Source organism: Bidens hawaiensis, unplaced genomic scaffold (assembly GCF_021521415.1).
Source record: "Bidens hawaiensis isolate Kalapana, Puna unplaced genomic scaffold, B.hawaiensis_p1.1 tig00022545_1, whole genome shotgun sequence".
In the NCBI taxonomy this organism is placed as follows: domain Eukaryota; kingdom Viridiplantae; phylum Streptophyta; class Magnoliopsida; order Asterales; family Asteraceae; genus Bidens; species Bidens hawaiensis.
In genome coordinates this window covers 287,911-359,999 of record NW_027493516.1, presented here as the reverse complement: position 1 = coordinate 359,999, position 72,089 = coordinate 287,911, and the positions used below count along the sequence as shown (strand labels likewise).

The 72,089-nt window shown below is 36.1% G+C and overlaps 2 protein-coding genes, 1 long non-coding RNA gene and 1 pseudogene across 5 annotated transcripts; 1 reads left to right on the top strand and 3 right to left on the bottom strand.

Moving 5' to 3' along the window:
- Positions 1-7,459: 7,459 nt before the first annotated feature.
- Positions 7,460-13,205, bottom strand: LOC143565823 (2-oxoglutarate and iron-dependent oxygenase domain-containing protein CP2-like). 2 transcript variants are annotated; one of them, XM_077052682.1, is made up of 9 exons: positions 12,845-13,205; positions 11,462-11,509; positions 11,209-11,394; positions 10,988-11,138; positions 10,820-10,906; positions 9,959-10,083; positions 7,801-7,919; positions 7,605-7,730; positions 7,460-7,536 (listed from the first exon to the last, which is right to left on the bottom strand). In XM_077052682.1, exons 1-9 carry the CDS (start codon positions 13,154-13,156, stop codon positions 7,506-7,508), a joined length of 1,185 nt encoding a protein of 394 aa, XP_076908797.1. In that variant the 5' UTR covers positions 13,157-13,205; the 3' UTR covers positions 7,460-7,505. The 2 variants fall into 2 exon arrangements, with proteins under 2 accessions (XP_076908797.1, XP_076908798.1); XM_077052683.1 differs by having other exon boundaries at positions 7,460-7,549; positions 7,619-7,730.
- A 6,139-nt stretch (positions 13,206-19,344) lies between these two features.
- Positions 19,345-20,283, top strand: LOC143565832 (uncharacterized). The gene has a single exon (XM_077052690.1). The coding sequence runs from the start codon at positions 19,345-19,347 to the stop codon at positions 20,281-20,283; it is 939 nt and encodes a 312-aa protein (XP_076908805.1).
- Positions 20,284-26,892: 6,609 nt separating this feature from the next.
- LOC143565831 (palmitoyl-acyl carrier protein thioesterase, chloroplastic-like) lies at positions 26,893-51,221 on the bottom strand (annotated as a pseudogene). Its single transcript, XR_013141136.1, has 6 exons — positions 50,913-51,221; positions 49,352-49,482; positions 48,140-48,253; positions 27,536-27,704; positions 27,372-27,443; positions 26,893-27,297 (listed from the first exon to the last, which is right to left on the bottom strand). The product of XR_013141136.1 is annotated as a palmitoyl-acyl carrier protein thioesterase, chloroplastic-like (transcript).
- LOC143565822 (uncharacterized) lies at positions 29,867-33,178 on the bottom strand. Its single transcript, XR_013141135.1, has 2 exons — positions 33,091-33,178; positions 29,867-30,066 (listed from the first exon to the last, which is right to left on the bottom strand). It is a non-coding gene; the product is annotated as an uncharacterized LOC143565822 (long non-coding RNA).
- Positions 51,222-72,089: the final 20,868 nt, after the last annotated feature.

Below are 72,089 nucleotides of genomic sequence, written 5' to 3'. Positions count from 1 at the left end.
CCCTATAAACCTGATTTTTTGAACGATTTAGTGGTTAGGGTTTGTAGGCGCTGCTTAGACGATTCCAATGATACCTAAATCATGATTTTTCGTTAAGAAATGAAGGTTTAATCGCATATCTAATATAGTTTGACTGTTGGGTGTTCTTGACGATTTTGACTTTGACCCTAAGTCAAAGTATGGATAAGAACAGGGATGATTCGTTATGATTGACCGATTCGTTACGCGTCCATAACGAATGGGACTCAATTCGTGAGACTTGATAACGAATGAGCTCTTAGTTCGTTATCTATCCATTCGTTAGATAGGATAACGAATCTGGTAATTCGTTATATGCTCATTCGCTATGCTAAGGTAACGAATCAGATGATGATCAGACAACGAATTAGCATAACGAATCGAGTAACGAATCAGGTGATTCGTTACTTGCCAATTCGGTATGTGAGGATAACGAACCAGACGGCGAATCAAGTTATGATGAGATAACGAACCAGAATAGTGAATTAGACCACGAATCAGGCTTAATTCGTTATAAAGGTTTAGTTAGCGAATAATAATAATATTAAAATCCTAATGGAAAATGTGTTAAGACAGTTAATAGAAATAAAAATTTTCCAAGCTGACCTGGCAGCTTAACCCCAGCCAGGGGCTCTGCCCCTTGGACCCCACTGGGGGCTGCCGCCCCTAAAACCCCGCTACCAGGGGCGCTGCCCCCGGACCCCGTTCGTTGTGGGATATTGTTATACTAGAAACGTGATATGGGTAGTGATAGTTAATTGTTACGTGTAATTGTTATACAGTTAGCCGTACACACCTCTCGGAAGGAGTAACCATCAACAGTGAACGTAACCGAGTTCAGGTGAGTTTCTAGCCCCATTCCTTGTTATGTTTTCGGGGCTTGTGTACATACTCGATGTGATAGTTAATACACTTACCCTAAATTGGTAAGTGTATGCCATGTATGATTTATATGTTATCTATATATGTCTTGAATGAGAATGAAAGCTTGTCAGTACGTGAACGATATTCGGATATTGCACGTACTGTCAGGTTAATAAAATAGATATGAATATTGTGTGTAATGTAAAGATGAGGGCTTGTCGGTACGTGAACAATCTTCAGATATTGCACGTACTGTCACGTTATAAATATAGATTTGAATATTGTATGTAATGTAAAGGTGATTGCTTGTCGGTACGTGAACGATCTTCGGATATTGCATGTATCGTCAAGTATAGTGATTGTCTCCTTATATGGATATTAAATAATAAATTATGTACATAGTTCCTTCTACGGATAATATGTATTGAGTGTTCCTTCTATGGAAAGCACAATGTTCCTTTAATGGAAAGCACGGTGTTCCTTTAATGGAAAGTACGGTGTTCCTTTAATGGAAGGCATCGTGTTCCTTTAATGGAAAGCATAATGTTCCTTTAATGAAAGCCATAGTGTTCCTTTAATGAAAAGCATAGTGTTCTTTCTATGGAAATATATAGGATGTTCCTTCTATGGAAGTATATAGAGCGTCCTTCTATGGAGAATTTATACAGAGCATCCTTCTATGGAATATATATATAGCATGGGCAATAGCCATGGTTCTTTTAATAGATATTATGTGACGTTCCTCTTATGGATATTTATACAAGGTTAAGATATGTATGTATGTAAGATATGTGTATGTATTGTATGTCGCCTGATTAACTAGAACTCACTCAGCGTAGCTGAATTTTAGTATGCACGCAGGTGAATATGATTACAGAGCTAGTATGAGGTTGGCACATGGCACAGATTGAGCGGCTGGCATCTGAAGATGAAAGAAATGGTGTTTTAAATATGATGTTTATTATCATGGTTTTAAAGAAAAGATTAAATGTTTTGTAATGAATTATTTAAGTTAACGTTTCCGGGAAAGTTTTAATAAACTCTGATTTGTAGAACTGTGTTTATGAGTAAATCCAACGCTAAAGTAGGGCTACCGGGTTCGGGGCCTTACACGCGGTGTGTCTAGGGAGAAGCCGCGAATTTTTTCTTTTTTTATTGCTTAATCATATCAAATCTCTTCATTGAACTCCAAGTAACGATTAGGAACCTTCTAGGCCTTCTTTTCCGTGACTCACATGCCACCATCTATATGAAAACAATTCCAAACACTAAGTGAAGTAATCATGTAACCATTGACGAGCAAAACGAACTTAAACTTTACATGAAATGATAGAAAGAATTAAAGCTTAACCAGTGACGGAACCAGAAACTTTTAGTCGGGGGGTCGTAATAGTATTGTTTTGGATTCGTAATCCATGAGTGTACATCAGTTACGCTTTTGTTACCAGAATTTGGTATATAACCTTCAAGGTCTCGTATCTTGAGACCATTGTATAAATGTCTTTATCTCAACAATTGCAAAAACATTAACATATGTATGCTTTAGGAAAGCATTGACAATTCGATTGACAAGGGTCTTTCGTATCATATCCTTACCTTCCTCTTGAATATTAAATGAATAATTAATAACTTGTTTACGTAAGTTCGGATCATCAACAATCTATTATTTCTTTAGCATTTAATGGATTTGATGAAGTTTACATGTTTGGTTCATTATAGTAAATTTATTTTGAAAACATGTTTATACATATCACAACAACATTAAAAATAAAATGTTTATGACACCAAATAATAAAATCTAAACTAAAAAATATATATTAAATAACAAATAATTCAGTGATGTATATTTAGAAGAGAAAGAACTTCGAAGATTATTAATTTTTTAAATTAATGACAATGACTATTATAAAAAAAAATAAAAATTAAACTAATACTTTTGAGTACCAATGTAGCATTGATAGTATACTTAGCCTTGATTAAAAGGAAATACAAAAAACAAAGCAACAATAAAGTAACAAGTTGTACGGTGGAGATTGAAACCATTTAATGACTTAAAAAATGCCATACAGTGTCTCGCTCAAAACACCTTTCTTCTCCGATGTACCGGACTGTTAAACCACCACCACTGGCATAAAAACTTTCACATATAGTAACTTTAACTTTAATGCTCTCCTAAACTGCATAATCGGAGAGTGTCAGGTTATAACTTTGCTTTTCCGGTTCAATATATGATAGTCCGGTATATGAATAAGTTAGCCGGCCGGAGGGTCAACGGACCCTCCTCACCCCCTTAAATCCGTCCCTGAGGTTAACATGCAAGACACCAAAATATTTAAAACACGATAAACATAGAATAAACTTGACTCAAAACCCAAATTAATAAAAGATAAACGAAACACGAACTAAACCGAACTCAAAATATTAAATAAACATAACTTTACAATGGATTTAAGATGTATAAATAGATGTATATCAATTACACATTTAAATGACAAAATAAAATTAGAATGACGTATTTCACATAGGAATTTAGTATTAGTGACTAAAAATTAACTAATATATGATACGTTTGGCATATAAAAATACTAATAAATTGATGAACAAATGTGCATGTATCATTCATTCCATTTGATCATTCAACTAACGAATCAAACACTTGAATTTCACAAATGTTACAATAAGCATGTAAAATGTGTTGTTTTATAGAATAGTTTATATTTCATATTCGTTAAACATGTCATATTGTTGTCATTCATGTTATCGAACTGCTTACTTTTGATGGTTCGTACTCTCTAAGCATGTCACGTAGAACACAACAACCAGCTCATGTTTGTAATTGAGTTTGAAAATAACTTATTGACTTAATGGATTTTCTTTTTAATTAGAAAAACCAACGAATTTTTTATCATTTAACTAACGAATCAAACACTTGAATTTCACAAATGTTACAATAAGCATGTAAAATGTGTTGTTTTATAGAATAGTTTATATTTTACGTTGTTAAACATGTCATATATGTATTACAAGCACTAAGGGTTGTAGCTCAGTTGGTAGAACACCTCGTTTACACGTACGCCGATGTTTTTCAGGGGAGTGCATCATGCAATAAAAAATAATAAACTTTATTGAGATAGGTGCGATCTCTCCTCCGAGAACTGTATATGAGACTTTCATCTCGTACAGCTCAAGCAAACCCAAATACTGGTTGGAACGGGATATTTAATAAAAAGTTTGAAACTTCTTACTTTCCGATTCAATCTGCTATTAAGTTAAGAATAAAAAAATCCGAAAGTTCTTCTTCTTTGTGGCGATAATACCAAAATATCAAGTTGGCTCAGTTGTCTTTATCTTGATCCTTACGGGCCTCTTGAATTATCTTGTTTTCACTCATGTTATCAAACTGCTTACTTTTGATGGTTCCTAACTTGTCGCGTCACGTTACTCTCTAAGCATGTCAAGTAGAACACAACATGTTTGACAACACAAACATGTTTAACCAGCTCATGTTTGTGATTGAGTTTGAAAACAACTTATTGACTTAATGAAATTTCTTTTTAATTAAAAAAACCAATGAATTGAAAAGGTGTTTGGCAAACACAAAAGCCCTTATTTTAGCTTTTTGAAATGGTTAAAAAGTTGTTTAAAAAAGCCGCAAATCCTAGCATTTTAAAAGGGTTTTTGAATAAGCCAATAAATCAATAAGTAATTTTCAAACTCAATCACAAACATGTTTTCTTATCAATCTATACTTAATAGAAATTGTCAGATTACAAAGCTTTCCTTATCAGTTACAAAACAGTTATCCTTTCTACTAAAAACAACACATTTACCTCACTACATGTAAAAACTAAACCGACCAAAATTCATTAGTAAAGGATTTCAAAATTTCTTTCAATATAAATAAAAAATCCCACATTTTATATACAACCTCTCATCAACAGAGTTGATGGTTTATTGACAAAGACAAAGCTTTTAAAATGCTAAAGGGTGGTGAGATCTTGAATTCAAGTCTCCTATAAATTTGTGGTTCGAAAAAATATACATATGTCGTTCAATATATATATATATATATAGCCCCTCATTTCATTCACTAACGCCAAACTCTTCATTTATCACTGCGGCAGAATACTCCAACAAAAAACCAACATGGACCGAAACACTTTCGGGAATCATATTGGCCTCGCGTACATCAACAAGATTGTTATGAAAATATTGTAGAGTTTGGCGTTGGGCAAAAGTACATTTGAGCATATGACAAGTTGAGTTCCAACGGGTTGGAACGTCCCAATTCGGCTCCAAATACTTTCTTTCAACCGATTTGCAATAGTTCTTATATTCAAGATGTCTTCTTTTACCACTTTTGAAAACATCTTGTAACATAAGTCTAAAGAAACTTAAATCTTGACAAATGTTTTCATTGCCGAGACCTTGTTGAATAACCAAGTTGATGATATGTGCAACACATCGAACATGAAAAAAATCTACGTAACAAGGTGGTGAATATTTAATGATAAATTTTTCGGCCGCCTTTGTATTATTTGATGCGTTGTCAAACGAAATCGAAAATATGTTTTTTTCAAGTTGTAAGTCGTTATAACTTTATCAACTAATTCAAACAATTTTTCGGCGATATGTGGGAACGGGAAGTTTTCAAAAGCGATGGTGCGTTTCATCAATTGCCATGTCACCGGATCAACCCAATGAGCGGTGACACATATGTATGATTCGGGTAACCCGTGTGGTGCCGACCAAACATCGGTAGTTAAACTACCATCGATTCTAAAGAATGAAAAAAATCGATTAACTCTTTTTTTGCACACTCCCACAACTTGATACAATGACGTCTTAAGGTAGTACGACTTATATGTGTGTATCGCGGTTGTAGAGTTTCTCGAATCAACGAATCCGGGTCATCAAAGTGGTTAAACGGCAAACCTCGTTGAATAACGAACTTTGCCATTCTATCTTAAACTTAGTTGGTGTTGTAACGAAATAGTGTACCATCTTTACCCAAGTCCACTTGGTCGGTTGCACGAACGCCTTTCAAGGCTTTGCAAAATGGCTTCTCGATATGCTTTATCAAAGTCAAGTTTGAATAGTGCTTTAAGAAAGTTCCACAAAGTTTGCATCGACCCTTCTGAGCACCTTCGATAGTGACAGCCAAATCCCAATTCATCCATACTTCTTTTTTGCGGGTATGGTCGACAACCGCAAGAACTCGTTGGTCATCTTGAGCATGAACCGGGTCAATAAAAACGTTCTTGTTATCCTTGTTGTTAGTATCTTTGGTGGGTGCCATAATATTATTGAGTCGGATGGTCGGGTTTGTAAAACGAGAAGTATTTTAGATTGTTTTTGAGTTTGGTGGTGAAACAAGGGGTGAAAAACAATTTATATAAAAGTTTTGGGCAAGAAAAACCGGTTCCAACGGATATATTTCTCTCAAAAACCGGTTCCAACATCTATATTACCGTTGGGACCGGTTCCAACGGATAGTTTTTGACCTGCAGCTAAATACCCGGCGGAACCGGTTATTCCGGGTAGGAACCGGAACCGGTTCCAACATGGAACCAAGTACGAACCGATTGGGGAAATAATATGTGGAACCGGATACGGATTTTGGGTATATAAATACCGAAACCGGGTATTAGAACCACTGGGTACGAACCGGAGCCGGTTCCGGGTCGGGTACACCGGTTCGGGTTCCGAAACCGGTTTTTTTTTTCACCTCTATCACTGTCATTGTTTCTAACAAACAATAAGATATGAGCTGTGGTGGTAGTTGTGGCGACGACAAAGCTGTAACCAAACAATGTCCGGTGGTGGAGGCGAGTGGTACTTCACTACTTGTCCTTGGTTGACAAAAAAACACATGACACAAACAAATTTCTTTATTCTCTTTTATTTTTTCATTTGCTTAAATAGGAAACAAAGGAAGACAAAATTGAAAAAGACAATATTTATTGCATATGCTTCGACGGAATGAGGCCATCGGTCCTTTGTTACTTGGCGGTCATATTCAAGTACAACGAACAATTTCCCCTTTTGGTAAATTGAGTTACTTGGAGAGACAATCATTTTGTTTCCTTGTACAATAAGTTATGGATATGTGAGGGGGCTTGGTTGAGCCCCAAGTGATCCAATCAAAACCCGACACGTAGGCGATGACATGGACCTGAATCAAGCTCCTGGATCAAGCCCCATAGGGTGTAGTTGGGCTTGATTGATCACGCTTGATTGATCACCCCCAAGCTTTTAATCAACCCCATGCTCATTTGCTTGTTCAAGCCCCGTGGTCCGGACCACGGGGGCCGTCCGCGCCCCTGATCACTTGTGTGGTGTAATGGCGTTCGCGAGCCACCTAGGCTGCCACCTGGACCACGCCCCTTCCTTCACCCCCCATTACCCTCAGCCTAAGCATGCACCACTTACAACTATCATGTAGTTGCTTAATAATATATCAAAATTCAAACATATCTATTGGTGTTTAAAAGCATAACTGAAAATAATTTAACTTCAAGCTGACACCAAGTTCACGTAGCGGGCCCCACTAATACAATTCGGGTTTAAAAAGTGTCAAATATACACTAACCTAGAAACACAACAATAGCAAACCACTTCCACTATCTAATCAAGAAGCTCCTTCTCCTTGACCTCTAAACAACTCCTGCAAAATGATGTAAACAGTTTGAACCAAACCTTTTGAAAAATATAAAAATAACTTAAAAATTGGTACCACTTTTTTTGCATTGACGGCCTGATAAAGGCGCTCTCGCCTCTCCCTTTGACACTCTCCACACCAACTTACAAAACCCTTTTGGTGTTTCCTCAACTCTCTAAATACAGAACTGCAAACAAAGAAATTATAAATACATATATAAATAAAACAAATAATAACGTTACATATTATAAATATACCTTCTGCACCAGAGCAGTAAGTTGATCCTCTGGCCAGCTGTAGTAGCTCGGGCACCATGTCGGTGGCGACCCCTATGGATAACAGCATGCCCCGGGAAATGAGAGTAATCAAATATCTCCTATCAATATTTCAGATTAAAATAACTGTCTGGTTTAAGCCAAGCTTTATTAACATTAAAAACAACATAATAAAAGGACCAAAAATAAAGAGAAAATTTCACTTATACCCTTACAAACTTATAAAATATAAGATATGACCAACCCAAACTTAAAATACCATATATACCCTTAAAAGCTAGTTAAACTATCAGGGTGCATTTGGTTCGCATGATTTCAATGGAATTGGAATCTGAATTCCAACACTCAAATTGTTTGTTTAGCAGAATTTGTTGGAATTGAAAACTTAATTCCATTTTGGTGTGCTCGGTTCAAATAATTGGAGTTGAAATTCAATTCCTTCAAATTTCTTTAAATAAAGAAATTCCAAATCCTTCCAAAATGTGGAGGAATTCAAGGAAAAATCATTGGAATCTTTTCTCGAGGTTTTTTTTACGAGGACAACGAATAAAACATTTTAACTTTTTTACTTTTTTTGTATTTAATTTATAGTTTGAGTTATGAATTTTTTATTATTATTTTTGAATATTTTTTTTGAGGGTTTTTTGATCTTAAATAGAAAACCAATAAAAAAATTCAAAAAAAATAATAATAATATAAAAATCATAACGCAAAATATAAATAAAAAACAAAAAATCTAAAAATACTAAAATGTTTTCGCCGTTATCCTCGTTAAAAAAACGATTTCTACTTATTTGTGGTGATAGATTACAATTCTTTTGTCAAACGAACACATTAAGAATGTAATCGGATTTCAATTCCCTCCAATTCCAATTCATAATGGAATCTTTTAGATTCCAAATCCTATGCAAATTCCAATTCCATTACATTCTATGAAACGAACGCGCCCTAAAGGAATTCAAAATCATTCCAACATGTGAAGGAATTCAAGTAAAATCATTGGTGATGTTGTAACCGACCCGCAACTTCTTGTCCCGACCTGTCGTCGACCCGTAACATCTTGACCCAGTCCGTTAACCCAAACCGGCTCGCACTGGACCCACAGCGTTTCGACCCGACCAATGATGACCCGCAACGTTTAGACCTGAACCAACCCGCCAACGACCCATAATGTTTCAACCTGAATGAACCCGCCTACGACACGCAATGTTTCGAAACAGTCCGGGTCGTCAGAGGGCCGAGTCGGGTAGAAACAGTGCGGGTCATCCCCCGGGTCGAGCCGGCGGTAGAGCGGAGAGGGATGGTGGGGTCGGGGTGATTGTTTCCAATTTATTGGCCAACCAAACACATCAAGAATGGAATTAAGATTCCAATTCCAACAAATTCTCATTCCTATTGTAATGTCTAAATTCCAAATCCGATTCCTACATATTCCAATTCCAAAACATTCCGCGAACCAAACGCACCTTCAGATTTACCCAATTCATTAAAATAATTTTGAAGAATGACCATTCTGACATTACTTTTCTTAAACCTTGAAAATTTAATAATTACCATTTTTAACCATATGATTTCATGTTTACTATCAACAATATTTCTCTCAAAATATAATATTTATCATTTTTAACCTTCTCAGTTGTTTTTTCTTTATATATCTTTTATAAATTGGGAGATTTTATATTAAACAAAAGGATAACTTAGTATACCTGCTTATTGTTTTCCAGGGTTAACTGCCACCAAAAAAGATAATTTTACTATAATTGTGGCCTAATTGATAAATTATTCATCTTATGTTTTTTTACTATTTAATCCCAGTAAAGTTTCTTATTACAAATCTGCAATACACGTAGATAGGAAAACAAGCAAGAATATGGGAAAAGATAATACTGTGTATGAATTAAAAAATATGTAAGCATCTTACAAGAATACTTCGCTGCTATTGCTTGAGCAAAAATCAACATATATCATTTAATATTAAAAAAAGGTTAAAGAAGGATATACGGAAAATGGGGGAAAATTGTCACGAAAAACAAAAATTAACAAAGGGTAAATATGATATTTAAGAAGTTTGTAAGAATATATACGAAATTCTCCAAAAATTTTTACAACAAAAAAAAATTCATACAAAGATAATATGTACCTCGGGTAGTGCTTCTGTATTCATGTGTTTATCACATCGAACGCCTCTAAAATATAACTCTCCACCCGAAAATTGCTTACCCAAGCAAACATTCAAGGTCACCTCAGAGTCATCTACATGGAACCCTAAATGGATGAAAAGGAAATTACACAAAATTCAGGTATCAATGTTGGAAATATCTTAAATGGACTTTGTACATTTGACAATTATAGTCCCTGTACTTAAGATATCTAATTTGATGGAAGTTGATAAACTCCAAAGGGCTAACATGTATATTGGTGGTTAAATGTAGAAACAAAAATGTCACAGAATAGACTTGTAAAAGAATAATGCATTCAATGAACCGTTCGTGAACAGCTCGGCAGGAAGTTTGTTATTGTTCATTTATCTAAATAAACAAATGAACATGAACAATTATTTGATTTCATTTAGTTAAGCAAAGAAACATTAACACATGCCTCGTTCGTTCATATATGTGTGAACGTCCGTTTATGTTTGTTAGTTTACATATGTTTAAGTTCATTCATTTATGTACGTTTATATATTCATTTAAACTTTTTACACCCGCTACAATTTAGCTTGGTTATTTATTTTTTAGGCTCAACAAATTGATGTTCACCATTACTTTTAACTGACGTTCACTCGGTTATGTCCGTTTACGTCTGTGAACCGTTTGTTTATACTCTTCAGCAAACGAATATAAACAAACATAGGCGAACAAGAACACGCTTATTTTCTCAACAAACAAACGCATACAAGAAAAACCTGTTCATTTAATTATTCATGCTCGATCGTTTTTAAAGTTAAGATTAAACGAACACAAACATGTCCCGTTCGTGAATCGATGAAGATATGACATACCCAATTCAATATCTCTATTAAAACCATACTCGACCACAAATCCATGATGTGAATCGAGTGCAAATCCTCCAACGTCAGCAAAAAAAACTGCACAAATTTTTAGAATGGCAAATATGATGACATGATTGGTCTGCGTTTACTTAAATAATATGACTTCGTATTACTTACTTTTTGAGATATGTCTTATGAAATTTTCCATTAAGCTTTCAAGCATACCGTCCATTCCAAAATCATCGAGAACAGCCCCAAATTTATTCATCGTATTTGGGCGCATAACTCTGAATTTGGTTTCAAGAATCCATTTCTCAAAGTTTTCTACCTAAACTACAAAAAATATTTAAAATTAGCATGCTTGTGCCAGGTAGCATGAACAGAGTAGATGATAATACCTCAGCTGTCAACATTTCACAGAAACGAGGTTGCAGCATATTGAACGTAAAAATTCCTGGAGCGGGTTCAGACATTATACTTCTAATACTTCCTTCTCGGAGGTGATCATCGACCCTGAATGCTCTCATGAATGACGGCGTAAAGAAGTTTAGGGCGTCCAATTTATATAAATCTCTATATAAAGGCTGTAAGAAAAGAAGTGTATGATACATTACACCTAAAGAATATAATTGAGGAAGACAAAAAGTTTACCTGATAGCTTGATGTAATTTTCAGCCTGTATTCTCGGTGCTTATGGACCTGTTGAAACAAAGTGATAAAAAATGATTAGCTGTTATAATATGTTTATCATTTAAGTCTTGAAAACAATACTCATACAAAAGAGAAAGCACTATATGAGCATATTGTAGGTTTGAGAACTGAGACCAGATTTACTATGATAAGGAACCAAGATCATAAAATTTTTGTAAAGAATAACTGGTATATCATGACTGTATACTGAAATCTGATAGTGCTCACTTGAACTACCAATTATATTCAATATGACTAGATAGCATGCATCAAAATATAGTTCAATGTTTGGATATTGAATGTTTTATCTCACCTTCTTTGGAAGGTCCTCTAAACATGAAGAAACACAAGAAACATATGAAGCCCAGATAGCACAAGTTTCCATTAATTCAGTTTATTCTTTTATTTGGTTTCCTAATTTAAAGCTATTCACTAAGTCTCTTAGCCATAGTTATCAAAGGCGCTAGGTGCATAAGCCTCTCCTAGGGCCTAGGCGCAAAAAAAGTGAGGGCCTAAGAAAACAAAAAGTGCAATTAAATAAAAAATAAAAAAAAGGAAATTATATTATGCATTAGAACAATAATACTATTTTTCATATAAAATAAACAAAATCTATTATATAAAATCTAAGAGCATTCACATCCTATCCACCAAAAATTGTGAGCGGGGTTTTTATAATGTAAGGAGTGGTTTGGGGTGTTGTAAGAATAAAGAGAAAATTCAGTGATTTTTCTGGATATTTGAAAAGTTCATGTTCACACCCTATAAATATAATTAATAAATACTTTTCAAAAGTGTTTGTGTGTAAAGAAGAGAGGAAAGGTAATGGTAAAGGTATTAAAAAGTATAATTTAATTGAAAATAAGAGAGAAAATGTAGTGATTTTTAGTGTAATATTGGATTTGAAGATAGGGGAAGGGATATGAATGCTCTAATAAGTACCAAAAGTTCTAACAGAGTCAAGATTCAAATGTAATTCCAAAACTTGAATAACAAAATGTTCAAAGTAAAGTACCAAAAGTTCAAATACAAAAATGTTCAAAAAGAAACAAATAGTAAAAGTTCAAATAGTCATTGTTTACATATAAATTCCAATCCTAATTCATCGCTGGTCGTTACCCCCACCGGCCAGTCTTGGATTAATCGCTATTTGGTCAAAATCGGTCAAAATGATAATTTGGTATATTTGAACATTTCCATACAAATTCCAATCCGATTAATCCCAATTAATAGCTAGTCCATACTCCACTGCTAACACTACCTAACTTCAAAACCTAGGGCACACAATGCTATCATTTCACCCCTCCAAACAAGAAAATCCGTTAAATTCATCGAAACACTCACCCGGTTACGGTCGCCATCCGTGGAGTACCGACACAGCACCTCCCTCATGTACCTATACTTGGTCTCCCGATTAACACTCAAGAGGTTCGGCGGAAGGTACCGCTCTAGGGAGCTGAAGAGCAGCGGACTGAACTCCGATTGGACATCGTCGTAGGTGTCCGGCTGGTGGTCCGGACGAGGGTTCAATCGGAGCCTGAAACTGGAGTTCATTGGCAGTGAGCCGATGCCGATGCCGATGCCGTTGCCATTGGGGATTGGAACAGAAGACGATGGTGAATCGGTGCGTCGATCGGCCGTGCCGTCAGCAGGCATCGTGGATTTGATGAATTTGTTTGGTTTGGTGAGATGAGATTAGTGCATGTTTTAGGGGGTGTTTGTTTTTTCTTCAAACATCTTCAAGGGAGCTAATGTCTGCAGGCGCGCAGACATTACCCTTGAAGACTGTTTGTTTTTTTTCTTAAAACAGATCTGAAGTTATCTTCTTTCATCTTAAAAGAAAAGCAAGGAAATCTTGCTTAAAACATCTTCACAAAAAAACATTACCCTTCTCCCTTTGCAGCCACCCTCTCATCCACTGCTCCCACCAACGTCTTCACACCACCACCCACCGTACGCCGCCACCACCACCCCTGCCGCCACCGTCCACCACCATCCACCGCCACTACCCACCGTCCGCCGCCACTACCAGCATCCACCACCACTACTCATCGTCCGCCACCACCACCACCATCCATCACCGCCACCACCACCGTCCACCACCCACCACAACCGTTCATCACCACCACCACCCACTGTCGGACGCCATCACCGTCAACTGCCACCGTCCACCACCAACCAAAACCAATTTCATGGAGTTTATTTCACTATTTGTGTTTTTAAACTTGGTTTTATTATTATATTTTCTATGTAACTTGAATAAATGACTTCTATCTTGTGAGATAAGTTTGACAGTTACATATTTTCAGTTTATGCAGACAGTATCAGCTTATAAAAACAAACAGTCTTATATTTTCAGCTTGCAGATCTTCAGACCACATCTTCAGTTGCAGACATGAAAACAGATGAAATCAGCTTGCAGACAGTTTATGTCTGCAAAAACAAACACCACCTTAGGGTTCAGTGGTGTAGTGTTGTGTCTGTAGCTGCTGAGGTTTGATTAGATATTTTGTGTTACACCTTCTTGTTTACTGTTTTTTTGAACTTTGGTTCTTTTACTTTATGCTTACTTTTACCCGACCAAAATGATATTGTATTGTATGGATATAACAAGTTTAGGATCTAACGATTTCGAGTAACCAAAAACCACTCGAACTGATGAGTATGAATCAAAACCATGTAGCTTTTAGAACGGTGTAAGAAAGATTGTTTGAGCACGAGCGATTATCAAAACACTTCTTGGATTTCACAAGGTTGTAGTTCGGTTTCTTGAGATGGGAGAGCGCGACACCCAAAATAGAATGAGTAAATGTTATGGAATTCCCTTTTATAGTGGGGAATGAATGTGAGTTTGGTGGGCTTTATGTTCACCGCATCAAGCCCATTACATTAAAATGGACCATTCCACCACTCTAACTAACTAACTAACAAATTGAACTACAAACCAACTAATAACTACAAGAATGACCAGACCATAATGATGAGCATCATCGTCGTCAACAAAATCGAAGACGACAAATATAGAAGCCGACATCAAAAATGATATCAACGTAAGCTTCTTTCGTTTTTTGTCTAGTTTATATTTCTTTTCCACCAAATGCTTAATTACTCTGGAAATTCACAAACAACAAACAATATATAGGTCTAATCATATAAACAAAGCAATAGAAATAGTGAAATATGAGGGTGTTGTACTACAGTAAAAATATGTATTATTCACGTGTGAAATGCACACATCTAACATATTTTATATACAAGTTTTAACATATCATTCCATATCATATAAATTCAGATTGAAATCTTACCCAGCAAAAAATGTTGCATTTCTTATTTATTTACTTTACTATTAACACGGGAAAATACATATTATGTTTATCAGGTTTATCTACTCCAGTAAAGATGAATGGCTTCCTACTTACATGACGGGTTCGTTCAAGTTACTTTTTTTCAAAAGAAAGATTCACTTTGCCGTTATCCTTTGATGCTGGCCTTTTCTCGTTCTCGATCTTGTGGACAACGCGAATTTAGAATATTTTATTTCTTGATCAACGACTCAAGGATTTAGAATTTCTTCGTTCTCGAACGCCTAGCTTTTGTGGTGGTGTGAGCTACAAACAAGTTTTTAATGATAAAAGAGTATTAGAGCCGTTTCTAGTAATTGTTAGCTAATATATATATGCATTTCTAAGTATATGCAGACATGCAGTTACTATATATGAACGCCATGTGTATTTTGTTATTTGTTACTTTTCATATAAACTATGTAAGCAGGCTTCAAGTAAGTTAAAAATCTCTATAGCCTTTAGATAAAAAAAAAAAACACATGAGATTTTTTTCGATAATTATGATTACTCGATCATATTTGTTTGTAAAGGAATCATCCCTATTTTCAAATCTTATTAAAATGATGCAATAAATAACATGAAAATGTACAAACGCAAAGTTAGTATCTATATTTATGTAGTGGTAGGGTATTGAACCCACCATTTAACAAGGATAATACCCAAACCAAAGCGCTGGGTGGAACAAAAGGCGAGAGTAATCGCCATCCGCCGGGTGGTTCATTAAAATAATACGTATCCCTTAACGCCTAGGGAATAGTACCGCAAAGGTCCCACAAACATGGGACAAAAAGGTACAATCCACATGGGAATAAACACCCAACCAATAAAGATGGAACAACACACGAAGGATAGTACAAACGGTACGAAATGTCCTTGTCAAAAGGCCATGATGCCCACCAACTTCCACCAACCTCCACAATCACACGAATGGAGAATATTATTGGTGAAAAAAAATGACAACGTGGTTGGCCACCTTTTCTCTCTCTCCTCAGGCTATAAATACCAATGGATCTCCAAATGGTAAAACATACTCTCTCATACTCATCAAATATATATTCCATATTACCAAATACTGATTCTCACACCGGAGGGTGGTTACGAGAGAATCCCCCCCCCCCATTCCTCGTAACGAGCTCACGGTGTTCTGTTTTGCAGGATATACTCATCTGCCCCAAGGAAGGTTTTATAACCCATCGTGGGAAATACTTATCCTAATCCCTCGGACTAACGTGTTAGACCTTGAGGGGTGGATTGATGTTTCTTCATTGGCGCCATCCGTGCATATAGCCAGAACAGTTAACAATCACTCCGTTCTTGACTCAGATGAGTGGCAAGACGACACCGAAAGAAGTTGGTCAAAACCCAAAGACCAACCTAGAAGGAAATGTCGAAACCGTGAATGTTATTGGTACTGGTGAAGGTGTCGTCAACACGTCCACCATTCACCCAACCATCACAAACAAGGAAAAACCCAAGGCACGTCCCAAAGCGACCATGCCACCAGACATAATGGCCTGGTTGGAAGCCGAACAATAAAAACTGAAGGACAAAGTCCAAGAAAAGATGATGGCCGTTGTGAACCCTAGAGTGTTGTTTGACACAGCCTCTAGTAGCAACGATGAAGAAGAATACGAAGAAGATTCAACGCCGCTGCGTACAAAAACACCAAAAACCAAGTCACCACTCGCTCAACAAAATAGCAACGCGGGTGAGAAGTCACACCGGTCACGTCTCGAAAAAGACTCGCGCCTAAACGATCCAGACAACGAAGAAAGTTAGAGAGGTCCGGATACCAAGAAACTGGTAAAATACCATCCAGACGCGGCAGAAGATTTTTCCAAACCATACCGACCAACAACGTCAGCCAGAAAATCAAAGTTTGTGACGAGAATCGCTGAGGCAGAGTTGCCAGAAAATCCAAAAATACCGCCAACGGTCGAACAATATGATGGCATCGCAGATCCAGATGATCATTTGCAAACCTTCACAGCCGTTGGACTAGTGTCAGGATGGACCATGCCACTATGGTGTCACATTTTTACACTGACACTTGTCGGAGCCGCCAGAGCATGTTATGAAAGATTACCAGATGGGCAGATCTTAAGTTGGGAAGACTTAGCTAAAAAATTCATCCTACAATTCAGCCAACAACGGCGTCACATCAGTGATCCAGCTGACATTCTGAATGTCGTCAGAAAAGATAATGAAACGCTGGAAGATTTCATTACCAGATTTAATAAAGAAGGCCTGAACATAGGCGGCGTGAGTGAAGAATTGATGCGGGCAGCCTTCCGCCAAAACGTAAAGTGTGACGATCTCATTCGGAACCTTACGGGCAGAGATGGCATGCCACAGCGATGGGATGATGTCATGACCGCGGCCAAAAGATACGCGCGAATAGAAAAAGCTTGGGGAAAGAACTGACGAAGAACGATGCCAAAAATGATATCAACAGAGCCCGCCAAGGCAAGAGAATATCCTTTGTATGGTCAAGACTAAATAACGAAAAAGAACCTGCGGCGTATGAACCATTCAAGGCCAGACAGAAATGTCAAGCAAACGCATCCAGATGGACTCCGCTGACAAAAAGTGCAACACACATCATGTATACAGAAGGGATCCAGTTAAAGAAACCAGCACCAATCAAGCAGGGTCCAAACACAGATATGAAAATCTATTGTGACTATCACGAACAACATGGGCACACAACAAATCAATGTTCTAATCTGAAAGATGCCATTGAAGAGTATGTCAAAAATGGAAAGTTGGATCACCTCGTAAAAAGAATCAAAGGAAAACATAGGCGCCCACCTCCAAGAGACGGCGGAAGGCCAGAGAAGAAAATTAAAGACCTTCAAGCCAACAAGATTTCAGGAAACGCCCACCCCAAGAAGCGAAGGCAAATAGAATATGCGGCCTGGAAAGAAGAACAAGTCATCTTCCCAAAAGTAAAAGGAGGGGCGAACAAGAAAGCGCCTTTAGTAATCACAGCCGTGTTCGGTCACTATCGAACACCGTGTTTTTTCATTGACGCGGGGGCAACGTCCAACATCATGTATCGTCAATATTTTGACCTACTGGACGATAAAGATAAAAAGCAGTTGACGCCAGTCAACGCTCCAATCGCGGGTTTTAATCAAAGTATTGAATACCCGCTGGGCCAGTTGACGTTCCAGGTGGAGCTGAGTGATGGAGTTCATTCACGAACGGAAGACGTAGACTTCCTAGTAATGGAAACACCTCACTCACACTACGACATAATTTTGGGAAGAGAAGCAATTGGCGATTTCAACGCTAATCCCTCAACAGCCCTTGGGATATTGGGAGTACCGACTCCAACGGGAATAGCAATGATATACGCTAACAAAGAATGCAACATGGCGGAAAGGAAGACACCGCCCCAAAAGATACTAAAGACCAGCAAAACTCGAGAAATAGAAAAATGGGTGCTCAATAAAGAATTCCTCGAACAAAGCATAACCATTGGACTGACCATCTCCAAAGAAGCACGGCCGGGACTCAAAAGACTGTTAATCAAAAGCATTGATGTCTTCGCCTGGACTGCAGCAGACATGACAGGTGTCCCGCGAAACAAGGCGGAACATGAATTAAAAGTTAATCCAACCTTTGTCCTAGTAGTACGGAAAAAAAGGAGAATGGGGCCGGACCAAGCGAAAGCCTGTGATAAACAAGTCCAACAGTTGGTAGAGGCGGGCATAATCCGGGAAATTCAGTACCAAACATGGGTAGCCAACCCGGTGATAGTGCCCAAAACAAACGGTCAATGGCGCATGTGCATCGACTTTAAAGATCTCAACAAAGCATGTCCAAAAGACTGCTACCCGCTGCCAGAAATTGATCTTAAAGTAGACGCGCTGGTACCCTTTCAATTCAAATGTTTCTTAGACGCATATAGGGGTACCATCAAATACACAATGCGGCAAAAGACCAAGACAAGACGGCGCTCAGAACAAACAGCGGAACGTATTGTTACAAAATGATGCCATTTGGCCTCAAAAACGTCAGATCTACTTACCAGCGGTTGATGGATAAAGAATTCAAGCCCCAAACCGGAAGGAATTTGGAAGTCTACATGGACGATTTGGTCATCAAAAGCAAGACAGAGGCAACAATGTTAAAGGATATCGAAGAGACCTTTAAATCCCTAAGGTCGATTAGCATGAAGCTCAACCCAGGAAAATGTTCTTTCGGCATGGAAGAAGGAAAATTCCTGGGAGTAATCGTAACAAATGGTGGCTTCAAAGCCAACCCAGAAAAATTGGAAGCCGTGCAAAAAATGCCTTCTACAAAATCTGCCAAGCAAGTATAGACACTCAATGGTCGTTTGGTCGCGCTGAACAGAGTTTTGTCCAGCACGCTGAAAGATCTTTTCCATTCGTCTCGACCTTGAGAAATTGTCTCAAGAAGTCTCAGTTCCGATGGACGGAGGAAGCGGAAACAACATTCCAAGAAATCAAAGCGCGCCTAGCAAAACTACCAATGCTAACAGCCCCTAATGCTGGAGAACCGCTGTTGGTATACTTAGCAGCATCAGAAAGAACAGTGAGCGCAGTCTTGATGGTGGAAAGAAATGGCGTCCAAACGCCCATTTACTACATAAGCCGCACCCTAGCAGATGCGGAAACAAGATACTCCACCTTGGAAAAGCTGGTCTTATCCCTGGTTCAGACAGCGCGGTGTTTAAGAAGGTACTTTCAAGGCCATCCAATACATGTTCTCTCCAACTTTCGCTTACAAAATGTGCTGAGCAAGCCAGAATTGTCCGGGAGACTTGCAAAGTGGGCGTTAGAATTGGGAGAACATGCTATCGAATATAAACCAAGGCCATCGATTAAGGGCCAGGTTTTGGCTAACTTCATCGCGGAAATTCCTCAAGAAAAAGAGGAAGAATGTAAGAAGGAGACTGAACCCCCTGCCGATCAAAGAAAAAATGAAGTCTGGAAGCTGTTCACAGACGGTGCTTCTAATGATGAAGGGGCAGGAGTGGGCCTTAGAATAACCAACCCGGAGGGACAACACTTCACGTACGAAATTCGCCTAGAATTCAAGAGTACCAACAATGAGGCGGAGTATGAAGCGTTGTTGGCAGAGTTAAGAATCGCCAAAAAATTAGGAGCCCAACACTTAGAAGCACATGTAGATTCAATGCTAGTAGCAAACCAGATCGAAGGGTCATATGATGCAAAAGATGACAAGATGGCATCATACTTAGCAAAAGCCAAAATGCTAATGACAACCTTTACCACATGCAAGATAAAGCACATCAGACGAAGTGAAAACAAACAGGTGGATGCCTTAAGCAAATTGGCATCGGTCGGATTCGAACATTTGGGAAAAGAAGTCCGCGTAGAAGTTCTGAAAACACCTTCAACAATGAACAGTAAAATTTTTGTATGTTCAACAGCGGAAACAAATTGAATGACACCGATCATCCACTACCTCGAAAGGGGTATTTTGCCAGAAAAGAAAGCGGAAGCTCGAAAAATCCGCCACAAAGCCCTGAACTACACAATCCAAGATGGCATCCTATACAGGCGGTCATACTTAGGACCACTTCTCAGATGTGTAGACCCGCAAGACGCGAATTACCTGTTGAGAGAGATTCACGAAGGAATATGTGGCGTACATGCGGGTCCAAGAATGGTGGTGGCAAAAATAATGAATACGGGGTACTATTGGTCGGGTATGCATGTAGATGCCGAAAAAGAGCTAAGGAAATGCAGCGCGTGTCAACGCCACGCACTAAACACCATGCGCCCAAAGAATCCCATGATCCATGTAACAGCCTCTTGGCCATTCCAAAAATGGGCAATTGACATAACGGGACCATTCCCAGAGGCGTCAGGGCGGATGAAGTTTCTTATCGTGGCAATTGATTACTTCACAAAATGGGTAGAAGCAAAACCAGTAGCAACAATCATCGCATCCAGCGTTAAGAAATTCATATGGGAATTCATCATCTGTCGTTTCGGACTACCCACGAATCTGGTTAGTGATAATGGAACACAATTTGCAGATCAACACATCCAGCGATGGTTAAAAGAGCTCAATGTCACGCAAACGTTTACCTCCGTCGCTCACCCACAAGGAAATGGTGAAGTAGAACGCGCCAACAGATCTATTGTAGGAGGAATCAAGAAAAGATTGGAAAACCACAAATCTGGATGGGTTGATCAATTACCCCACGTCTTATGGGCCATACGAACCCAAAGGAATACAAGCAACGCAGAAACGCCGTTCAGCCTAACGTATGGTACGGAGGCAAAGATTCCCGCAGAAATCGGCGTTCCATCACCAAGAGTGAAAGTGCAAAAAGACAACGAGGCGGAAAGACGCCTAAAATTAATGCTCCTGGAAGAATGTCGAGAGTTGGCCGCAATTAGAGAGCAAAATTACAAAAGCCAACTAAAAAAATACTACGATGCAAAAGTTAAAATCTGCGAGTTCAATGCTGGAGATTACGTCCTTCGCAGCAACGAGGCATCAAGAGCGCATGCGCAAGGCAAGTTAGCGCCTTCCTGGGAAGGCCCTTATCAAATTAAGGAAGTGTTGGGAAAAGGTGCCTATGTCCTGACGCAACTCGATGGCTCACCAATTCCCAGAACTTGGAATGCAGCGCAACTGCGAAGATGTTATATGTAAATCGATTCCAAAATTGTAAACACAGGCCAAGGGTCAAACAAGTTTGAATGGAAACGATACTCAACATTTTCACAAAACAAAAGTTCATTGCATTCATATATACAAAAAAATACAAGCGGGTACCAACACCCGCGGAAATAAAAAAAAATTACAACTATACAACGAAGAAAGCTAGTCAACATCATTAACACTGTTTCCGGACTTGTCAACAGCGGCGGCACTATCTTCGGGGCCACCACCAGATGTGGTGGACGGTCCAGCCAACGAAGGCTGCAACAGCTTCCTCAACAACTGCACGCCATTTTCCTCCTTGGCATACTCGACAACCGTCGAAAGAATAGGGAAAGTAAGAGCATCATACTCCGCCTCGGCGGTAGCATACTCCGCTTCCACATCAATAGCGTGAAGAACATAGGCTTCAGGAGGAAGGTTGTCGCCGCATCCTGAAAGCCGATCTTGTGTCCAAGTTGTCGGGAAGCAGTAACAAGGGCCCCAACACACCACGTTAAGTCATCATCAGTGATGATGCGTTGAGCAACCTACATAATAAAAATCAGTAAAACGCAAAATACAAGTATTAACGTATTAACAACATACCTTGCAGATGGCGTGTTTCAACAGCCAATCGCGGTCGGCAGCAATGCCGGCATATTTGGCAGATAAAGCTTTAATGGTCTCTTCATTAGAGACCAATGTGTCAGCCAGCTTGCCCGCGTCCGCCTTCCTAGACTCGGCCCCCGCCTCCAACTCTTCAATACGCTTGCGGAAAGCATCGTTTTCACTCTCGAGTTTGGCGGAAGCCTCCTTGGCAGAAAGAGCTCAGCTGCATGCTTCTGCAAGATCAGCGTTAAACTTTTTACAAGCAGCCTCGAACTCCTTATAACGAGCAGCGCGCTCGCGGGCAGATTCCGCCAAATCTGCCTCAACCTTCGCCAATTTTGCTTCATCATCAATCAGAGCCTGGCGTTGCTCTGATGATTCTTTACCTGCCTTCCAGACGGCAGCCTCAGCATCTTTCACCAGTTTCTCCATCTCGCACTCCCGGGAACTCGCCTCGATCTTATCCTCATGAAGAGCGCGGTTCTCGCGCAATAATTCGGCGAAACTGGAGAAAGCCTGGACTTGATGAAAAGCAGCGTCAGAGTACAGACTACCCCGAGGCTGGATCGTGCGAGCAATGCGCTCACCGGGAGGAACAACATGATCTAAAAAATCTGTACAAATGGCCGGGTCTTAAAAATTGGCGCAGCAAGTAACCTTCCATCGAGGACGAAAAAGTTGATTTGCCTCCATGGAATCACGGGGATCCATATCTACATTCAATACCCCGCCACTCAAACCGCCACTAAACCCGCCACTTCTACCACCAGGGACTCAAAAAACTTACCTTGCACCGCCGCGCCAATAGTAAAAGGTGGCGGCGGCACGACCTCATCACCATCAAGAACGTAATCCTTGTCTGGTGAAGACTGCATTGACTTCATGAGATCGGCAAAAGAAATACCGGTCAAATCAAGACCAACCTTGGGCAATTCGTCCACAATTGCCATCATCGGTCCAGCAGACGATGAAGGCTGGGAAACCAAGGGAATAGAAGTTTCCGCAGTATCACGTACTGTCGTCACAATGGTTGCGGCCTCAGACGGGCCAACCACACCCGTCATCATTAGCAAACTCAACATCTGTACAGAAGGCATCGCCTCCGACAAGCTACCAACACTTGTCATCATTGGCAAACTAGCAGAGACAATCGCTAGCGAAGACGTAGCAGCGGAAGCAACATCGATGAAGAAATCGCCAAAGTTCCTAGGAAAATAAAAGCAAATTAAAAGGGGCGGCGTCGAAATAAACAACAATATCAAGGGGAGAACCCATACCTGGCGATTTAACAAGACTTCTCCCCTTCACAAAATTGCCAAGCCGAGGTTTCTTGAAGAGGCAGTGTACCTCTTCATCATCTTCATTAATCATAGGGGCGGGCCGCGTAGTATGTGGAACAGTGAACTGGTAGATACGAAACTCGTATCCACAACAGTTCCAGGAGCTGCGGCTGCAGAAGACACAAGATCTGTCGCCACCAAAATGGGAGTAGCAACAGACCGACTTGTGTCCAAGACAGGCACAGCAGTCACAGGTTGTGAGACTGAAGGCAAGGAGAAGCCAACAGAAACCTGTGCGGAGGTGGTTGGGGAAGACGTCGCGGCACCGCATGAATTGAGTGCTTCAAGCAATGATACGGGCGAAGAGATCGGAGCCCCAAAAGGGACGGTGGAGACAAGCACGACATCGTCGTCATCATCCACGACGTTCTCATGGCGGTATCTATCGAAAACGCAAACGTCTCTCCACCACGGCGTTGGGTATTCCTACTACTGCACTTAGGAACACGCACAACGTTATGACGTTTACCTGAAAACCAAGGGGGAAAGTTAGCAAAAGAAATAAATAAGGAGCTATGTTCAATTAAAAAAAAAAAAGAAGAAAACTTACCCCCCCCCCTGACGGGTAACAAAGCTAGGAGGCGGAAGTGGTCGCGGAGAAAGTGATTGCCCCATAGGAAGAGGAAACACAAAGTTCCGGGCGTTCCTGGTAAGGATCGGTTCCTCGCGAGGACCCAAATCCCTCCGCCCCAACAATTTCACACCCTCGTCCACAGGCTGCAAAAGAAGCATGCGATCGTCCACCTCTGAATAAAGAAACAAGGGTTATTATTATGAATAAATACTAAAAAGAAAAATTAAAGATACTAACCCTGACCGCCGTTAAGAATGATCGGCACCTTATGGGTATCCTCCCAGATGCGACTCATCCCAAACAATACCAACTCACGCTCGGAGTAGTGACGAAGCGGGGAAAGGCTGGCCTGTAACGTGGTAAACCAGCCCGAACCAGAATAGGGAGCCACTTTAGGCTCAGCAAGCTCCTTCATATCCAAAAAATGCATGGAATGAGGCACCACATGCGCAGAAACGTAGAAGAACAAACTCTTCCACTCGTGCAGGCTCTGGGGTGCATCCAAAGCAATCGCTTTGGCACTACCACGAGTGAATAAGTTATACCACCCCTGGGAGAAGCGCCACCGGTAAAATGCCGATAACTTGTCAGCTGTAGGCGTAATGCCAAGACAGTGACAAGTATACTCAAAATGGCGAAGGCGAGTCATTCCGAGGGGATGAATCTGGCTAAGGTGTAGCCCAAAAACATCCAACAAAAAGCGAGTAATGGGCAATCGGAAGTTGCCCAAGAAAAAATACTCCCTATACACGGAAATCTTGCCAGCAGGAGCCTCCCGAGCTGTCTTGCCAGACGCATGCAATTCAGGCTCATACTCAGGGCCAAGGTTATAGACCTTGACTATATCATTAAAGTCGGCAGCAGTCATACGACAACCGACGAACTCCATATTGTTATTCTTCTTGGCCTTACACGATTGAGAGGATTCAACCATAAAGAAGAAAGTATTCAACGAAGGAAGAAAAAGAAAATATGCAGAGAAAATGGGAAAAGTGATTTCCAAATGAGGTAATCCCGCCTTTTATACTAATCTGAGAGGAGGGATACAAAAAGGATGGACGACGCGCGGTCCAATAATAAACTGCCACGATAACAATAAGCCAGTGGATATGTGTTACAGCTGGGTGCGTCACTGGGATTCTCGCCCACTCGCCTGACACAGACGAAAAGCTGAACTGCAGAGCAACCGTCGCCAAACTGTCATATCAGACTGTCGCTTCACTGACTTGCATTTAATTCACCTCTCCACGCCAAATACACGTCATCAACACAAGAAAAATAACAAGTGTTGATAAATAACAAGGCTCCGCCAAGGGATGATTTTCAAAAATCACCCGCCAAACCAGGCTCCCCCAAGGGATGATTTTCAAAAATCACCTGCCAAAACAGGCTCCGCCAAGGGATGATTTTCAAAAATCACCCGGCAAAAACAGGCTCCGCCAAGGGATGATTTTCAAAAAATCACCCGCCAAAACAGGCTCCGCCAAGGAATGATTTTCAAAAATCACCCACCAAAACAGGCTCCGCTAAGGGATGATTTTCAAAAATCACCCGCCAAAACAGGCTTCGCCAAGGGATGATTTTCTAAAAATCACCCGCCAAAACAGGCTCCGCCAAGGGATGATTTTCAAAAATCACCCGCCAAACCATGCTCCGCCAAGGGATGATTTTCAAAAATCACCCGCCAAACCATGCTCCGCCAAGGGATGATTTTCAAAAATCACCCGCAAAACCAGGCTCCGCCAAGGGATGATTTTCAAAAATCACCCGCCAAGCCAGGCTCCGCCAAGGGATGATTTTAAAAAATCACCCGCCAAAACAAGGTTCCACAAAGGGATGATTTTCAAAAATCACCCACCAAAAGACGAAACGATTACATTCAAAGTATCAAGTGATGCTTGTTAAATACCTAATTGTCGGGAAGAATGGTTTTCATTAACCAAATACCCAAACAGACAATATTGGTAACAAGACAAGCAGAACACAAACGACCAAAAAAATATATATTATAACAAATGCCCATGATAAGTCCACAGCTCTCTTTTTTTTTATAAAAAAGGACAACTATGGACTAGGGGGACTTGTAGACGTAGGGTATTGAACCCACCATTTAACAAGGATAATACCCAAACCAAAGCGCTGGGCGGAACAAAAGGCGAGAGTAATCGCCATCCGCCAGGTGGTTCATTAAAATAATACGTATCCCTTAACGCCTAGGTAATAGTACCGCAAAGGTCCAACAAGCATGGGACAAAAAGGTACAATCCACATGGGAATAAACACCCAACCAATAAGGATGGAACAACACACGAAGGATAGTACAAACGGTACGAAATGTCCTTGTCAAAAGGCCATGATGCCCACCAACTTCCACCAACCTCCACAATCACACGAATGGAGAATATTATTGGTGGAAAGAAATGACAACGTGGTTGGCCACATTTTCTCTCTCTCCTCAGGCTATAAATACCAATGGATCTCCAAATGATAAAACATACTCTCTCATACTCATCAAATATATATTCCATATTACCAAATACTAATTCTCACACCGGAGGGTGGTTACGAGAGAATCCCCCCCCCCCATTCCTCGTAACGAGCTCACGGTGTTCTGTTTTGTAGGTTATACTCATCTGCGCCAAGGAAGGTTTTATAACCCATCGTGGGGAATACTTATCCTAATCAATCGGACTAACGTGTTAGACCTTGAGGGATGGATTGGTGTTTCTTTAATTTCCTTTAAATATTTATGTTTGCTTTATATGAACGCAAACTTTCATGTAGATAAAAACATCATCATAATGCATCACACATTCACACCTAAGGTTTGTGCATCCAAACATCCCTTCATTTCCTATCGTTTGATGAATATTAATTATAACATTCATCATAAAACGAATGCTCATTGTTCCTTTTCTTCCATGTCGTTTTTCCTCTAGCAATTTCTTGACATTTTGTTGACTCTTTGACTTGTAGAAGGTGGGTATATCTAATCGTCCGTTCGTTCATCAAGCAATTCGCTAATATAGCACCTTCCATAGGCGCGACATCAATCAAATATCTATCAATGTAGTTTGCATATCTATTGTCTTGAACTCCATCTTTAATGGTTCCGACTTCTTCATGGTCACATAGAGATTGAATAAAAGCTTTAACGGATCCAACTTCTTTAGGGTCATATAGAGATTGAATGAAATCTGAACTCTAGCATTTTGTATGATATTCTAGTATGATGTTTGATAACTGGTAATTCTCCAAACATTCATCTGGGATTGCCTAAAACATAGAACAAGATCTTTACTAGTCGTTTTTTTTTTCTTAAAATGATCGATAGAGTTTATCGTTGTTACCTCAAGCATCCAATTGAGATACTTAGCATTGTTGTTTATGTGATTGTTCATATCCAAATCGCTCCTCTTCGGCTGCAAAAATTAACATGGAAGTAAGTCAAATCAAACTGACGTTGTATAATGAATAAAGTTATAGTGAATTTAAAGTGACGGTTCTTGTTTACATGCAACTGCAGGTTAACGTATCTTGCATTATCATCCAACTTGTCAACTTTTTCATGTAATTCTTCTTTGATGGCTAGTCTTTCAGTAAACCATGGTGAGATTTCTGCACGAAGATCATCGGGCATCATCGAGAGTCTTCGTGTTTTCTCGTTTATCATCACCCGTGTGCTACATAATTAAAATCCCAAAAATACTTAAAGTTGTAATTGATTAATTTGTTAAATATTTAATAACATATAGAATTAGTGATTTAGTGTTCTCAATACTCAATATCACTTTTGTATAATTGGATTCTTTTAATATCACATGAGAAATTGCAATACACATTGACTCAAGATAGGAGAAGTGTGTATACACATTCAATACTTTTTTTGTTTTGATCGCTTATAACGAACCTCTAAGGTCCTAATAGGCGTAGCCCTTGAAGCATGGGCTTCCAAGGAGGCAAGCGTCCCATGGGGGTTTCGGAGAAACGCCTCTGGCTAGGATGGTGCTAATGAAAAGTGACAAACCAATAGTCGGTGGTAAGTTACTACGAAGCTGTAGTAATGTAGCATAGTTATAACGATGCTCAATACTAACTATGTGTAGTAGTTACAAAGACAATAGTAACTTTTCAATGATGTTTTTCATGAGTTTCCATTGATGTAATTGCAATTGTTATACTCAACTTTTGAGCTATTTCACGAAGATTTATAACGTTTGATCATAATCGTTGTAATGGGTTGGCCCATGTATAAAAGGCTTCATTTGGTATGTTGTTTACACTATTATAACTTTGTTTTCAAAATAAAAACCTTCTGGTTCTTTTCAAAAACTTTATCTTATCTGATTATTGATTTTGTATACACATAAATTACTTTAATCTAACAAATACACGATTTAGAAAGCTTTTCAAGGATTTAAAATACAAAACCTACAAATAAAAGTTTTATAAATATAATTAAATTAACACACTATCTTAGAACTCGTGTAATATATAGGACGAAAAATATCGATATATAAATTTTGAAGTCTTTAGTACAACTTATAGGTGAAAAATCCTATTACATATAAAACTGATTTTAAAAAAATAATTTAATGGAAAGAAATTGTAAGAAGGAATATAAAAACGACACGTGACATGAGAGATCATTTATTTATCTAGCATAGATGTAGATTATATCTTACAAGTGAAAAACGTATGACATATACTAATGATGTTAATAAAAAATTCAAAAATATATAAAACCCTCTGTCCCATTATAAGTGTCATAGTTTGACTTTTCAAGTATTTCTTTTGCAACCTTGACCGTAAATATTTTTGTTCGTGTCATATAATACTTGATAAAAATTATATCAATGTAAAATACATTTAAAACCCAATCCATTCATATATTTTACATCAAGTATTATATAACACAAACAAAAATATTGGCAGTCAAAGGTAAACAAGAAAAACTTGAAAAATCAAACTAGGACACTTATAATGGAACAGAGGGAGTAATACATAACTGGGTTTCCTAAATACAATAATTCTATTTAACATAATTTCATTTTCATATATTATTTGATTGAAAATAGAAGTTTAATAATTAGATTTCAATGTTTATAAAAATTAGAGATAATTTAAAGTAACTGTGTTTTATTAGTATAACTAGAAGTTTTATTATAAATATATTATTTTTGTAAAAGAGATGTGTATTTACACGCGGGGTTTGATTTTCATTTACTATTTGATTGAAAATAGAAGTTCAAAAGTTTATTAAAATAAAAGATAATTTAAAGTAAATGTGTTTTATTAGTATAATTAAAACTTTTATTATAAATAAATCAATGTTGAAAAAGAGATGTGTATTTACACATGGGGTTTGATTTTCATTTACTACTTGATTAAAAACATAAGTTCAATAACTAGATTTCAAAGTTTATTAAAATAAAAATTATTAATGTAAATATGTTTTATTAGTATACTAAATTCTTGTATAAATAAACTATTATTAATATATATATATATATATATACACTAGCTAACACGCAGGCTATTTTAATTTTTTTAATATTATTGTGAATATATTATTTTTTATATTAGTGAGATTGCATATTTCAACATAATAATCTTCTTGCATGCGACTTTTTTAACTGATATTAACGGTTCTACCCTTTAAAATTTTAACGATCGTTTCAAAAAAAAATTTGGGAAAACAACAGGGAGGTTCCTTATTATACACACATTTGAGAAAGGTTAATAGCTACCTTAGGAAATCGTCAAACGCATTCCTGAATAGTGAGATGTAGTTGACCGAACCAACACGGGTAATACAAAACCGTGTAATACACATAGGAGAAAGTACAAAGGGAAATCTAAACAAACTTCCATACAAACAATACTGCACTCATGTTTAGGTGTTACAGTTGTTCGGATACACTATTAGACTTGTCTGTCATTGTAGACCTTAAAAAAACTAACCATGTAGAATGCTAACAGTTTTGATCACATTACTTTCTTTGGCGACCCCTCATCCTTTGCTTCAGCGTCATCATCCTCACCCTCATCATCCTCACCTTGAAACACGTGGTTCAATGTAACAACTCGGGTTTTCAAAACTTGTACTTTTACCCGACTAGATTCGAGGTTCGGATTATTAAACATATCGAGCTTATCAAACTAAATTGAGTATTTAATTAATAATTTATTTTTATAAAAAATATCTTTAATGTATTTACTCTTTTTAGCCTAACACATAAACTTCCAACCATTTTGTGTCCAGCTCCAAGCTTGAGGGGCCTGTATGTAAATTCCATTATAACCCATTTCCATTATCTGGTTAACCCATTTACTCATATCATTGTTTAACGGGTTTTCTTGTACCCAAATCAAACAATCACCTAATTAGCTGTCCAAGATCGTTTATAACAAACTTTTAAATTAGGAAATCGTTTGTGTATGGTAGGCGCGGCCTCACCGACGATTTGATTAAGGTAATAACAACAATTGATTCGTTTTTCCTTTTTAAACCTAGCCGACACAAATCATCAACCATTTAACGCGTAATCGATAATTATATTGCAATTAATTGTATAAACACCTTCCTTGTTCGATCGCCGACAAAACCCCACTATTTAATTGAATTCAGTCGACCCATAATTGCTCGTTCATAACCCCTTTAGCGTCGGCTCTGTTTCGCTTCATCTCCCCTCTTTTGTTCTTCGTATAACGTAATTAAAGGTATGCATTGAATCGCGAATTCATCTTCTTCGTTAACCCCATAATCAATTTAACCAATTATATCTGATTTGAACAAACCCGATTCTAGGGTTTGTTTAATCAATTTGGGGATGAACAGCTTAGTTATTTATGTATTTTCGAATCTGTTCATGTTCGCATTCATCTAATCTGGTCTGCTGGTAACGCATACATGTTGGGGGAGGCAGAGGTCACGGGTTCGACCCTCTCACACCCCGATTTTTTTTGGTAAATAATTGTTTTATGCTTTTTAAATTAATAATCCATTTTAATATTAATAATAATGATTAAACAAAGTTGTTAAACTAAAAACCGACCTTTTAATATTCGTTTTCGTTCACATATATTTTCTAAGACTTGTTTTCATGCATATATATATATATATATATATATATATTCATATATATGTATAGATATAAATAAAGATACGTTTTTCTTATATAAAGATACATAAATATATAAAGAAGATTTTTACTTAAAAACTAACGTTTTATTAAATATTTTCTTAAATCAAAGTAATAGTTTAAATATTAAATCCCTAAATAAATATAATATTGGTTATCGTTTAACTAGCGTCGTAATTAAGACCCTTATTTTAATCACATAATTTACTCTCTTAGGCGTTAAAATTCGCGAGTGATCCTCTTATTTCTTTCTCGCTACTTTAACCATCCTCGTTCATCTTTGAGGTGAGTACCACATTCCCCCTTTTTACTTGTTTTATCACTTTTGGGGACATATGCGTAACTTATTATATTTTCACACTTTATCTATACACAAAACTGCAATTGTTGTCTTATGTGTTAACTAATCTCATGCCCTACTTGCTATATGTTTATGTGCTCAATGTGAACCGCATTCGGAGAGGTCCAGCATAATCTCAGAAAATAGTATGATCATACGCTAGTCGATTTAGCTTTGTGCTTTTCGACATCTCATTTTATTTGCTCATTGGTTGATTTGTTAATCTCATTTGACTCGTTGCAGCTACGTATTTTATTACATATGTATAACTGAACTGGTGTGTTGCTCACTCAACCTCGTGTTGACAAACTATATTATTTTCAACGCATATGCAGGTCACCGTTTGATGTGAAGTATGGACTTAGAAGAATTGTTTAAGGACTTAATGCTAGAAGAGTTTATTTGAGACTTTAAATTTTCATTTGATTTATTTAATGTTTTGTTTACTTTGGATTTCTTTTTTTTTGTAATGAATAATGGTGTTATTTGAATTAAATAAATAGATATTTAAATTTATAATTGTGCGTGATAGTAACCTTGCGAGCTGTGACAATCAGTCCACACCCCGGCATTTCCGCCGTAGGTTGGGGTGTGACATTCAACATTATAAATAACTTTAGATTTGAAGGCTAAAATAGTAATATTGATGCCACTGATGATGTAATGTAGCTTTGGCTGCTCAAAATTTTACCTTCTTGCTATAAGATACGAAAATAACTAAATGTAAACTAATTTATACAATAATTGTAATATCAAAATTAAATGTTTTCTTTTCTCAAATTTATAAGCAAATCAATGAGCAGTGACTAATAATCATCCTTTTGCCTTTCAAAACATGTATTAGATTTTTATCATTTAGTGAGAGGATTAGGTTCACTATTAAGAAGTAAATGGTAATTTTCTTGTGATATGTTTTAGATTATATGACCAAGATATTGTTATTGGTAAACAGTTCAAAGACAACAAATCATAGATCTATTCGGTTGCATTGCTTGGCTCATTTTGACTTTCAAAGTGAATTGTGCACTTCATATAAAGTCTTGTGAGGTAGGTTTTTTATTTTCTTTTTCAATTTATAACTTCAAAACCTTTGAAATGAACAATATTTAGACATGTTACCCTACCCAACCGAGTCAAACCAACCCAATCCAACCCGACTCGTCCCATAAAAGAAATTACATGTTTAGACCAACCCAACCAGCTCAAAGGGGTCGAGTGTTGTCAAATGTCTTTCTCTAAATTCTTTGTATTCAACGATTCATAACATAATCATACTATTATTACCCTACCCCAAACGGGTCAAAGGGGTTAATTTTTATTATCGTTGCATAAACAACTCACAATCAAGCTGTATATGGATTTGTTATATATATGTGACATGCCTCACTTTATTTTAACTTCTTAAGTTGAGTATCTGCATCTGTTTATAAACATAAGTTGTTTAAATAAGTAATCCCAAATAGCCCCTAAAATTTTTTTCTAAGTCATGGTCATGTTGATGATAGCTAAAGGTTTGCCTATGTGAAATGTCCACAATACCCTTTTTATCAAGAGTATCAAAAAGAATCTTAGCTCGTAACATACCAGATTCATCAAGGGGAGCAACATAATCGTAGCTTGTAGTAACAAACGGGCTACTTGCAGTCCATCCAAAATTAGTTCCTCCATGATGATGTCAAAATATTAATTACCTTAGCAATTGAATACAAATCAGCTGGTCTATAAATAACTGCATCTCCAAAGTGAGCCATTGAACTTGATTTATTCTTTTTTTTAAACATAAATCAACCAAATAAAAACAAAAATAGATAAATTACCATCATGTCCAGGCTTCAGTCCACATCTTTGGTCTGTAATTTTTGTTGGAAGAAAAGTAGTCACGGTAAAAACCATTACAGGTGTTAATCTATCAATCTGTCAATGAAAAACATTTAATTATTGTTACAGTTACAACTCATCAAGATTTTATCTCTAGAAATAGCATGCACTATATAATATTATTTTTCATTTCATGTATGCATAATGAAAAAACCGCCCATGTGTCATTAATAAATCCTACTTGAAACCATTCCTCATATAAGATATCTCCAACCAAAAAACTATATGACAAATATATGCAGTCGTTCTTTATATATTTGCAGATAAAAAAGCATTCAAAATCTGAATCGCCAGAATCGCTAATTGTCGAAGCACGAAATGAATCTTACCTGATCCATGACGATGTTTCCACGGATTTTCGAGATGAACGAACCACGTCTTGATCTTCTTCTTCTTCAGCGGCTGCGCCGGCGACCTGCAATGCCGTGACCTGCAATGGTTTCGGGGGTGTGGAGGCGACTGCTAAGATATCCTGAGGATTTCTTGTTTACAGACACAAAAAGTGGTGGTGGCTCTTATTGAGCATGACGCATGATAAGGAGGTGGAGACCTCCTTATATAGAGTCTCATGGCCACCATCATGGTACCCTAATGGGCCTAGCCCAGTTAGGGTTACCTCCACAAAACCCCCTCGGCCCAATAACATCGTATTAGTCCATGTAATGAAATAAGCCAAACATAATAGATTTAGGGTCGTAGAACCGGGTTTTAGTACCATACCCCTACAAGCCCCCCGAAGTCCAGTGTTGCTCCTGGGCGCGCAAGCGTCTAGGTGGAGCGCTGGACTTTATAAGGTGTGAGGCGGTTTTTTCCTTTTTCTTTGGCCTTGTCTTTATTGTCTGAGTTTTGAGAGGCTTTCTTCATGATGGTGACATGTTGTAATAAAAGCCTGCGCGCGAGGCGACTTACAAGCTATAATAATAATGAAGCTCGCGCGTGAGGCGACTTACGAGCTATAATAATAGTGGAGCTGGCGCGAGAAGCGACTTGCGAGTTATAATAATAATGGAGCCAACGCGAGAGGCGACTTACGAGCTGTGAAAGTAATAAAGCTTGCGCGCGAGAGGCGTCTTATGAGCTATAAGAATAATAATTGAGCTGGCGCGTGAGGCGACTTACGAGCTGTGAAAGTAATAAAATTGGCGCGTGCGGTGACTTACGAGCCTGAAGAATAATGAGAGCCTGCGCGCATGGCGACTTACGAGCTGTAATAATAAAGAAGCCGGCGCGCGAGGCGACTTACGAGCTGTAAAATAATGAAGCTGGCGCGTGGGGCGGCTTACAAGCTGTAAAAAAAATAAAGAAGCTGGCGCGCGAGGCGACTTACGAGCTATAATAATAGAGCCTGCGCGAGTGGCGACTTACGAGCTAAGAATAATAAAAGCCTGCGCGTGAGGCGACTTACGGGCTGTAAGAATAATAGCAGCTTGCGCGCGAGGCGTCTTATGAGCTGTGTGAATAATAAAGGCCTGCGCGTGAGGCGACTTACGGGCCATAAGAATAATAACAGCTTGCGCGCGAGGCGTCTTATGAGCTGTGTGAATAATAAAGGCCTGCGCGTGAGGCGACTTACGGGCCATAAGAATAATAACAGCTTGCGCGCGAGGCGTCTTATGAGCTGTGAATAATAAAGCCAACGCGTGAGGCGACTTACGGGCTACTTTATGTCACGCGCCACGTGCAGATGTTGCATGCACGTGCGCGTAGACTTTGGTTTTGTGTTATGCGCCACGCGCAGATGTTGCGTGCGCGTGCGTGTAGACTGTGACATGTGCGAGCATGTGATGCGTAAGCATGTGATGCGTAAGCATGTGTAATATGCGTGAGCATATGTGATGCGTGAACATATGGTATGAGGATTCCCAACCCCTAAGTTTGGCGTGTAGCCATATGGGATCTTAGAAGGATTCCCAACCTTGCAGTTTGGCGTGTAGCCATATGGGATATTAGGGGGATTCCCAACCTTGAAGTTTGGCGCGTAGCCATATGAGATATTAGGAGGATTCCCAACCTTGAAGTTTGGCGCGTAGCCATATGGGATATTAGGAGGATTCCCAACCTTGAAGTTTGGCGCGTAGCCATATGGGATATTAGGAGGATTCCCAACCTTGGCGCGTAGCCATATGGGATATTAGGAGGATTCCCAACCTTGAAGTTTGGCGCGTAGCCATATGGGATATTAGGAGGATTCCCAACCTTGGCGCGTAGCCGTATGGGATATTAGGAGGATTCCCAACCTTGAAGTTTGGCGCGTAGCCATATGGGATATTAGGAGGATTCCCAACCTTGAAGTTTGGCGCGTAGCCATATGGGATATTAGGAGGATTCCCAACCTTGAAGTTTGGCGCGTAGCCATATGAGATATTAGGAGGATTCCCAACCTTGAAGTTTGGCGCGTAGCCATATGGAATATTAGGAGGATTCCCAACCTTGGCGCGTAGCCATATGGGATATTAGGAGGATTCCCAACCTTGAAGTTTGGCGCGTAGCCATATGGGATATTAGGAGGATTCCCAACCTTGAAGTTTGGCGCGTAGCCATATGGAATATTAGGAGGATTCCCAACCTCCATATGGGATATTAGGAGGATTCCCAACCTTGAAGTTTGGCGCGTAGCCATATGGGATATTAGGAGGATTCCCAACCTTGGCGCGTAGCCATATGGGATATTAGGAGGATTCCCAACCTTGAAGTTTGGCGCGTAGCCATATGGGATATTAGGAGGATTCCCAATCTTGGCGCGTAGCCATATGGGATATTAGGAGGATTCCCAACCTTGAAGTTTTGGCGCGTAGCCTGATGCGCGCATGCACGGCGATAGAGTGGTGACTCGCAAGTGCGTGTGCATGGCGAAGGTCTCTTGCGCAAAACCCAGATGGTGGTTTCTGCGGCGGCACATGCACGGCTGCGGAGTGAGAACCCCCGGGCGTGCGTGATGGCGGCGGAAGTCTAGTAACTTCTGGATCTGCAATTTAAGAGTCAGATCTGCAACTTTAGACCTAAAATCCAGGTCTGTAATCTAGACCTAGATCTGTAAATCAGATCTGGACAGATCTGAAGATTCGGAGCAGATTTAAAACCATCACAGATTCGGAGATCCTGAATCACAGATTCACATATTCGGAGATCTGATCATTCGAATCACGGATTTTCCTTCTTGCCTAGATCTGGAAGCCTCTTTTTAGATCTATGGATCTTTTTGAGCTTTAAATAGAACAAGCTTTGAAGCCTTTTTTCTGTAAACTTCCAGATCTGCGTTTTTCTTGGGAGAGATCTGACAGCCGAGATGAAGATCGAAGGGCAGTTCGTTGCCGTCCCACGGATGGCGCCAATGTCGAAGCACGAAATGAATCTTACCTGATCCATGACGATGTTTCCACGGATTTTCGAGATGAACGAACCACGTCTTGATCTTCTTCTTCTTCAGCGGCTGCGCCGGCGACCTGCAATGCCGTGACCTGCAATGGTTTCGGGGGTGTGGAGGCGACTGCTAAGATATCCTGAGGATTTCTTGTTTACAGACACAAAAAGTGGTGGTGGCTCTTATTGAGCATGACGCATGATAAGGAGGTGGAGACCTCCTTATATAGAGTCTCATGGCCACCATCATGGTACCCTAATGGGCCTAGCCCAGTTAGGGTTACCTCCACAAAACCCCCTCGGCCCAATAACATCGTATTAGTCCATGTAATGAAATAAGCCAAACATAATAGATTTAGGGTCGTAGAACCGGGTTTTAGTACCATACCCCTACACTAATCCACGACAACATCAATCGTACTGCCAAAGTTGATTTAAGCTTATGAGAACAACAACTCACATGAATCGTATGCATAAACTTCAAAAAATACATCTTGGTTGTTGTATAAAAGAAACCATGAAATTTGGGTTAATATTATCATTCAGCCAATCTCTAATACACACATAAAGATAGTCTTTGAAACATTGTTTTAAATATGAAACATGTTGGGAGTGTCATATAAACAAATATTGAACTAAAAATGTAAGAGAGAAAAAAAACCAAAAAAGTACATAAAGTTACCTCAATCTCATTCCCTCAGTAATGCACACAACCAGCATACAACTTGACCTTTTTTAACCTTGTCTCCAATCTGGAAAATATACTTTAAAACGACAACAGAACATATATAATATACATTATATCATATATTTGAAAGATAACCTTCACTAAGGAGGGTGCTTCAAGTTCTATAGAACGATTGAAGGTTCTAGCCATGGGGTATTTTAAGGAAGGCCACTGCTCAAACAAATGAACAACATAACTTATAAATATCTATAATAATTTTCAAATGCAAAAACTAAGTATCTTTGTAAGTTCAAAAACTTTCTTTATCATCTATTAAAAACTTAAAATATCTCAGGGCCCACTTATTAGTGATAAAACTTATTCCTATAGTTGCACCATCTTTATCCTGTTGCACTTATCATTGATAAACCTCAAACTCTAATCAAGTTCAACCATAAGTTTAGAAACATCACCCACCAAAATAAAAGGAAACAGTGCATTAATAACGATGACACTATAGTTTTATATGGTTGAATATGAGAGGTCATTATTTGTAATTATATGAGTAATGTTTGCTAACCTTTAGCGAGTTTATACACAAAAATAAGAAAATTCTCTAAAACACTGTAATACTATGCAAATACCTATATTGTTGAATTTTAAACCGATATTACACAAATAGAAAAGAAGAACACCCTAGGGTTTACAAACAAAAAAAATGATAACATTATTATATAACAAATGACATATAACAACACAACCCTTAAACGACAACCTAGACACATCAATTAAGTAACCTAAACGCATCAATTAATTAACAATCGAAAGCCATCAATTAACATAAAATTATTTCGGCCAAAATAGTCATGCATATATACAACAAACCTTAAACGGTAACCTATACACCATAACCGTAGACTGTAGACTGAAAGATCAGGACTTCCTAATGCACTAACTAACTAACAAAACAGAGCAATCAAACTTCAACCAACAAAAATGCCCAATACAACCAAAAATTATATAGGAAACAATCAAGCGCTTATTATAAAAATCATAGTAACTTAGTGATTGTGAAGATTTCAGTTGTTGTCTGCCTTAATCCCAACCTGCAACAACAATTGTAAGGCAGAGATGATTAAAACAAAACCCTAATCAGAATGAAACAGTAATAAATAAATCAGAGACGAACCGGGATCACCGGTGATTACCGTTACATCGGGTAAAGTTACCTCAATCTCATTCATCCACTTGCACAACATAGAGGCGGAGAAGGGACAGACGGAGGTTTTTATGAGAGGGAGTCTGATAAGATAAGATGGGTATTTGATTTTAAGGTTTCACAAATAATAAAGAGAGTCATTTGAGATGTTATAACCCGTGTAACAGCCATTCGGGTCAAACCAGGTTAAATAATGAGAGCTCATAATTTACAAATAAAGCAATCTGGTGGCTCTAAAAGGTGGGGGAGTAACGTAAGAGCGACACATATAGAATTTTTTGGTAGACAGTTATATATATAGTTAGACTAGTTTTTATCCCCCGTATTACGGTGGTCGTTTTATATTATTTGTTTTTAATATTTATCTATTTTTTGAATTTTTATTTTTTTATTGTATGAAAGTTAATGATATACTTACGGTTTGATATTAATTTGTTTTACAAATAAATGAGATGTTATAATCCGGTTTAAAAGCTATATGAGTTTGATGGGACTCAGGACCCGTTTATTTTTTTACCATAAAATTGTTTCTTATTTATAATAATATATTTTAAAAGTATCATATATTAATTTTTAATATATCCCTATTTTATAGGATTTTTACATCAAATATTTGGTGATATTAAGTTTTAATTTAATGAGATGTTATAACTCGTTTAAGAAATATATGGGTTTGGTAAGACCCATACCCGTCAATTCGGGTCAAATGCATGAGAAGTCTCCATTTAAAAATCAAGCAAATCTGGTGACTCCAAAAAAAGGGGGAGCGACCACATCGCGACAAATAGAATTTTTGGGTCTTCGTTTATATATATTATAGATATATATATATGCGCACGGGATTTGATTTTCATTTACTATTTGATTGAAAATAGAAGTTCAATAATTAGATTTCAAAGTTTACTAGAATAGAGATAATTTAAAGTAAATGTGTTTAATTATTATAAATTTTATTATAAATAATCATTATTAAAAAAGAGATGTGTACTTACACACATCGCTTGATTTTCATTTACTATTTGAATGTAAATAGAAGTCTAATAAGTTAATTTCAAAGTTAATTAAAATAAGAGATAATTTAAAGTAAATGTGTTTTATTAGTACAACTATAACTTTTATTATAAATCTTTAAATACTATTAAAGCAATACGTATTTGCCACATGTCACTCAACTATGATGTCCACATTTTCAGCGCAGTCATCAAGTTTTCATTTACGTCTTTCTTCTTTTTTTTTATTTAACAAAGCTTTCACAGGAAGCTTTATGGAAATCTTCCTCTAGAAAGTTTCAGTCTCCCTCTACATCTCTCTCTCTATTTCAAAAGCAGACCTTTCATCGTTTCTCTCCATTTCAAAAAGTAGATCTGAAATATTAAATATCCAAAATCATAATCATTCGGGCCTCATCTCTTCGTCGTTCCAATAAGCGTTCCAATCGACCTCTTCTCCTTCGTAATCAAGCAGCAGCAATAGTTATTGTTCTAATCGGCTATCTTCTTCGTCATCGGCCTCATCGTCAATACTCATTCAGATCAACCCGATTCGGATCAAACTCATTCCAAGCTGAGCTCATTTTACTCGGAAAAAAAAAGACGACCATTGTTAAAAAAATATTTCAACAGTTTTTAAAATTATGAATTGAGACTTGCTTTATTATCTTGTATTCACTAAGATGAGTCTTTATTTGTTTTTGGCAGGGAACTCCTTCAACCATAAAAAACTTCCATGGTTTGTTTTACATGCTTTATTTTAAATATCTCACTTTGTTAGTTTTTAAAATTTTTAACGCCGTATGTGAAACAAAGCATGCACAAACCATGGAAGTTCGGGCTCCGGTAAGATTATATCTTTTTCCGGTAAGATTTTATATATATTTTAATTATTATATGATTTTGTTATAGTCTCTTAGGTTGTATATCAAAATCCAAGATTGAATTCTATTTTGAAGTTATTACGGTTTTCGGTAAGATTGAATATCTTTTTCGGTAAGATTTTATATCTATTTTCGTTTTTGTTTATATTCATATTAACTATTATATGATTTTCTTATAATCTCTTTAGGTTTTATATCAAAATCGAAGATACAATGGAGATTTTCTCTATTTCGTTTTTCCGGTAACACGATTCAAATATTACGGTTATCAATTAGAACATTTGTTTACATAATTCAAATCTTCCATAATTGGTAATTTATTTATTATGTGATATTAATATTAATATTTAAGTTTCTCATTTCAGGTTATGTCTCCAACTTGATATAGTTAATTTCATGGATTGAGGATTTGTTGATACGATTTCTTATATTTTGTTTAATATTAATGTATATTTTTGTTATTATCGATGTATGTTTCACAATTCATGTAATTTATTTGATTTTAATATAATCAATCTTGTATCGTTAGGTCAAAGTCCATTTATATTATTTTAATAATTTTGATTCATTTGAAATTTAATATCATTGTCAATTAAATCACCAATGTCAACGCAATTTAAAACATTATTATACTTTCCAATATTATCGTACTTTACATTTTAAATAATATACATTTAATATGACATTTTAGAAACCGATTTTAACCATTCAAATTCGGATTCTCACCATTTATATAAAGTTTACAAAAATATGTTATATATTTTGACTTTCACTAGTTTATAAATTACCGAATTTTAATGAATAATTGACCATTTTATAATTTTCCAATATTCATGCCTTAAATAAAAAAAATAATTTTTAATAAATATTTCTAAATATTTCAAGTTATTATTATTTTATGTCACTTTCAACTAAATTCATTAATATATTTATTTCTAGATGTGAAAAATAAAATATATATCAAATTCTGATTCTCAAAACAATATGAATTCATAACTTATAGAGTTTCATTTTAATAATCATAATTTCTAACGTTTTAACTAAATCAACACAGTAAAAAAATATATTATTTTTTATTACACAATTTTAATTAACATTATTACAACTTCCATATTTAATCTTTAGAGTATATATGTGAAATGAATCCTAAAAATATGCCACAAAAGATTTTACCATGTAATATTTTTGACTTTTTATCCATGATATGATGCATTTTTTTGTAAATAATAATATTAATTTACACAATTTATTCAACAATATATAATTTTTGTTACTACATAATTTTAATTATAATTATATGTGTAAAAAGTCTCAAACAATATTTAATAATTTTAATACCATTTAAGATTTCAATTATATTCAGAATTTACTTACAAATTTATAACTCAAAATCAATATCTTCATGCTGGTGTTTTATTTCATATAATCTTTGTATGTTTCTATTTATTTAATATGTTTATATTTTGTTAATGTTTGTAAAAAGTTATTATTTATACTTTAGTTGGTAACATTTAAAAAATTATAATTATAAATACAATGTTTTCTTCATTAAATATGTTATAGTTATTTAATAAATTTAAATAAGATTTAATTTAAATTTAAGATTTCAATTATGTTACATTATTTACCTACAAATTTATATCAAAATACGATTTCAAACACAGATTTAAATACAAAATATATTCCATTATAATGCATTTAACTCTTCCTTAATTTAAGCTAAAAATAAAATAAAATTAATCTTAAAATTAATTAGCATTTATACCCATTTTTATTTAAATGAAAGTTAACAAAAATAACCTTATAATATTTAATGACTATATAAACGACATATCAGCCATGCATTCTTCAAAGTGTTTAAATCATCTATATTTTCACAATTTCTTTACAACTAATTTAACTTTTGTATGATATATTTGTTTTTGTTTTCCAACTTATTAATTTATTTCCAACTTATCAACGGTGAAATTAGAAAATTTGACCATTCTTATATATTGATATTTATAAGTAATAACAATAATATTAAAATCATGAATTCTAAATGTTCAAACTTATGGTAATTTAAAAAGAAAACAATATTTGATAGTGATACATGTACATAAAATTATTTTTCACAAGACATAAATATATAATTATGTTCAAACTTTGGAATTTCAAGTTTGATCAAATTAATGTCTTGACTGTGTTTATAAACTTATCTTTGTTAAATGTTTGAATTATTTATAATTACAATACCAAAATGTCCACATTTAAGTTATTCATTCACGTTTGATATTTATATTTATATTATGTATATATAATTTGTTGTATTTTGTTTAACAAATTTAACTATGTTTTAATTTGTGGTCAAAATTTTGAATTTCAAATAAGAACAAATTAAATTCTTGATTGTTTTTACAAACTATTTTTGTTAAACAGTTAATAAATTAGTTTCAAACGGATTTGACATTTCCATAATAACAAATTATATTTCAAAATTTTTTAGAGTTAAATACATATTTTTTTAATGGGTCAGCTTGGGTTTGATTTTCCTTTTAACACACATGCACGTGCACGTGCGCGTGCGCACACACACACACACACACATATATATATACTTATTTAGCAACCGATTTTATGATAAAAACACGAAAATACTATTATTACCCCCCCTATATTTACTAATATGTTTTGTAATTTTTCAGGTCTCGAACTTCATGTATTTTGAAGTATTCCTTATAGATGCAATTTTTGGATGTTGATTTAATTAGATGCTTAATTTTAATTAATATGTGTTTTTTCTCATGTTATAAGTTATAAAAAGGTTTTAACTTTTTATTTATCTTTGCTAGTGTTTGTGTGGTTTTGTATTTGAATTTACATAACAATTTAATGTCTCACAATTTATGTAAAATTATTCTTATTTATATAAATATGACATTTGCATTTTACTAAATTTATAATATATATATTAACATAAAATAATTTCCAGTTTATGGTTAAACATCCATTATAATACAAATTAATGGTTACATAATATTATTTAAAGTTAAAAATCCGTCATTAAAAATATTCCAATATCAAAATACTATCAAGATTTTTTTTTAAATTTCATTAAAATACCAATTAATGGCTACACGATTCTAATTGAATTTGAATTCAATATTATATTATAATAATATGATAATATGTTAATTATGTCAAAACTATTACTTAAAATAAAACCATTTGTTCCTTAATTTATGCATAATTTTGGGTATAATAGTTATCAGATGAATATATTTTAATTATGTCAAAATGGATGCTTAAAATAAAACTCGCATTAAAAGTTTTTAAATCTCAAAATACTTTCTAACTTAACGTTTTTTTGAATAGTTCAAGATTATATTAAAATATTTTAATTATGTCAAAAATGTTGCTTAAAATAAAACTCTCAGATTCTTAATTTATGCATTGTTATGAGCATAATAGTAGTAAAGTGTTAATATGATGACTATCTTTATATAATTCTTATCATAAAATTCATTCTTTCATTCCAAGGATATACATAGAGATCTATGATTTGTTTATAAGTTTGTGAATTGTATTTGTACCTTTATTTCTCTTATTAACAATGCATTGAATTGATTTTGTAGTGATTTTAGTTTTTTTCTTTGTAAGTATAAAAAATTACAACACATTTCTTTCTATTTCGATGATTGTTTAATAAACAAGACTTTATGACTTCATATGTCATGATGTAGTTTTTATTCATATATCTTTTTGGCTTCATGGATTAAGTTAGAAAGATGTTTAAGTTGATATTTTACGTTATTTGTTGTTGTATGTTATTTTATTTTAATAACACAACAATGAAATACCTTATAATGAATGTAAAATTATTTTTTCTTATAAATATTACACTATCAATTCATTATTATTATTTTTATTATTATTATTATTAATATTATTATTGTTATTGTTATTATTATTATTATCATTGTCGCTATATATATATTTATATACAATTTTCACGCGTATGATACACAAGTTACTAACCATTGAAAGATATTGAAATTTTACATCATTGTTTGAGTTTTCGTCTCCAATTCTTCCAAAGTTATAAAAATACATTTTTAATATGTGACAACACTTTGTTCTAAAAGTTATTTTTATAAACATAAAATGTATAATGATATTGGTATGAATGTTTTGTTTTAAATAAATCAAACACCAATGTTTGATTTGCAAATTATAGTTTATAATTAATATTGTATAAATATATCAAAATCTTATTATAAAAGTTATAAATAAAAATCATTATAGAATATAACTCAATTTACGTATTACATGTTATATCTTTTTTACTTTTATTATAACTTCCATCCGTGTGTAATACGGGCTTTCATTATTAAACATGTTATTATTTTAATGATATATTTAATTTGAATAATATTGTTTTTTTTAAATTTTCAGGTGGTGAAGCAAAATGAGTTTCTTTTGTTAGAATATTGAAGAAGTTGATGGTGGTTTAATATGAAAGAACATGTTTAGATCTTTTTGTTGATGTTTTTTTGTGGTTTGGTGTACACTAACTTATTGTAACCTTAAACTTTTAATATCTTGACATTGTAAATGATTAACATTTTGATCCGAAAGTTGAAGAAGTTTTGTGTGCTTGAATTTGTTATATGAATTTATTATGTTTGTTGACATGTTTTCCACTCGTGTATAACAGGGGTCTATACCCTAGCCGAATGTGCAAACTATGAAAGTGATTATGATGATTATCCCGAGAGTTTGTTGTCCGATGATGAAGTAAAAGGTAATATATAAATGTTTTAGATACTGTTGATAGATTTAATAAAAGTAGTATATTGTCAACATCTTTTTAGACTTCCTAATAAGTATATTTATGAACTTTAGATTTGTTAGTTGTACATAACAACTTAGTAATGCTTAGATGTTAGTAATTATTAAACATGTTGTTATGTTAAGTTTATTTTAATTAAATATCGTGTTGTTTTTAAAAATTTCCAGGTGTTTAGGAAATGGAAGTTTGTGTTGGTATAATTTTTGAAGACTTTGATGATGTTTTAATATCAAAGAACATGGTTAGTTATTTTGTTAATGTCTTTTGGTGGTTCGGTTTAAATTAAGTTATTGTAATTTTGAAGTTTGAATCTACATACAATGTAAATTTATAACAGTTTGGTAACAAATTATGAACAAGTATTATGTTAACTTAAACATATGTTTAAATTGATTATGTATAGTGACATGTTATTCCACCCGCGGGTCTATACCCTAGTATACCATTATTAAAAAAAGATGTGTGTTTATACATGAGGAAGGGGTGGGAGAAAGAAGAGAATATGGAAAAGACAAGTGACCTGAGTGGCCTTTTGTTTAATATATACAATTTTGGATACAAAGTAAACTTATCATATAAAGCGTTAGAATTATTTTCAGTCATTAGATCAAAAATCAATAAAATGTGCGTTGGTATAACGTATAACTATTAGACAATTTTTAAATCCTGCACTTTTTTAAAACATTAGTAATTTTTTATACGATATATATATATATATATATATATATATATATATATATATATATATACAGGGGATGGATCTTGCGAGAAGTGACATTACAGCGAGAAGTGTGAGAAGTGGATGTATAACTTCATTAATCCTTAATTTCACTCCATTTCTTATGATGTTTGATACATATATGTAGGTTGGTTGTATTTATGTCTTAATTACACATTCAAACCTATCTACAAACATATAAATGTACCAAGCCACATTCAAACCTATGTACCTACACACATACAAACATACATACACATATACAAACATACGTATCTACACACTTACATATGCACCTACACAACGCACCTACACATAAGAAAGGGAGTGAAATTAGGGATTAATGGAGTTACACCTTTACTTCTCGCACTTCTCGCTGTAAAAAAACTTCTGAAATGATCCAATACCTATATATATATATATATATAGAAAAGAGTTCAAATAAAAAACAATTGTTTTGTGAGAAGTGTGAGAATGCTTTAAACTAAAATACACCACCTAAATAGGACACTATACCATGTAAATAGGACACTATATAACTTTTAGAAACTACCAATCTCAACCACTAGATCCTAGATCCAAAGGTCTACATCCATTCTTATGCTTTTCACAAAACTATTGTTTTTTACGTTAACCCTACCATATATATATATATAGAAAAGAGTTCAAATAAAAAACAAGTGTTTTGTGAGAAGTGTGAGAAGAGCTTTAAAATAAAACAAATCACCTAAATATTACACTATACAATGTAAATATGAAACAATACAATTATTTAGAAACTACCAATCTCAACAACTAGATAATAGATCCAAGGGCCTAGATCTATTCTTATTCTTCTCACAAAAATATTGTTTTTTACATTAACCCTACATATATATATATATATATATATATATATATATATATATATATAGAAAAGATCAAATAAGAAGTTTGATTATCCTAATAAGGCTATGAATGAGAGTATTTTTGTCTAATACCTTAATATTGAAAACCCACTTAATTAAAATCCACTTAAATTTTCACTTATCTCCTACAACCACCATCGCCCACCGCCACCACCTTGCCGGAAAAGTCTTCGGAAATTTTGTCGGAAAATAAAACACTATGAAAAACACAATGAAAAAGACACAATGTAAAAAACACAATGGAATAAACACTATGAAAATAAAAACACAATGACAAAAACACAATGAAAAACACAATTAAATTACACAATGTAAAAAACACAATGCAAAAAACACTATGAAAAAATAAAACACACTTGTATAACACAATTTTGTAAAACACAATTTTGATAAAACACACTTTGTAAAAAACCCACGAAATTTTTTTTATTTTTATATAGCAATATGGTACTCATATAAAAGATTAAAAAAACACTCGTTATTATGGTGAAATTGTTTTGAAAAAAAAATGTCGTATAAAAAAGTTATGAGCGTTTTAAAATGATGGGAGTATTTGACATGTGCCTTGCATGTGGAGAGAGAAAGTCAACAAATGTGTATCCCTAGTATGCCCTTACATTTGTTTTACACTTTATGGTCTCTCTAATCTAATAACAACCATTCAATTTTAAAATGAATGGACAAGATTATTTCCTATCCTTCTTAGGAAAACTAATTTTCTTATTATAACTCAACCCTATATATATATATATATATATATATATATATATATATATATAATACATAAAATCGAGCATTTTACTCTCTTTAATTTGAGTACATTGTTGCTATATTTTTTTAATGAAAGAAATAGATTTATGCGTGTAACATGGCATGTTCATGTCTAATTACGAAAACATGTTGCGTTGTTATCATATAAGTTGTGTAATTATCTATATAAGTTGCATAATTATTTTTATAAGTTGTTAATCAGGTGCACGCTAATAATAGACTTAGGTTGTGTAATTTTTATGTAAGTTGCACAAACATGTAATTTTTTTTATACTCATTAATAAATGCACGAATGAAGTTGAACGTATTAACACTGTCACTGCCAAACAAGGCCCTTTTGTCCTTTGCACGCTTTATAAGATAAAGGGCCTTTTTATAATATTTAAACGATATATAAGTTGTAAATACCTTGTTGCTATAGCGAAAACAATGCCACTTGTATGGCTTTTGATTTCCCAGTCTCGACGCATTCCATTTTTTCCGGACGCTCCAATCCATGTGTGGATTTCCAGTATCTCTCCCCTCCCATTAGCCATCAATCAAAATAGTCATCACTTTCTTGCTTATGCCAAGTTATTAAGAATGTGTTTGGTTCAAGATATATAATGGAGTTAAATTTCATAAAGAAATTGAATGAATTTCGATGAAGTTGAATTGGTGAAAAAGAATTGAGATTTAACCGAAATTGGAATCTTTAAAAGAAATTTAAATTTTATGAATTTGGGTGACAAAGAAAAAAAAGAAAAAAATCAAAGTCATAGTTATAATTATATTTATCATTGCGGCTACCAACTACCAATTGCACCATAGCCCTCATCACCACAAACGTACACATAGCGTGTGCCACCACCTACCAATCACCCTCGCCACGGTAGTTGTTGGTGTTAGTAGCTTCACCATCGCCACAATTGGGGTGGTGTAAAAGATGGTAACAATGTCCGTGATGGCGTTGATAGAGAGGGTGTTCAGAATGGTGTTGAGGGGGTGGCCGAGATAAAAGGCAACGAAGTTTCTAGGGCATGATGGTGGTGGAAGAGGCCGGTGGTTGGGGTGGGTGGTGGATACAACGATGGTGAGTGGTCAAAGACTCTATTTACTTAGGTTAAATTCATCATCATCAGTATCATCGTACTCACTAAATCTCACGAACAACAAAGCTATGGTAGGTTTGAGGGGGACATAAGGTACATAACACTCAGTCATTCGGACACCGGCCGATTGATGCATGTACCATTGTCTTTCAGCTATCAACGTCACCACATGATGCATGATAAACTTTCTGTCACTTTTAACGTTATTTTCATGATATTAGTAAAATAACGTCAAAATTAGTGCAATTTCACTTTTGCCCCCGAAAGCCCACACGTATATACATCAAATTTAAAAATAAATAAATAAATTCTTTTACATGAAGGAATTTGAATAAATTAATTTAAATTATACTTCAAATAATTTCCCAATCAAACACATTAAAATGAAGTTAAAACCAAAAAATCCCTATTACCTTCATATCTATTGTATTTTGTGAACCAAAATGTCCAATAAGTGTTACACATCGTGATTGCAACATAAAGCATGGAATATATTTAGTGTTTATAAAGAATCAAAGCAAAAGCTTACCATACGGGATACTCATCAACTTGAACTTGCATTCTTGTAATATCCCATACAAGATTGTTTTTCATCATACCAAGAGTCTCACCAAATCCATCTCCAAGACGCAACATCTGTACATGATTCAAAGCAGTTTCCTGTATGTATGTTTGTCTTAAGTTACTACCAAGATCATTATTATTGGAACCTATAGTATTTAGGGTTTTAATATTGAGTCCACGGGTCCGGTTTATCTCCATACAGTGCAAATGCAACCAATAAAGGGTTACAATATATAGAGGTAACAACCCGGGCTTTTGGACTCAATACGAAAACCTTAAATACTATAGGTTTCAATAATTAATTTATCTTATTCCCTTAGAAAAAAATTTTAAAATAGGAAAACAAAGAAGGATAAGATGGATAATAGGAGAGAGAAAAAAATATTAGAAAAATAGGAGATCCGTCATTTGAAATGGCGGATCTCAACAAACATGTAAGGCCTGTCAGATCTTGTCTGGTGAGGTAGACGACAACCATGAGATCCGCCATTTCAAATGGGGGATCACAAATATTTTATTCGTGTTCCGCCATTTGAAATGGCAGATGTCAACTTTGATGATACGCCAGTTTGACTGGAAGGTCACAGATTTCAGAGTATGCTACCCCTATGTGTAAAATTGAATTTTGTTGGACATCCGTCATTTGAAATGGAAGATGTCATCCTGACATCCGCCATTTCAAATGGCGGATGTGAATAGGGATTTTGACTGATGACATGACAACACACACTCCCTTTTAGTTTGAATGCTTGTCTTGTTTTTTGCAAACTGCTCCCATCTATATAATATCATATTCTTTTGTATCCCGAATATTATATAAATAATGCATTTTAATTCCATTAATAAATAATGATGTAATTTTGACAAAATACGCTTTTTTATTTTTATTATTTATTAGTTTTCGAAATATGGTTATTTAAAAAATAAAAAATAAAAAACGTAATATTAAAAGATTTTTTTTATTTGTTATTTATTAATGGAATTAAAATGCATTATTTATTTAATATTCTAAATACAAAAAAATATGATATTATATGGATGGGAGCGGTTCGCAAAAAATGAGACAAGCATTCAAACTAAAAGGGAATGTGTGTTGCCTGTCATAAGTCAAAATCACTATTCACATCCTCGTCTGAAATGACGGATGTCAGGATTACATCTTCCATTTCAAATGGCGGATGTTCAACAAAATTCACTTTTACACATATGGGTAGCCTACTCTGAAATCTGTGACCAGCCAGTCAAACTGACGTATCATCAAAGTTGACATACGCCATTTCAAATGGTGGAACACGAATAAAATATTCGTGATCCGCCATTTGAAATGCCGGATCTCATGGTTGTCGTCCACCTCACCGGACAAGATCTGACAGGCCCTACATGTTTGTTGAGATCCGCAATTTCAAATGGCGGATCTCCTATTTTTCTAATATTTTTTTTCTCTATCCTATTATCCATCTTATCCTTCTTTGTTTTCCGATTTTAAAATTTTTTTCTATTCCCTTATAAATTGACACAAACTGAACCTGAAGATGGTTAAGAATGACTTCAAGAGTCATGGTTTTATCGGGTTTAACTTCATAGGACCGAACAACAATTGTTTGTCTATAACCGAGACCATCCAAGATGGCAAATTCTAGTGGCAAAGGGTCCCTAAATTGTTTTCGAGTCGGGTCCCTCATCCTTTCCTCAACAGCCTTCACACTTACACCTGCCACCGGGGCAGCTGACATGGTAGTCCACCCAGTCTTGGTGGCGGTGGAAGCTCTATTGATCTTGAAACCACAAACTTTCAGAAAGTCGTCACTGTAGTTGCCCCCACCAACTGGGTACATTGGAAGGACAAAGGGTTGCCATGTTTGAAATATGAAAACAGTAAAAGCTTTGAATTAGAGTTCAAACCCGCGACGGACCATTAATTTGGAAATAGAAAGGGTGCTGGGGAGTTCTTATAGAAAATGTTTGTACGATGAATACAAGGGATCCAACGTTGGGACATAGTAAAACAGGATAAAACTTTGTTAAAAACATGAAGTTTAGGTATCAACGGAGTCGAATATTTGGTGATTCAGATTTAAGGTGATAATGAAAGTTTTCCTTTTAGTATGCAAATATCGACCCTTTAAGTATACAAACAAAGTTTGGTTCCTAGTTGAGGATCATTCTCTTAGGGGGGAGGGGTGGTGGATGTGGTGTGATCACTCATCACACACCCCACCCAATCAAATGATGTCACATCACCAACCCCAAATCCATCATATGTGATGGTTTTTTACTAGGGGTGGTGGTGTGGTGTGATGGTTTTTTTTTTAATAAATACTAAATTAAATAAAAAGAAAACAATATTTTACATTAACTAATAAATAAAACAAGATTACATTAAACAAAGACAACTTAATTAAAAAAACCGACAAAAAAAATAAAAAACCTACGGCCCTTCCCAACCCCACTTGTCGCATATCTCACGTTTTCGTTGAAGTAGGAGCGATTTAAAGGGTTCATCAAGATGGTCGTGCGGTTGTAGGAGGAAAGTTAGATCGACATTTTTTTTGTTTTTCATTCAAATGGTTGATATACGTCTCCTCACGTTTCATTTTTAACATATGAGCCTCTTTCCTAAACTCCTTCTTCTCGGCCATTTCCCCCATCTTAGCCGACTTGTATTCGGCGAAGTTTTCGGCCACCACTTCCTTTCCAAGTCTTGACGGTTCCCCACTTTTCTTGCGATTCGGCCGTGTGGGTGTGGGTATGTCTTCGTCGGGATTGTCTTCGGGTTTTTCGTTCAAGTTCATGTTCGGCATGTTGCATGACAAGCCGCCGGTAGACGTCGTGTAGTCCCCGGACTCGGAAGTTTTTGATCTTTTTGAACAAGATCCTTTCTTCCTTGGAGCCGTTGGTCCGTTCAAATCGACCAACGGAATCGGTACCCACTTTGCGTGACGTCTCGCAATCTGCCACGCATCCCAGTGGGGAAAATCCTTACATTTGTAAACTGAGACATATTCGCGCAAAGCGTTCGTTATCATAGTCGCCTCGCTCGTTCCGCTTTGTGGAGTTCGGGACTACAAAACATTTAGAAAAAATTATATATATCAAATTATAAAAATAAAGTAATAGATTATAAAATAAATAAACTAAAATAGTTACCTCTTGGACGTAACAATCATTAAATTTTGACATTTTTTTATTCAAATCTCCCCACTTGCCAATCATTTGATCCTTGTTTCGTTCGGTTGCGCCGAGAAGTTGCGAGAAATGTTCTTTAATACGTTTCCATAACGCGTCTTTTTTTGTTGGTTTGAGCGTTTTTTTGATTCGGAGCAATGTAAATAAGCCTTGGTCAAGGCGACCTCCTCATCGGCCAACCAACGCCGAGCACCTCTTTGATGCGGCTCCTCATCCTCGGATTCATCTTCATCCAAAGTTTGCACATCGTGACGAAAAGCACTTGCAAATTGATGTATAACATCGTTATTGTCTAGGGGATCGACGGACATTTGAGATGGTTGAGAGCCAAACAATTGAGACGGTTGAGAGCCAAACATTTGAGACGGTTGAGATCCAAAAGTTTGAAAAGCATTATTTGGGTAATTTTGGGTAGAAAAAGGGGGTATAAAAGGTTGGTTTTGATATGATTGGTTTTGGGACGGTTGATAATAACGTTGTTGTTGGGAAGGTTGTTGTTGGTTTTGGGACGGTTGAAAATGTTGAGGATAATAAGGTTGTTGTTCGGAAGGTTGGTTTGTATCGGGTTCGTCTTGTAAGCGAAATCTCGTCGGTTCATCTAGATTTTGTCGAACCTTTGGTCGGGTTTGGGTTTTCTTTGAACCCGACCCATGTTTTTTTAGAACCCTCCATTTGATATGTTAAAAATGGTGTGTGTAATAGAAGATTTTGAGTTGGATTTGAGTTGGATTTGTGTATGTTTTGAAGATATATTTATAATGTTTTTATTGTGTTTGTAAATAATGTTTTTTTTTTATTTTTCAACTCCAACGGCTAGATTGACCCCACCTCAACTGCTATTTTTCTTAGAAATCACCCCCACAAAGCGTGATGGCCATCACGCAAACTAACCTATTTCCGCGTGACAAGGGGAGCGGCGGCGGTGTTGGATGGCTCATCACGCGTGACGGGGAGGCCATCACGCACCGCCCCGTCCGCCCTTAGGCCGGTTCTATAAAAGCTTGTTAAAAACTAAAATAAATATGTTCACACTGACTTGTGACGAGCTAACTGGTTAAATGGCGGCTCAAGCTTTTGTAAAAACTATGACTATAACGTAAATTTTATATATCAATCTCACTTAAGGAAAAGCAATGAAGAATTTAAGGATAGTAAAAAAATGGAAGTAAATGAAAGCGAGTGCGGACTGGAACTGTCTTGACGATTAACGTGAAAGGTAGGCGCTTGTTTGATAATAATGCAGATATGGATTATTATTATTATTATTATTCAATGAGTTACAGTTAAAATTATTATAATTTAATATTTACAAAGGTTAATTTCGTTTCTGTTTTTTTAATACAAGTAAAAGTTGTGTCTGAAGTTGGAGATAAGCATATTGGCTGGATAGACATGAATGTAATTAACACAAATCAATGGAAAAACGTACTTGACAAAAAGAATTCGATGTTGCTTTGAAAAATCTAATCTCGACTCCTTCGTCCGTCTCTTATTCATAAGGGCTGTTTGTTTATATTAGAATGGAACCATTCAGATGTAAACATCTGATTTATTCAGACTTCAGACTGTTTGGTTCCAAACAGAAAAACATCTGAATGACTAACCGTTTTAATGATGGGTCTACAATTTACAAAAACCACAAAACACTAAGGCCGGTTGTTGTGGGTGGATTAGAAGGCGTTAAAGCTGATGTGGTACCTCCTTAACGCCGGCTACACCGTGCCACGGTATAAAGGGGTGTATGTTAACACACTAACAAGCGTTAAGGGGAGAAAAAGGTGGGGCCACCCCACAAGGACAAGTCACATTTTTTTGTTTTTTTTTCTTTTATTTAATGTCTAGTTAATCCACAACGTGTTAGTTAAAGCACCACTGCCTACGTAACAGTGACATGACATGTTAACTAATCCAACCACGACAACCAGCCTATAGTTCATTATTTCATAGCAAATAGAACCAAGAGCATATTAATTTTCCATTTGATGTACAAGAAAATACGAATTTTCTTTCAATCTTTTATTCAGTACATTAGCCTCATTGCCACCAAATAGAAGACAATTCTTTAAGCCTTTTAAAATTAGGGCATTTTAAAAATTGGGACATAAAGCAGCCACCTTTTCTTTTGATATTTTTTTCTAAATTGAATTAATCATTCATTTAACTAAATAAAAGGATCAAATTACAACAGAGAGGCAGATAAGCGGGCAACAAGCTGCGTCGCCACCCCCCTTTTGAATGGCAAAACCAATCCTACTGAACATAAAGTTATCGTTCTTCGGCGTCGTTGAGTTACTGTGTACGACCCGATGAACTCTTTTTAAAAACGTAGCAGCATCAGGGGCGAGAGACCCAAATGTATCAAAAGCAAAAGGGATAAAGGCATGTTGATTCTCAACACATGCCTTCTCGTGCTTAGTAATTTTTCCTGCTTCTGCCTTTAGCACCTCCTGCCTAGCAACAAACCCGGTGTCCCTAAGCCCGACAAGAGGGGACACCCCAGTAAGGTCCACACAAGCATACCCCCCCCCCCCCCCCGCCCATCCAAACACAAGAATGCCTGTTGGTCGGAGAGTAGACCTTCCTTCACGCGGATCTGACAAGAAATCCACAGGAGCCTCTTTTCTTACCGAGATTCCCGCTCGTTTTAACACATCATAAAGGATAACCCTGACCAAATCATGTATGTATTTAAACCCAGGGAGTTCTTTACAATGAACCGCGTCTTCACCAAAATTATCTAAACAAACCTTACGATAGACCGGACATGGTTCATTAACTGGGAACAAGGGGATCATTAAACGATATTTAAGAATGGCTCGGTACTCCACTGCTGTCATGTGCTGACCTAACCCCTCGATGGGGGTGACAATCAAAAAGTCTTAAGCATGAGGAGCCTGGAGACATTCTAATACCGCTCTCTGACGAGAGGACAGGCCAAACTTTTCTTTTAAACTTTGGACGGTTTTACTATAAAGGGAACTCGCCAAAGCATTTTGGGTTTTGGGGGGGGGGGGTGTCCTTATTAGCGAACCCGCCAAGATCAAGATCAGGAATAGAGTTGTGCAAACAATCCATCGCACACCCAAAATCAGAATCTAACTCATCAACACCACAATCACGCAAAATGTGGTCATGTAACTTCCAAGATTGTGTTCTCGAGGATACGAAAGCATAGGTGGAAACATCCTCAGCTGTATATAACCCTAAACCACCAAAATGGATAGGGAGAGAGGCCAGTCTCCATTGAAAATCACCAAAAAACGGACCCCTACATACCACAATATCCTCAATCGCTGCTCGAAGCCCTTTGTAAAAAACAGAGACAGCTTCTTTAACAAACATAGGCTGACATGTTCGGAGTCTAAACAACACCTTAGATACCCCCATACATGAGAGAAGCAAGAGAAGCTCACATTAAGGGTCACGTAGGCGAGAAAGACACTCATTAGTTCCACTGCTCTTGAAGCTCTAGTAATGGCCAAACAACTGATGAACTCAGTGTCCCGGCTAACCGCTCCTTCAAAGAGTTTTACCCATAACTCCGGTCTCCCAATCCCAATAGGAAATAAACCTACTTTTGCCTTTACCCTATTGCACGACGGCCAAAAAAACTTCGGTCTTTTTAATATTAAGCTGAAGCCCCAAACTTGGCCCCTCGGATCTAATGATATACAAGGCTTTAGCCACTTCAATGGCGTCTCCTATAATCGTGCCATCATCTAAGTACCACGCGTGGAAAAGTAACTTACAACCATCGCGTATCCGATGAATGAGGGGATGTAAGGCTAATGCAAAGAGAAGGGGTCCTAAAGGATCGCCTTGTTGAACCTCGGTGGTTGACTGGATACAATTATTTCCTACATATAGCCTAGCCGGTTTCCCGTAAAGAAAATTAACCCACAAGGAAATATATGGGCATCTGGCACGAACCTCCTGCAGGAGTATGACCCTATCCACCAAATTGAAGGAATTAGAAAAATCTACACTAAGCAAAGCCAACGACCCATCAGAGTGGAACATGTTAAGAAATTTATTTGCGCTATGAAGCACCGCCTCCGCTCCACTCGGGATCCCCACCCGAATTGAAAATCACCAAGGTATTTTGTCATCTCTTTTCCAACACTCCTCATAGCCACTTTGGATATAAGCCTTCTCCATACGCGCCAACTGCAATAGGCCTAATCCCATTGTCAGGCTTAAGTGGTGGCGATAGGGGGGCAGAAGCCACAAACTCCGCCAAAGAAACAAGGCATCTCCCCCTAACCACAAGTTAGCCAACTCAGTGATAGCTTTAAGCAACCCAACGACAATCGCGGATCCTTCCCCACATAAGGCATCCAAAATATGTTGGGCACTAAGCCCATCTCTCCCACAAGAAGTCCCTTTAGGAAAAGATTTATTACACCCTAAAACACTTTCAACGTCCACAACCAAAGGGGCATCCGAGATTAAGGCCCCAGGCATAGCGGGCGGGGGCAAGATGGGACGCTTATCAAACAACACTTTCATAGTAGCATCACCAAGCGGAGCAACACCCGAAGAGCATAAAACCTTAACCGCGACCGTGAAGTGCCTGTCAGCAACTTTTCGAATACACTGCTTAGCATTGAGGCCCTCCCTCTAATGATCACCTCTGAAGGAGGCCTCACCGGCACTTGAGCCCATATCCATCGGTTGGTTAAAGAGCGATTGGATAAGATCAGCGCATCCGCTTCCATCACCCCAAGTTGCTAGGGCCTACCGAATAGAATGACATTGTAAGGATTTTCGATTCCCCGATCTACGCTCCTGCCAGCTGGAAGGCCTGACAACTTGTAATGTGCAGCGGGGTAATATCAAAAGTCTAACCCACGCTTCGATGGACTCTGGACTAGACACCACCTTGCACAATGAAGCAGATAAGGCCTGGGAAAATGCCATGCGACAACTAAGAGGGATGCCTTTTACTGTATTTAACGGGAGTGCGAAAATACGGTCAAGAAGGGTCGCGTTCAAAACTATCCCGCCCAAAGCAACTACATCTATTGCAAGTTGTGGCTTAGGGATCCACACAAGAAAGTCTTCCACTCCTCCCGTATCAACCTTGAACTTAATAACTTTGTCAACATGGTGACAGTTTCGCTTGAGGGCTTGCACAGACATACACTCACCACACAACCATTGTTTGGCAACCTTTAGAGCATCTGCCAACGCAACAAAAAGATCACAATCCCCGGATACCGCCTCCCGCATAACGCATTTCTTCTCATCCGAATATAGGTGTAGCCGCTTTATATGTGCCACCAACCTTTGGATCCCCTTAGAGCCAACCAACCCATCCGGGAAACAATGGAATCCTCTAAACGAGCACGACCAATAACCTTCTAAATCGCCCATTCCCACCTCCCCCGATGGGGATCCTTTGACAATCCGAGCCCTTGTCATAACCCCACACGACAAAAAGGCCAACAAACAAACTCGAGCTGAGTTTTGGGAATAAAAACCCGAACTAAGAGGAGAAAGGAGAGCAACCGCCAGTTGCTCTCCCCTCTGTAAACCCAAAAAACCGATTAACTCATTGAGACATTTTATCGAACACTTGGCGGGCTGACCCAAAACCGAGGATTAAGGGCAAAATTGAGATAGCAGTAGGGATAGATTGAAAAGAAAGTTGGTTGGGTGTGTTTGACTATGGAGTTTGGTGATTTGCGATTAAAAGAAAAAGGTTTAAAATGTAAAGGCAGAAGCAATTTTCAAACGTTTGAAAAGGATGATAATCATGAAACTGGAAGTTGTTTAAAACCTTGTCGTTACGAGAGCTTTGCCTCTCCAAGGATTGAGTTGCACCCGACGTAGGCGACAAGTTACCACCACCATGTCCCTTTTTTGAAGTTTTCTATGGCGCAACATTTTAAAGCTAGCTCAGTATGAGCAAAGGTAACTCATTTGTTGACTTATTCAAAAAATACAATGTTAATGTAACTTTTCCTTTGTTCCAAACACATCCTAAATTTCTCGTTGCATTAATTTCCTTGTATGTTATTCAGGGGCGGCCCAACCATTTTGGAGGTCTAAAGCGAAGGAAAATTTTGAGGCCCTTAATCCGTAATCAAGAATTAGATCGGGAGATGAAATTATAAAACTTGTAAATTTTTGTTTTAAAAATTAGCAAATGGTTATTGTGTTTTGTATATAAAAGTACGATATTTTCAATTATGTTTAAAAATGAAGTTTGATTTATGTATTTATGTATAATACAAGTCAAAGGAATATATATACACACACTTCATTTTATTTTGAATGTTAGCGAGCAACTTGTTCCGTACAAGAATTGTGTTTTGTATATAAATTATAAAGTTTAAATATTTTAAAAAATGAATGGGATTTATATAAATACAAGTTCTAGATAATATATGCTTAGAAAAAATGGTAGATACACCTGGAATAAAGTAAGAAACGAACAGATTAAAAATTTGTCATGAAAAACTAAATTAACTAAATAAAAAGTGAATCTATGGTGAGGGAATCGAACCAGCGTGAGTGAATAAGTAAGGAATGAGCAAGGACATGGAATTACCCATTCTACCAACACACAAAATACATTTATTTGCAGATTAAATAAAATTAATATGCGATTTTGGGTGCATATAAATACCTACAATATTTTACGGAGGCCTTAGGTTTTTGGGGGCCTAAAGCCCTAGCTTCCCCTACTAACACTATAGGGCCAGCCCTGATGTTATTAGTTTTATACTTTGTTATTTGAGATTCTTGTTATTCGACACTTGCTAATGCAAAATATTAAGAACTCATTTAAATTTAGAAAAACAAGCCGACACCGAGCTATGAGCTAATTTGAGTTGAATACAAACCGAGTTCCCGACTTGGTTCGGACTTTACAAGTTAAAACAATTCGGCTAATGTCATTACAACTTTAGTATGAGCTAATGTTGAATTAGCTTGAACTTGTTCAGTGTCCACAATTGTTTTGTCTATTAATTGACCATGGATCTTATATCCATTATTGTCGTAACTATCCTTTAAATTGTTTGATTGATGTCACGATTCGGGTGCATACAAGATCATAGAGTCATCTTTAGAGTTTTTAATTAACTGATGATGATGATGATAATAAGTTGATTTGAAAAAATATCTCTTGGTAGTTGAATGTGTGATTTTAGTTAAAACAATTATGTTATTTTTATGATTGCAATTCCTTTATTCTTGATCTACCATTCTTGTACGTAACACCTTCTTTAAATATATTCATCCCACCAGACCTTATTGGGTGGTAATTTTTTACCACAATCACATGGTATCAGCTAGTTTTTAGAAGTGTCTCTCCCCTCTCAATATTCTGATGGAAACCGTGTAAGAATAATATATATTTATATATGGTCATTATAATTATTTATATTATAATAGATCAAAATATTAAACATACCTTATTATATATTAGTTTGGTAATTGTTGATGTGCCATATTACCTATAATTAACTAATAAAGGGTTTCCCCTTAGGTGTATATATAGAGAGATAAATATTAACATCATAACCTAATAACACACATAACAATTTTGTGTGCCTCCTCTCTTCTAAACCGGGTTCCTCTCAAGAACCCTAACACCATCCTTAACTATACATCCTAAAGGGGAACTCGATCAAGATGGCAAACATGTCGACTACATCATACCCTGTTGCGGTTACTACTCTCCATGCTATAACAGGTTCATATGTTTATTTTTATTCATGTTTTAATTACTTACATGAAGAACTGATCAACATGTGGCATCAAAGTGATGTTGATTAATCAGTTCTTCATGTTTTCCCTAAATCTGGAATTGAATCAGAAGACATGGACTAAAACTTGATAAACCCTAATTTTTTTGGTTTCTTTTTCATGTTCTATTACTAAAACAATATATGAAACTGTTTAAAATCGCTAAAATTCATATTTAATAAACCCTAATATTTTCGAAATCTGTTAAAATCATGTTTAAAGATTTCGATTCCAGTTTTTGTATATGTTTAATAATTAAAATTTTCAACGATGTTCTTCGTGTTCATCATAATTTTTGAAAAGTATAACATATTTTGGTTCAAATATGGATTAAAATTTGTTAAAGTTAATTTAGGGATATAATTTTTCAAATCTTGAATTAATTAAAAGTTTTGGTATTTTTTTAAAAGATTTGAATCCCATTAAAATAGGAAATAAATATAATTGTTAATTCTTAAAAGATTTGAACCAAATCTTATTATTATCCTTTTAGTTTTCGAAATATGTTTAGGGATCAACTAGTTTACGGAATTATTTGTATGAGTTTTATTATTATTATTTTTTGTGTTTTCAGTTTAATTAGGATAATATTAAATTTTGGATTTTAGAGTTCTCGTATTTTAAATTATATCGCCTTATACGGGTTTTTTTTTTTGGAATGGTTTTCCAATCTTCTTCCCGCAAACACGCTAATTTTCCGAAAACTCATTACTTTAACCAAAAACCCATAATACTCGAAAACATATTAACCAAGAACCTATGTCATCCGAAAACTATAATTTACCTGAAAACATTATTTCTCGAAATCCTTAGTTTTACCCAGAAAGTTGTTACCATTAACTCATTAACATGTTTTGTAGATACTTAAATATTATAAAATTTTACAAAACATAAAGGCTTAACTTGAATGAACTTTTGATTTATCACTTCTGCCCAAAGGTGATGAGTTACATTTACCATATCATTCAAGTCTAACTAAAAGCTTTTGTTAGTTTTTGCCTAACATAATATAAATGTCTCACTTCTGTCCAAAGGTGATGTGTTACATTTTTATTCAGCATAACTAGCATGTGCATAATTAAAATAATTGTCTCACTTCTGCCCAAAGGTGATGTGTTACAATTATTTTGCACACATACTTAAATAAAATTTAGTTCTGTCCAAAGGTGATTTATTTTTTTTAAGTAAACTTTTAATTATAGTCTATTAGTTTGATGTTAATAATAGACATATCACATCTTCAATAAAATATAATGATCCTCACATTGATGATCCTTCATTAGGCTAATGATCATAAATTTTAATATATATTATCTTAATATCCCATAACATTACTCACTATAATTTTCTTCTATAAATAGCTATCTCATCCAAATCATCCACTCTAATCTTAAAACACAATTGAATTTTGTCTCATAAAGAGTTTTAATAACATTTAGCTCTTCTCAATTTTAATTATCCATTAAGACATGATATGACTATCCTACTGCTCTTTCTAATAACAATTATTCCATTGAAAACTAGAGCCTAACAAATGGAATGAGTCAATCATAATGTCTATTAGGATAATGATAATCAAGAACTTATATAAATAAATGCTATCACTAGAGATATTTTAGATTTAGTTTTTCCTAAGACTAGTCAAAATAACTCCCAAAATTCATGCACTCCTTAAAATTCGAACTATAAGGTTAGATGATATTGTTAAATATATCATAATGTACAATCATGACCCATAAAATTAAGGGCTCACACATGATATTAAGTACAATATTCTAGTACATTGCATACTCAAATTTTCAATAGTACAATTTGGTGCCTTAAAAATCAACTATAATACTCAGAAGTACCAAAGGAAAATGAGTGTGTTAATCAGCAACATATATACAAGAAAACAAGCATCCGGTACTGGAAAATAAGATGTTATTCAACTCATTACCACTAAAACCTAAAATAGGATTATTCTAAGGTTTATAGACAATATACAAGTATTACTTTCAGCTTTAAGTTCTCTAAGAAGAAGTCTCATTGCAAAAATATGCTATTAGATTAGGCATAAGCATTACAAGATTATCCATAATTCAAAAGAACAACTGGCTAAAATTGATAGTTATATATTAATGATATTTAAGTCCGCTAATATAATATTCTCATTAACACATGATTGGTTGAGTCTAGTTCTATATGTTTACCCAAAAAATCAACAAATAACTAACAGGTATACTGCAATTGATTAATGATTCCTCGGCCATCTCTTCTTCAACAGGTAATTTTGTTCAAATTTATTTATGCTAGATTATATATGTATTTATTTAATTATATGTTCAAATTGGTCCACAAATCTTCCTATTTAACTGATTCATACAACATTATGTTTCAACTTTGGTGTTTAAAATTGATCAATATAGGTTTAATTTATTGTTTGATGAAGTATGCCCTTCAATTGTTTGATGAAATGTCTAAATAAAGTTCAGATCTGCACTTGTGAAATTAGTTTATTCTAGTTAGATTATTGTAAATAAGTATGCGATTTAGGCTTTAGCATATTGGGATTTTTAAGCATATACTGTGATCTTGACAAGCTGACATATAGCCTTTTAAGTCTAATAGCATAATTTAATGTAGTCATGTAACTCAGAAAGTGAACCTCACATTCAGTGAAGTGGACTGTTTGTGAATCGTTCAGTGGAAAATGCGTTTTTGTTCGTTTCTTTAATACACGACGAACATGAACAAAAAGTGTGTGTTCGTCTAACTAAATGAACGAACATGAACACATGTAATGTTCGTTCACTTATGTTCGTGTTCATGAACGCTCGTTTATGTTCATTTATTTATGTTTGTTTATGTCTATTTATTTATGTTCGTTTACATAATAGAAAATAATTAAATATTATCTTGATGTTGGATAAATCTATGTCGGAATGGAAATTCCAGTTGGTTTAGGGTAAAAGGTAAGAGATTCTTTGTTACTATCGTAAATTACCAAGTGATTAAGATAAACAAAAAACCGCCAAAATGACTTTTAGAATCATGATAAAAAATGCTGGAATTGCACTATATCTTATTGCTGATTCGGATATGAGTTTTAGATGAATAGCTAAGATGTTCTTGGTAGTTGATATTACACATAAGTTCATGACCTGCAAACAAGTAAAAGTGAAAGGTGAATCCGCTTTATCTTGTTAACTTATGTGACCCCAACCAGTTGTTATATTCAATGTTAAAACCAAAAAATTGATGCCTAAATATGCATAATACACAATGATTCGTATGTTTATAGGGTAAATAGTGTTAGATATTTATTTGTTTGTTTACCAGATAAGTTATTTGAATATTGCCCCTTTATTCATCACTCCAAAGGCCACCAAATCTATTCTTGGTGTATAGGCATGACACTTTTTGCCTTATTCCTCATATAGGATTTGAAATGAGAAAGGGAGGGTGTACCCAGTTTGACAACACATGTTTCATATCAACAGATTAAATATGTATCAAAGAACTTCTTAAAGGCTCTAATCTCATGTAATGTGTAGTTATCTATTTTTTCCGATTCATAAGCTTATGTACTACAAAGTAAAAACACGAGAATGATTGTCGGCTTCGTTTAATGCAACAATAATTTTCATTTAAAGGACTTGGTAAAAATAGTATGCTATTCTTTTATTAACTTAGTTATACAAAACCATTTGTATACGGTAATTTTTTTTATTTATGTGCGCTTTTTTTCCCCTACATATTCCTTAGAAAAGTTAGTATGCCATAGATAATTGATTATTTTTAATAATAAATAAAAATGAAAGTAAGTAAATAGTTAAAATGTCTTAACTTTGAGTTGTTTTAACACTTAATTATTTATTTATATTAGGTTGTGCGTTTTGGGCTCTGCTCAAATAAAAAGCCCACCAAATGTGAATACTAGGTTATGTTCTAAGGTTTACTTATGACAACTCCTTTTAGCAAAGCCTCTTCAGCCGTTCCCTCACCATCTTCATCGCTGGCTGGAAAAGTTCTTATCATATTCACTCCTCTCTATAAATCTCAAATGCTCTCCAACACTTGTCTCGTATCAAAGGAAATCTTAACCCTCTTTCGCCAAAGCAAATTGTTCTTCGGTTTTTTTGCATGTTTTCATGGTCTAATACCGGAACCTTACCCAAGACCGAATTGCCAAAAAACTGAGGACCGAAACTAACTTGTACAATATAGGGTCAGTCCGGGTTCGGGTAAATTTGGGTCGGTTCTTCGGTTAATTTCGGGCAGACCTTAAATCTGCTCACCCCTAGTTCCTCCACTACCCCCCACTCTCACTACCGAGGGCAAGGAAACCCTTTGTGTTCATCTCTTTCTAAAGAAGCTCTTTCTAAAACCCTCGGTTTATCCACATCAGCGCAGATTTGGGCTGCCATCTAGAATGCTTATTGCAGTTTCCCGATCGGTGGAAGGAGTCCAGAGTTTACATGACCTGTTGCGTTATCTAGCAAAAGGTACATCTTTTGTTTCAGATTATGGACGCCAGTTTAAAAGTTTATGTGAATAACTTTCTGAAATTGGTCACCTTGTTGAGAATATGGAGAATATTGGTTTTATGCGGTTTAGATGCCCCATTTGAAACCTTTCCTATAGTCATTCGAGTCCCTAAAACCACACCAGCTTTTTGAGAGTTACTTTCTTAAGCCGAAAGCCAAGAATTATTTCTTAAATATCTATATGGGTTTCAACAATCTGCTCTAGTTACCTTTGTTACGCCTCTCACTCGGTCTAAGAGCAATAACTAAGACTGAGGAAGAACCATCAACTCAGGCCGTGGTGGGGGTAAACATGGTAGAGGCCGTAGGCTATCTCATTGTCAACTATGTAGGAAAGATGGTCATTATATGAACCACTGTCCTAGGTTTGCATCTTATGCTACTCAAGCTGTTTCGATTGATACAAATCTTGCTCAAACCTTTCATGCCCAATGTCATGTTAATACTCAAGCTCCAAATTCACATGCTGATTCAAGAGTAACTACACTGTAACATCCCCAAAATTTCGATCCAAATTTAACAACTTAGGAAAGTTGAAGGATAAAAAATAATCTCAAAATATAAAAATTAAATAAAGAAATAGAATTATTTCATGTTAAAGAAATAAGGAAAAAAAACATTCCATAAAGAAAACCCATCCCACATGGAAAGATACAAGAAAGTGGAAGCATTCCACATGGGTATAAATAAGGAATATAGAATCCATCTCACATGGAAAGTGGTAAAGAAATATAAGCTTTTTATAAGGAAGAGTTTCCATATTAATATTCTTTTATGCTTAGCATGCATCAAGTGGTCCTAGCTTAGGGTGCGTGTAAGGCCCGTTACCGGTAGCCCTACATTAGTGTTGGATTTACTCATAAACGCAGTTCTAAATATCAGAGTTAATTAAAACTTTCGCGGAATAATAAAACTTCAACCATAACATTTTACATAACTATCAAATCTTGTCTTATAAAACATTCAAAGTAAATTAAACGTAAAACATTGTCTTTAAAATAACATAACACTTCCTTGAGATGCCAGTATCTTCAATTCCATGCCATGCGTTCCCCTCAAGCGAGCTGTCTCATCCTACTCACCTGCGTGCATACTAAAAGTCAGATACGCTGAGTGAGTTCTAATTAATCACATAACATACAGTACATTCATAATTACATACTTTCATACTTCCATTTATAATATACTTACTTATCTTCATACTTTCTTTCTTTCATACACTTACGTTCCGTTTTAAAGAGCATTACACCCTATAACCTTCGCATATATTATTAGGGCATGCAACCCTTTATCCTTCGCATATATTATTAGGGTATGCAACCCTTTAACCTTCGCATATATTATTAGGGTATGCAACCCTTTATCCTTCGCATATATTATTAGGGTATGCAACCCTTTATCCTTTAAATATATTATTAGGGTATGCAACCCTTTATCCTTCGCATATATTATTAGGGTATGAAACCCTTTAACCTTACCTAAACTTTCATTATCATAACCATACATTTAATACCATACACAACATAATCATACATACTCCTTTATTCACATACACATATCATACATACTACACTATACTTTCCTTGACAATACGTGCAATACCCGAAGGTCGTTCACATACTGTCAAGCATACATACATAACTATCACAATCGTCATTACGACATACACTTACCATTTAAGGTAAGTGTATTAACATTCACATCGAGTATGCACACAGCCCCGAAAACATAACAAGGAAATGGGACTAGAAACTCACCTGAATGCGATTACGTTCACCGTTTATAGTTATTCTTTTCTTGAGCTGTGCACGACTAACTGTATACAATTACACGTATCAGTTAACTATTACTACTTGTATCGTATTTCTATCTTTATGTAACCCACAACGAATGGGGGTCCGGGGGCAGCGCCCCTGGCAGCGGGGTTCTAGGGGCGGCTGCCCCTAGCGGGGTCCAAGGGGCAGAGCCCCTAGCTGGGGTTAAGCTTCCAGGTCAGCTTGGAAAAATTTTATTTCCATTAACTGTTTTAACGTATTTTCCATTAGGATTTTAAGTTTTTATTTTATTCACCTGCTCATTCGTTAGCCCAATTCGTGGTCTAGTACTGGATTACTTTTACTTAGTATTTTAAGCGAACTTAACGTTCAGCGAAGTTAACTTGGCGAACTTATCATTAGGCGAACTTGTACACACACAGCTTAGTGTCCGGCGAACTTAGTGTTCAGCGAACTTAGTGTGGCGAACTTTCCTAGCAGCGAACTTACGCACGAAGCGAACTTATACGTTAAGCGAACATGTCAGTGGGCGAACTTGGCTGGCGAACTTGCTTGCAAGCGAACTTGCGTGCAGGTGAAGTTGACTTGCAGGCGAAGTTGTTCAGCAGCCGCCGCTGTTCGACCTTAATCACCAAAATCATCTTCGTTTCATCGAGAAATTCTTGGTTATGATGTTAACCGAACCCGTGATCATTCCCATGGTCTTGTTCGGGCAAAACTTGGCCCGGAAAGACATAAAGTTTGGATCTTTAAGCTCAAAACGTTCAATATTAGTTCTAAGGTTTATCTTAAATGAGCCTTTTATGTTTACGGGTTCATTAGGTTCGTTTTAACATTAAGGTTACAACTTTACGCTCCATTTACACCCGATCCATTATTGTTGCACGTTTCAAGACTAAATTCTTATAAAAACGTAAACTTTAAAGGGTCAAGAACATACCTTTAGTGATCGTTTGGATCTCGTTTAACTTGTTTATGAACTCTAGATCTTGTATATAGCTCGTGTAATAAAGATCTAATGCAAGCAAACGTTCATTTGGACTCAAATCTCTCTTGCCATTCTCGGCCGTAAATATGTTGTAGGTGTATGTGTTTTTGAGTGTGTAGAGAATAAGATGGAAATAAATGAGGATTTAGGGTTTAAGGGTGGTTTAAGGGAGTATTTATACTCCTAAAGCCCATGGACCATAGGCCCATCTTATCCATAATCCCATCTTGATTAATCTAAGCCCATGATCTTTTCTTTATTAATTATTAACGCGAAATCACTAAACGTAACTTTCTTTATTAAATATGAAAATTTTATGATGTTACAGTGCGGAGCACCCGACGCGCACGGGCTTGGGAGAGGACGATGGCGAAGGCGACAGTGAAGGGCGTTGGGCACAATGTTGCGCACTTCGCACGCTCGCATCCCGCGAGCCGCTTGAGAGCCGCCTTAGTATTTTTGGACAAATGGGAGTTAGACCTAGACGTAACAAGCTACCAAAAGCCAAGGGGCCAAAAATGAAAATGGTATCCAGGGACCCATCGCGATACGCGATGAGTCCAAGAACAAGGCCATCTCGTAGCACGATGGTCCGTTATGACGCATCACAAACGTGTCACATCCAGGCAACACGTGGCAGATGTGTCAGGCCACGTGGTGACACGTGGCAATTTCTTAACTATATGAGTCATCGCGATATACGATGAGCATAAGAAAGGGTCCATCGCGTATCGCGATGGGACCAGATTTCAGCCTATATAAGGAGATCTACGGTTCATTCATTCCACACAACAGAATCTCTCTCTCTCTAGAAACTTTCTCTCTCTACATCGTTTTGTGTGATGTGCATCGTTTGGTGCGCCGAACCTCGTAACCCGTGCAAAATACCCGACGTTTCCTTGAAGTGTGTGCCACCCTAAAAAATAACCCGACATTCTGCCTCAAAGTACGTGCATTACCCGGTGACCCCTCGAACGTTGCCTCGATTTGCGTGCCAAGAAAGGTTGATCAAGAATACCATGACATTCGTGAAAGTACGAAAATGCTACCGAAAGTCTAGGTAATTATTAAGCTAAGCAAGGTAGAGGTTCTGCCCAAATAAAATATTATTATTCCAAAGGCTTAGACCCTAGTCAGGGGTATAGCCTAGACATTGATCAATTAAAAAGATAACAATTAAATAAGATTTCTTTATAATTAAGAAATACAAAATAATATAAACAAAGGTTATATCAAAAATATAGTTTCTTCATAATTAAGAAACCTAAGCTTTTACATACAATTGGTATAGTTGAAATATTTAAGAAAAATATAATTTTACATACAAAGGTTATAAATAAATGACGTTTCTTCTTGAAGAAGAAACATATCATAACCATTTCTTCTGAAATAAGAAACATAGCATATGATTAGCAAATAAAGAAAATTATTTCATATCTAGTATCTTATTCAATCAAAAAATCAATCAAGGTTTGAAGCTATCAAAACCAGACTAAAGGTCTGTAGCCGGATTAAAAGACGATTTTAGTATTTATATAAACCTATTTTATTATAGGTTAATCATTCATTCATTCACAAAGGTTTTCAAACGAGATTACCACATCATTCAGAACAGATAGTCACAGGTGAATACGTTAAACCTTTTTCAGTCAAGATAAACGGGTTGTTTATCTTAAACAAAGTCAGTCAAATAAGATTTATGGGATTACATGATCCCTATTAAAATACAAGATAGGATATAAAAGCAACTCAGACCGAGTACACATATGTCTGGATCCAAACATAATTAGGGTATGTTTGACAAACTAGCTGGAAGCTGTTGGCTGGTAGCTGGAAGCTGGTGGCTGGAAGCTGTAGCTTTTTAGAAAAATTTAGATGTTTGGAAGAGTAGCTGAAGGTTTTAATAAAACGTATAAAATTACTAAAATGTGCATAATTAAAAAAAATAATTGTAAATGCATTTATTTTGGAATGTTATTTAAGTAAATTAACATACTAAAAGCTTGTAGCTCTTTCTAAACGCTACTAGTAGAAGCTCTAAGCTTTAAGCTTTAAGCTTTTTCTCTTGACCTAAAAGCTTTAATCTCCTTGAACCAAACAGAGTTTTTAATTGAATAGGAATTTTTTCTTAAAAGTTTGAAGCTTGAAGCTCCTAAAAGCTCCTATAAAATTCTTGCCAAACATACCCTTAATCTAGTCTATCAGTCAAGGCTACGTGGCCGCAGACTAAGATCATAATAAAAGTTCTCCAATGGGCGTCAGTTCCTGAAGAATCGTAATTGTGTGTGTATGGCAGTGGCACAATCCCAGATAAGAGACGTTTCTGCTGAGTGTGTTCAAGAAAACTATCTTGTCAGTCAAAGAAAGATTTATAAAATGTTTTTAGAGTTAACAATTCACCAGCATATCGCTGACGTATTTTTCCTAACATTTTAGGAAATATAGTTAGTACAGGAAGCAAGGAATTAGAGTCATTCAAGAAGATAGACGCTCACAAGGTAGAGATGTCTCAGTTTTAAATCATTAAAATATTATAAACAATATTTAAATATGATTTATAAAATTCAACCAAGGTTTGTAAAATTAAATACTCGGGTACTTATTATCCGAGAAGCTTTCTAAATAAATTAAATATTTTATTATTATAAATAAAGATTTTAATTAAATTGTTATTTCAAAAGTATATTAATATTTTATAATAAAAGACTTCCACTAAACTCTGATATATTTACAAAACAGTCACCAACTATTGTTCACACGCATAGGTCCTAAGTCGGGGTGTGACATACACATATGACCTCTTCTCCTAACGATCTTAATAATGGGTCTTCTTATGTTGGCCGGCTACGCTCATGTAATGTTCAACAATGGTAATAATCTTAATTTTTTCTCATACATGTTATTCTCATATTAATAATCATCTTAAATTGCGGAATGCTGTTATGGTTGTACCGCATTTGGCATAATCGTTTAGGCTATATGGCTTTTGAAAATATTTCTTTTTTACACAAATCAGGTTGTTTATCTGTTACATCTGTTTTGTCAAAACATATTATGTCAAAACATATTATCTGCACTTCATGTCAATTATCCAAAGGTTTACCATTTGAGTTAAATGAAAGAATTATTCACATTCATTAGATTTGATTCATTATGAATTTTGGGGACTTTGTCTGGCTACATTGGTTGAAAATGTCGGAAGTAATTTACAACTTAATAGGTTCTTCGTTTAAGTGAACCGTCTAGTGAAGATTTAAATAACCAGCCGGATCACGATTGTTGGAAGTAATTTCCAACTTAATAGGCATGTCACGTGTAGGTAAACCTTGGGCCCGAGGGATTCAATAATATGTTGGGCCCGAGGGATTCAATAATATGTAATGGGTTTGACTTATTGGGCCCGAGGGATTCAATAATATGTAATGGGTTTATGGGGTTGCATTTAGGGTTTTATTATGTTTGGTAATATCTTGGCTAGCAATTTATGTCAGTCTATATAAACCGAGTTATGGTTAGACATTATAGAGGGTGAACATGATGTAACCAAGTTAGGGTTCATCAAGAGTCAAACCGATTTAGGGTCTGAGAGTTGTAATTAGTTTTTTAAGTAATATTTTCTGATTAATATAAACAAGAGTTAGTCGTTTAATTTGTGTTTGATTATTGATCCGGGAGTTGAGAAAATTATTTTTATTATGTCATGTTTATTGACGACCATTCATGGCTTACATGGTTCTATCCTCTAAGGTGAAATTGAGTTTTTCATCGATGTTGAAAAATTTTTGAAGTTTGTACAACACAGTTTTCAAGGCATGTTAATGTGTTCCAAAGTGATGGTGATACGAAATTTGTGAACCATACCATTTGAGTAAAATGCAACAGATGGCACTTTTCATCGCATCTGTTTCATGTATACTCAACAAAATAGGCACGCCGAACATAAGCATAGACTGACAAACACATAGTTGAAATCGGGTTAGCAATGATCTTTAATACAGAGTCAAATAATTATGTTATGTTATTATTAAAAATTCTTTAATTCTTGACGTACCTGGGTGGTAAATTTTACCACAATCATAACTACTCTTTAAAATAGGGTACTTCTAACTAACTTAATACAAGTTCAAAAGGCACACACCCACCGCAACGAATGTTTGCCGCGTCCACCTACCGGTCTCCATGGACACAACCACTCTCACTACCACATCCTCGCCACATACCCGTCATTATTGACACCATCACCGATTCACTGCCACCGTCATCGATCACCACATACGACACATCCTCCACCACCATTGCAATGGCCACCATCAACCAATCAAACACCCCCACGCCCACCCACTACCTAGCATCGTTGTCGTGGAGTGCTCTCTGCTGCCCGTCATCACTAGCCGTCATAATATATATCAGAGTGAGAGGGATGTTATTGCTGTAACACCCTGTATTCAAGCAAAATAGGTCCGGGCA

Coding starts and splice junctions, on each gene's coding strand:
- LOC143565823 (XM_077052682.1), bottom strand. CDS start 13,156: ATGCCTGCTGACGGCACGGCCGATCGACGCACCGATTCACCATCGTCT. Junction 11,139..11,208: donor GTGAAATGTTGACAGCTGAG/GTATTATCATCT, acceptor TTTGTAGTTTAG/GTAGAAAACTTTGAGAAATG. Junction 7,537..7,604: donor AAAGTGGTACCAATTTTTAA/GTTATTTTTATA, acceptor AGTTGTTTAGAG/GTCAAGGAGAAGGAGCTTCT.
- LOC143565832 (XM_077052690.1), top strand. CDS start 19,345: ATGCTAACAGCCCCTAATGCTGGAGAACCGCTGTTGGTATACTTAGCA.